The following is a 72089-nucleotide window of genomic DNA, read 5'->3' on the forward strand; positions in this document are numbered from 1 at the left end:
CGGTCTCCTTAGACTCTGGAGAATATCTAGTAGATTTCATGATTTTAACTCCCAAGAGTAATTTAGGAGGACACCCTCTCATCTTAGGAAGACCTTGGCTAGCCACAGCTGATGCTTTTATCAGTTGTAGGTCTGGGGATATGTATATTTCTGATGGTAATTCGACAAAGAAATTCAATCTGTATCCTCCAGCAAAAGCAATTACAGAAATAGGAGATAATGAGTGGGTTGATGATGAGGATACTATACAAACTGTCTTTACCATTTATGAAGTCAGTGAAGATAGTCAAATTCTGAACACATTAGAAAACTTTGAAACATCTTCAGAATATGACCACACAAAATTTCAGTTAGATTCTGACATTGAGTATCTATCATCTAGACAAATGTCTCTTTTCTCTATGGAAGAGTTTGGTAGTTCCACCATTGAGATCTTTCTAGGTAAAACATTGAATATGAACAAAAACTTGGAAAGATCACAACAGGAAGAGCTAACCAAAATCTTGCAAAAACATTCTACTGCATTTGCATGGGAGTATACTGATATAAAAGGTATTGACCCTAAGACTTGCATTCATCACATCTACATCGAGGAAAATAGTAGACCAATCAGACAACCTCAGAGAAGGATGAATCCAAACCTTAGGGAGATAGTGAAAGAAGAGCTCCAAAAACTACTCAATGTAAACTTCATTTATCCAATTTCAGATAGCCGATGGGTTTCTCCTTTGGTTATAGTACCTAAAAGGAATGGTAAATGGAGGGTATGCATTGATTACAGGGAATTGAACAAAGCAACTTTGAAGGATCACTTTCCTTTACCCTTTATCGATCAGGTATTAGATACTCTAGCAGGCAAAAAGTATTTTTCATTTTTGGATGGTTTCAGTGGCTATAATCAGATTCAGGTAGCACCTGAAGATCAGGATAATACCACATTTACCTGTCCATGGGGAACTTTTGCTTACCGAGTACTTCCTTTTGGATTATGTAATGCACCCGCAACATTTCAAAGGGCAGTACTAGGAATCTTTTCTGATCTAATCTATGATTGTGTAGAGGTTTATATGGATGATTTTACAGTTTATGGTAATTCGTTTGAAGAGGCATTAGAGAATTTGGAAAAAGTCCTTATAAGGTGTAAAGAAACAAACCTATCATTGAGTCATGAAAAATTCTTTATGATGTTTACTGAAGGGATTGTTTTAGGACATCATATTTCAGGGGATGGGATTAAAGTTGATAGATCAAAAGTTGAAGTCATCTCCAAGTTGCCTATTCCAAATTGTCAAAAAGATGTTAGAATTTTTCTTGGATTTACTGGATACTATAGAATATTTATTGAAAACTTCACCAAAATAGCATCTCCACTCTTCAAATTACTTACAAAAGACTGTGAATTCAAATGGGATCCTGATTGTCAATCTGCATTTGAAACTTTGAAAACAAGAATATCTGAAGCACCCATTTTGAGAGGGCCAAATTAGAAACTTCCTTTCCATATTTCCACAGATGCTTCAGATACAGCTCTAGGAGCTGTGTTGGGTCAAAAGGATTTATTTCCTTATGCCATTTATTACACCAGTAAAAATCTGACTCCCACTGAGTTAAACTATATTGTGACTGAAAAAGAGTTCTTAGTTGTTGTTCATGCAATCAATAAGTTTAGACATTATATAACAGTCTATGAAACTTTTGTCCATACTGATCATTCTGCAATTAGATATCTCATGAACAAACCTGTTACTAATGGCAGAGTTACAAGATGGCTCTTACTTTTACAAGAATTCAATATTACTGTGTTGGATAGACCAGGGAAACAAAATACAGTAGCTGATTTCTTGTTTAGAATCCAAAATACTAATGAAGATTCTCCTATAGAGGATAAGTTTCCAGATGAGTATTTATTTGCAGTAACTACTAAGACTCCTTGGTATGCAGATATTGCTAACTATTTGGTTACAGGAAAGCTACCTCCACATTTATTTCCTAGTGAAAAAAGAAGAATTATTCAGGAGAGTTCAAATTATTCATGGATTTCTAATGAATTGTTTAAAGCAGGGCTAGATTGTGTGATCAGAAGATGTGTTCGAGAAGATGAAATACCTGACATCCTCAAGGCATGTCATGATGAACCATGCGGTGGAAACTTTGCTGACAAAAGGACGGCCTATAAAATCCTTTCTTTAGGATATTATTGGCCTTCCCTTTTCAAAGATGCAAAACAATATGTCAGAAGGTTTGACAGCTGCCAAAGAGTTGGGAGACCGACTCTTTCAAATGAAATTCCATTACAACCACAGGTACTCATCGAACCCTTTAAAAAATGGGCTTTAGATTTCATTGGACCCATTAATCTACCATCTAAACAGAAAATGTATATATTGGTATGCACTAATTATGTCACTAAGTGGGTAGAAGCCAAAGCATTGCCTTCTGCCACTGAAAATTCAGTTGTTCAATTTCTTTTTGAGGATATTTTTACTCGTTTTGGTGTTCCAAGAGAAATTGTGACAGATCAGGGAAGTCAATTTACATCTAACATGATGGAGAAGCTGATGGAAGAATACAAAATCAAGCACATAAAATCTACTCCTTACCATCCGCAAGCAAATGGCCAAGTGGAGTCTAAAAACAAAGTTCTTGAGAGCATCATCACCAAAACTGTTCATCTACACAGAAGAGATTGGGCAAAAAGGCTTCCTGAAGCCTTATGGGCCTACAGAACTACATGGAGGAATACAACAGGACATTCTCCCTATGAACTTGTTTATGGGAAAGAAGTCCTGCTCCCCATTGAGTTTCAAGTCAAGACTTTCAAGATGGTAGTCCAGTTGGGGATGAATTTATCAGAAGCCCAAAAGCACAGAATGGAGCAGCTGAATGAGCTAGATGAGATCAGACAAGAAGCAATTTTAAGGACTGATCTAGTTCAACATCAAAGAGCTAAGTGGCATGACAGATATATCAAAGAGAGAAAATTTCAAGAGGGAGATTGGGCGTTACTATTTGATTCCAAGTTCAAAGACTTCAAAGGTAAATTTCAGACCCATTGGCTTGGGCCATATGAAATTGACAAAGTCTTTAACAATAGAGTGGTAAGAATCAAAACCATTGATGAATTTCAGATTCCTCTTATTGTGAATGGCCACCGATTGAAAATTTATCATAAGCCACTCTCAAAAGAAGAATTTGTCAAGATGTTCCAAGATAATTCTGCAATAACGCTGGTGGAGAAGAATCCTTCTTCCCCACCAACCTAGCCTTTCTTTCTTTCAGTTAAAAAAAAAAAAAAGAAAAAAAAAAAAATTGTATAAGCCTGAAAACCAATCATAGATTGGCAGTCTTATACAGAAAATATAGAGTGAAAATCAAGGACACTGGACACTCTATATTTTCCAAAAAAAATCTCCTCTCCTTCTTTTTCCATCTTCACTCCACGTCATTTTCCATTCCACTCCATCTCCATCTCATTCACATTTTTGCTTCACTTCACTCCGCTTCATTCTCACTCCATTCCACTCATTTCATTTTCATTTCATTAATAAAAGTTCCTTTCAGGACTATTTTCACTCAGTTAGTTCTTTTCTAACTATCTTTGTTCAGCTAAGTGGGTGTTGTCCCAGTTTCCGCAGCTGGAAGTAGTTTCCATAGCCAGAAATAGTTTCCGCAGCCAGAAACGATTTCTGCAGCTACCACCACTCTGTTTTTCATATTCACAGTCAAAATGTTAGTACAAAAATCATGAAAATGCATGTGTAAGTGAGCAAATGCCATGAAGACATGGAGCATCTCCAAGACATCAAGAAAGAACAGTTGGTTAAAAGCTATGAGCAAGAAATGACAAAGTTTCCAAAGGTATGAGCAATTTTTTTTATCAAATAGCAATTAAAGTCATGATTATGCATAGTTATCAAACCATAAAAAGTTCTACTATGTGCAATGATTCGATATGATAGCTCCATTACCCACTCCTATTCCACGATATTACTCCATACACCATGCATTCATTTCTTAACAGTCTCATGATGGATTTTCGGGTTTAAACTCAAGTTGACTGCACTTTCATTTGCCACCTGCGCTCATAAGATGTGACCAATCCCTTTATGGCTCCTCTCCACCACATTTCCCGCAGCCATCTATTAAAACGTGTGATCTCCCATACGCAACCGTTAATTCAAAAAAAAAAAAGATCTCGCCTCCACTCTTTTCACTTACCATTTCATTAAAGATCTTCCTTTTCATATACATGCATTTCAATTTGTGAGCTTATTTGCAATGGCTTATCCTCTGTTCCGCCTGTAATCTGAAACATTCCCATTACCTGCTACCGATTGCAGCCACTGCATTTTACCATAAACCCTGCAACCGAGCTACCTTCCCTCTGCTAAATCCTCATACGCAATTGCATCCTCAGTTGAAATTTAAAACAGAGAAAGGAATGGGAAAACTACTAAGGGCAGAGCCAGAAGGACCAAAATATCTAGAAGGTTACCCTCAAGCCAAGGATTTGCTGAAGAAAGCCAAATGGTTACGCTTCATCCAAAAGTTTAAAGGCTATAACAAAGAAGTAACCAAGGCTTTTGCACGGTCTTTCAATGGTCAAATGGTGGAGATTGGAGATTTGAAGCTCACGGTGACCGAAACAACAGTAGCAGCTGCCACAGGCTTACCCCAGGAAGGTGAGCGATGGTTCAAAAACAAAAGCGTGGATGAATAGGCATGGAGAATTATGCTAAGAAACCCAGGTATGGACACCACTATGTTTACTAAAGGAATTCCTGTTCATGCATTGAAGGAAGAATGGGCCAGTCTGCTGTTAGCTATCCAAAAATTTGTCACTTGTGAAGGGCGCTTTGGTTCGATGTACATGTACCATGCTAGAATGTTGATGAATTTCTTAGAGAATCAGACTCTTAATTTGCCTTATTTCTTACTGTTGAGTTTGAAGAAGATGAGTATTACAGTCCAAAAACACATAGGCAATATAGAACCTCATCTATATCATCATGGACTTATAAAAATTCTTATTGAAGACCAACTAAAGAAAAACAAAGATACCTGGGAACAATTATTGATAAGAAACTACTTCCAAGAGTCATCTAAGGCCTCTGAAAGTAGTACACCAAAGACATCAAGAAAAAGTAGGAGAAGAGAAAAGAGCACCATAGTCCAAGACTCCCCTACTATAGAAACTCAAGAAATTGGTCAAAAAGAAGAAGAAAACAAAACTAAAGACAAGAAACAGAGGAAAGAAAAAGGCAAAAGGACCATCCAAGAAGTCTACCAGTCACCTGAGCCATCCATAGAGGAGGATTATCAACCACTGTCAGAAAGATTAGTACATCTTCAGGCTACTGCTATAGCAAAGAAAAAGGAAAAAGGAAAACAAAGCATACAAGAAAAGAGTACTAGTCCACCATACTTAAGGAGAAGCACAAGGCTAAGAGGAAAGGGGAGTAAAACACAAATAAAATGACCCCACTTCATCGACTTGGGTGGAGAGACACCTGAGAAAACTCCAGCTAGTCGTAGTCCACCTCGTCCTCAGCCAAGCATTGAAACTAGTCCTCCACATGATGAAAGCCCTTCTCGAACAGAGCTAGAGAGCAGTCCTCCTCCTCCACCAGAATTTGAACTCAGTCCAAGAAAGACACCTGAAGTAGATCCCAATCAACAGGAAGTATATGACTACTTGGAATCATTAGAAAAATCAGCTGCAGGTCCGAGTACCACTCTGCCACTAGATGCACAAGTTCAGTCCTTAAAGCGTGAGGTATTTGAATTAGAGGTCCTAAACAAGCATATCAAGCAGGAAAATGAAGCACTCAAGGAGCAGAGCAAAGTAGATAAAATTATTCATGATAACACTATGCTCCATTTGGGACTATGGCAAAAGAAAAACAAGAAACTGAAGAAAAAGTGAAAAAAGTTGAGCAGAGCATTGAGCAATCTCAAATTCAGATGTCTAATAAGGAAACCAAGGATGGTGGTAGCACCAAAGAAGAAGAAAAGAGGGCTAGATGTCCTAGCAGAAGCATCAGAACATATGGATTAGAGGGGAATGACTAAATTTTGGTTGCATGAGGACATGCAACACCTTCACAGTGGGGATATGTTGAGTCCCAAACCTGCACTTCCCTATATACCCTTTCAGTCTTCTTTTTCCATTTACTTCATCCACCAAGCTGTCAAATCATTGCATATTAGTCAAAAAAAGAGCTTATGGAATGGTTTCCTAACTATGTTTATGACTGTTGTTTGATTTAGATTTTTGTTCAAACAGCTGCGGAAACTTGTCACTTTCCGCAGCCAGCCCAAGTTTCCGCAGCCATTTTGTTAAAGGCTATGTTACAGGTGTCCAATGGAGAAACTGACCACATGGGCAGGCTGCAAGTGACATGTACATGGAGTGTGTCCCCTCAATTCAGCCAGATCACTCATAAACGGTCATGGTCAACGACGGTCAAAGGAAGGGCCAAACGAGGAGTTTTGCGGTGGCACGGCTCTGTTTTGCCCACGTGAAGGTTTGCGTGGCATGATCTTTAGTTCCCGGAGGTACTGGCACACCTGTAGATCAACCCGTGAATTGAATCGAGCAGCCACCACTCCATGGATTCAACTGTCATGATGACCATAACGCTAGATCTCAGGCCAAGGAGATTTACGTGTCTCTTGGTAGCATAAAATCTAGGAATTAGTTGCAGCACTTTCACTTATAAATAATGCGTTGATATACGCTGGATAGTTAGCTTTTGGAGATGTAATTTTGACTGTTGTTATCAGCCCACTGTACTGTGCTTTACTTTGTTTTATTACAACACTTTAAATATATTAGAAGACAACATTCCTGAATTCGATTTGTGACTAAGTGATTGACTGGCCGAGGTTGCAGAGGGCCCCGTACACCAAAGCTTTGTATAGTTTCTTACTTGCTTTCATTTATTGTTTTTATAATCATTGCTTGTATATATATTGCGTTGTTCTGATGTTCATTGATGTCCATATTTCCTTTATGTTTTCTTTTATAACTGTTAGCTGATCAGTGCTTCTTTTACAGGTTTTTGTAGGTAGCCTGGGCAAATTTACATATTTTTGATAACTACTGACATGAGATCATCTTGTCCTTTCTGCTGATTTTCATTTCCTGATTTTAATTCCAGCACTGTCATTTCTTTTAAGTTGTGTTTTGCTTATTTACTTTTCTGCTACTTAGACATCATATTACTCATCTGTTTATGATTTCCTTTCTATAGCCAAGTGACTCAATTAGTAATGAATCAAAATATTACTTGTTGTAGTATGATTTAGTTTGCTTTCCTGCAAGTTAGAGATTGAATTACTTATGTCATTTTCAAGAGTTGAAATATGAATGAGTAGTTAAATCTTAGTTTCCTTTTATGCAATTTAATTTCCTGCAATTTAGATATCATATTACTCAGCTTGTTTATGATTACTTCCTATAGCCAGAGTGAGTCAAAAGGTGAAGGGTCAGAATGTGGGTTAAAGTAGTGTGATTTAGTTTGCTTTGCTTTCAATCTTTGAGTTTCTTTAAGTTCAGTTTTTATTTTCTTTTTCATACAGCAGTAAGGATACTGGGCCATTGTCACTAGTTCAATGTTTTGGTACATTTACTTCCTTTTGAGAATTGATTTCATTACAGTCAGTTTGAAAATTTCTTTTTGAGAACTTTTAAGTTTGGAAAATCACTGTAGAAATCAATTGTACCTCCTTCTCCTTTGGTTTCACTCCTTCTTCCTTCTTGCAGGAAATCCTTTAGCCTTCCTTTACATGCAGAATCTTCTTCTCCTCTGATACCAAATGATGGAAAGAGATATTGGGGTTTAACCAAAATCTCTTTTCCTTGAGTAAAATCGATCCTGAGGCCTGTGGGTTTTGGACCACAAAGCATATCAGAAGCATACTTGAGGCCTTTAAGCCTTAAAACCATGAAAAATTCAACTATCAGAATTGTTAATCTCCCGCTTTCCCTTTAAAAAAACCCAAGGATAACAAATATTGAAATACACGGGAAAACCATGAAAATCCCGCTCTGAATATATGCACCGGACTTCAAATTCTATGCACCCATGTTTATAAATCTTGTCGGGTCTGCTCTTTCGACCTTTCCGTGGTTCTATTCCGATCACCGAAACCCCCGACTTCCGATCACCGATATATCGCATATCGGCGATCTTGCCATATCGCTCATCGACGTATCGGCCATCGCTCCTCCACTGTCGTTAATCTTTTGGCCTCTCCGACATGCGATTGTCGATCGCATCAGGATTGTTGATCGGGACTCTTGATACAACAGTCTAGGATCCATCGGATTATTGCAATCATGCTGCTTGATGGTTGGACCCCTTCCACTTTAAAACACTGACCCGATATGCCTTCCAGACCTGATAAGGTATAGGCCAACTTTCATAAGTTTTCAGGATCAGATTCCAGTTCCGCTAAGTTCTCTTGCGTTATTTCTTAATGTAATTGGAATTCAGCTAAGGATTGGTGGATTTCTATGTTAAAACACAGTTCTCTGCCATACACTAATTCACACATGACATTCATATATATATAACAGTTAATTGATATCATAGGGATTCCATCGATCCTACAGTGATCGATGGTTGACCCAACCTGCACACAGAACATTCAAACTATTCAAGAAATACAACACATAGGCACAATTCAACACTAAATACACATTTTCTATTTTACACAGCATAGCTACAAATCTAAGGCATTTCAGCCTTAGAACGATTTCTCCTCTCGACTACATTTCAACACTCTGTTGACACAATTACTACCATTTCACTTTCCTTCTATCTGTCTAATTACATATCTTTATAGAACATGCAGGTTCATCGTTACAGGAATATTGGATCGGATCACTGAAAGGATCCGATCAATCCTCTCCTTGGTCTCCTCTAACAACCCACTAACAATGCACACATGGCAGATTACATTTAATAAGTCTCCTCGAGACTTTTATCCATTCCATATTTTAATCTCTCTTATAACAGAATTTGTCCTTGTTTTCTCGATGGTCCACGTCCTCCTCCTTTTTCTGCTTTGGATTCCTCCTTTAATGAGGAGTGCTGGATGCTCTTGCATCGGACTCCCGAGGCACAAAAATTTATGACCTCCTGGTCATATGCTTCTCCTTGTCCTTAGCAATTCTACCCACTTCACTTTTTCAGTGAAACTCCCTTCATGATCCTCTGTGAGCTACAACCAAACCTCTACAGTAAAAGTCTCCTTCTGCTACATGATACCTAACCAAGCTCTCCTCACTCAGTCTGTTGGCATCCTTCAGGTTCTCTCCTCTGGAAGCATATGAGCACTCCATGCTCTAGGTTTTCTGCAGTCTTCTCACCTTCTGTTGTTGTTCTCTGTGCGACAGTAAAACCATAACTCTCTAATTCTATCAAATGTACCTCCTTCTTCTCTGCTTGCACTCCTTCTTCCTTCTTGTAGTAAATCCTTTAACCTGCCTTTGCTCACAGAATCTTCTTCTGCTCTGATAGCAAATGATGGAAAGAGATATTTGGGTCTAACCAAAATCTCTTTTCCTTAAGTAAAATCGATCCTAAGGCTTGTGGGTTATGTCCCACAAATCCTATCGGAAGCATACTTGAGGCCTTTAAGCCTTAAAAACATGAACCATTCAACTATCGGAAGTTTTAATCTCCCACTTCCCCTTTCAAAAAACTCGGGGACAACAAATATTGAAATACACGGGAAAACCATGAAAATCTCGCTCTGAATATATGCACCGGACTTCAAATTCTATGCACCCACGTTTACAAATCTCGTCAGGTCCGCTCTTCTAAACTTTCTGTGATGCTATTTCGATCACCAAAACCCTCGACTTCCGATCGCTGATTTATCGCATATCGGTGATCTCGTCATATCGCTCATCGGCATATCGACCATCACTCCTCCACTGCCATTATTCTTTTGGCCTCTCCGACGCATCAGGAGTGTCGATCGGAACTCTTGATCCGATGGTCTAGGATCCATCAGATTATTGCAATCACACTGCTCAATGGTTGGACCCCTTCCACTTTAAAACGTTGACCCGATATGCCTTCCTGACCTGATAGGTTATAGGAAAACTTTCATAAGTTCTTAGGTCTGGATTCCAGTTCCACTAAGTGCTTTTGCGCTATTTCTTAATGTAATTGGAATTTAGCTAAGGATTGGTGGATTTCAATGTTAAAACACAGTTCTTTTCCATACACTAATTCACATTCGACATTCATATATATAATAGTTAATTGATATCATAGGGACGCCATTGATCCTACAGTGATCGATGGTTGACCCAACCTGCACATGGAACATTCAAACTATTCAAGAAATACAACACAGAGGCACAATTCAACACTAAATGCACATTTTCTATTATACATAGCATAGCTACAAATCTAAGGCATTTTAGTCTTAGAATGGGTTCTCCTCTCGACTACATTTCAACACTCTATTGACACAATTACTACCATTTCGCTCTCCTTCAATCTGTCTCATTACATATATTTATAGAACACGCAGGTTCATCATTGCAGGAATATTGGATCGGATCACTACAAGGATCCGATCAATCCTCTCCTTGGTCTCCTCTAACAAACCACTAACAATGCACACAGGGCAGATTACATTTAATAAGTCTCCTTGATACTTTTATCCATTCCATCTTTTAAGCTCTCTTATAACATAATTTTTCCCTGTTTTCTCGATGGTCCAAGTCATCCTCCTTTTTCTGCTTTGAATTCCTCATTTAATGAGGAGTTCCGGATGCTCCTACATCAGACTCCTGAGGCACAAAAATTTATCACCTCCTGGTCATATGCTTCTCCTTGTCCTTAGCAATTCTACCCACTTCACTTCTTTAGTGAAACTGCCTTCATGATCCTCTGTGAGCTGCAACCAAATCTCTGCAGTAACAATCTCCTTCTTCTACATGATACCTCACAAAGCTCTCCGCACTCAGTCTATTGGCATCCTTCAGGTTCTCTCCTCTAGAACCATATGAGCACTCCATGCTCTAGGTTTGCTGCAATTTTCTCACCTTCTGATGTCGTTCTCTGTGCAACAGCAAGACCATAACTCTCTAGCTCTATCAACTGTACCTCCTTCTCCTCTGTTTGCACTCCTTCTTCCTTCTCGCAGGAAATCCTTTAACCTTCCTTTGCACACAGAATATTCTTTTGCTCTAATACCAAATTATGGAAAGAGATATTGGGTTTTAACCAAAATCTCTTTTCCTTAAGTAAAATTGATCCTGAGGCCTATGGGTTATAGCCCACAAATCCTATTAGAAGCATACTTGAGGCCTTTAAGACTTAAAACCATGAACGATTCAACTATCAGAATTGTTAATCTCCCGCTTCCTCTTTAAAAAAACCCGGGGACAACAAATGTTGAAATACATGGGAAAACCATAAAAATCCCACTCCGAATATATGCACCGGAATTCAAATTCTATGCACTCACATTTATAAATCTCTTCAAGTCCGCTCTTTCGACCTTTCTATGGCGCTATTCCAATCACCAAAACCCCTGACTTCCGATCGCCAATTTATCACATATCGACGATCTCGCCATATCGCTCGTCGGTGTATCGACCTTCGCTCCTCCATTGTCGTTAATCTTTTGGCCTCTCCGACATGCGATCGCCGATCACATCAGGATCGTCGATCAGGACTCTTGATCGACGGTTCAGGATGCATTAGATTATTGCAGCCACACTGCTCGATGGTTGCACCCCTTCCACTTTAAAATGCCAACCCAATATGCCTTCTAGACCCGATAAGGTATAGGCCAACTTTCATAAATTTTCAGGTCCGGATTCCAGTTCTGCTAAGTGCTTTTGCGTTATTTCTTAATTTAATTGGAATTTAGCTAAGGATTGGTGGATTTCTGTGTTAAAACACAGTTCTCTTCCATACACTAATTCACATGCGACATTCATATATATAATAGCTAATTGATATTATAGGAACGCCATCGATCCTACAGTGATCGATGGTTGACCCAACCTGCACACGGAACTTTAAAACTATTCAAGAAATACAACACACAGGTACAATTCAACACTAAATGCACATTTTCTATTATACACAACATAGCTACAAATCTAAGGAATTTCGGCCTTAGAACGGGTTCTCCTCTCGACTATGTTTCAACACTTTGTTGACACAATTACTACCATTTCACTCTCCTACAATCTGTCTCATTAACTATATTTATAGGACGTGCAGGTTCATCGTTACAGGAATATTGGATCGGATCACTGAAAGGATTTGATCAATCCTCTCCTTGGTCACCTCTAACAACCCACTAACAATGCACACATGGCAGATTATATTTAATAAGTCTCCTCGAGGCTTTTATCCATTCCATCTTTTAAGCTCTCTTATAACAACATTTGTCCATGCTTTCTCGATGGTCCACGTCCTCCTCCTTTCTCCACTTTGGATTCCTCCTTTAATGAGGAGTGTCCGATGCTCCCGCATAAGACTCCCGAGGCGCGAAAATTTATGACCTCCTAGGCATATGCTTCTCCTTGTCCTTAGAAATTCTACCCACTTCGCTTCTTCAGTGAAATTTCCTTCATGATCCTCTATGAGCTACAACCAAAACTCTGCAGTAACAGTCTCCTTCTACTACATGATACCTCACCAAGCTCTCCTCACTCAGTCTGTTGGTATCCTTCAGGTTCTGTCCTCTGGAACCATATGAGCACTCCATGCTCTAGGTTTGCTACAATCTTCTCACCTTCTGCTGTTGTTCTCTATGCGATAGTAAGACCATAACTCTCTAGATCTATCAGCTGTATCTCCTTCTCCTCTGCTTGCACTCCTTCTTCCTTATCGTAGGAAATCCTTTAACCTTCCTATGCACCAGAATCTTCTTCTACTCTGATACCAAATGATGGAAAGAGATATTGGGTTTTAACCAAAATCTCTTTTCCTTAAGTAAAATCAACCCTGAGGCCTATGGGTAATGGCCCAAAAAGCCTATCGGAAGCATACTTGAGGCCTTTAAGCCTTAAAACATGAACCATTCAACTATCGGAAGTGTTTATCTCTCACTTCCCCTTTAAAAAATCTCGGGCACAACAAATATTGGAATACAAGGGAAAACCATGAAAATCCCGCTTCGAATATATGCACCGGACTTCAAATTCTACGCACCTGCATTTATAAATCTCGTCGAGTCTGCTCTTCAAACCTTTCTGTGGCACTATTCGGTCACCGAAACCCCCAACTTCTAATCACCGATTTATCGCATATCGACGATCTTGCCATATTGCTGATCGGTGTATCGGCCATTGCGCCTCTATTGTCGTTAATCTTTTGGACTCTCCGACATGCGATTGTCGATCGCATCAGGACCATCGATTGGGACTCTTGATCCGATGGTCTAGGATCCATCATATTATCGCAGTCGCACTGCTCGACGGTTGGATCTCTTCCACTTTAAAACGCCGACCCGATATGCCTTCTGGACCCGATAAGGTATATGCCAACTTTCATAAGTTTTCATGTCTGAATTCTAGTTCCGCTAAGTGCTTTTGCGCTATTTCTTAATTTAATTAGAATTCAGCTAAGGATTGTTAAAACACAGTTCTCCGCCATACGCTAATTCACACGCGACATTCATATATATAACAGTTAATTGATATCATAGGGATGCCATTGATCCTACAGTGATCGATGGTTGACCCAACCTGCACACGGAACATTTAAAGTATTAAGGAAATACAACACACAGGCACTATTCAACACTAAATGCACATTTTCTATTATACACAACATAGCTACAAATCTAAGGCATTTCAGCCTTAGAACGGATTCTCCTCTCGACTACATTTCAACACTCTGTTGACACAATTACTAGCATTTCGCTCTACTTCTATCTGTCTCATTACATATATTTATAGAAAAAGCAGGTTCATCATTACCAGAATATTGAATTGGATGACTGAACAGATCTGATCAATCCTCTCCTTGGTCTTACATTTAATAAGTCTCCTCGAGACTTTTATCCATTCCATCTTTTAAGCTATCTTATAACATAATTTGTCCCTATTTTCTCGATGGTCCACGTCCTCCCCCTTTTTTCACTTTGGATTCTTCCTTTAATGAGGAGTGCTGGATGCTCCTACATCAAACTCCCAAGGCACAAAAATTTATGACCTCCTGGTCATATGCTTCTCCTTGTCCTTAGAAATTCTACCCACTTCACTTCTTTAGTGAAACTGCCTTCATGATCCTCTGTGAGTTGCAACCAAACCTCTACACTAACAGTCTCCTTCTACTACTTGATACCTAATCAAGCTCTCCTCACTCAGTCTGTTGGCATCCTTCAGGCTCTCTCCTCTGGAACCATATGAGCACTCCATGCTCTAGGTTTGCTACAATCTTCTCACCTTCTGCTGTCATTCTCTGTGTGACAGTAAGACCATAACTCTCTAGCTCTATCAATTGTACCTCCTTCTCCTCTGATTGCACTCCTTCTTCCTTCTCACAGGAAATCCTTTAACCTTCCTTTGCATGCAGAATCTTCTTCTCCTATGATACCAAATGATGGAAAGAGATATTGGGGTTTAACCAAAATCTCTTTCCCTTAAGTAAAATTGATCCTGAGGCCTATGGGTTATGGCCCACAAAGCCTATTGGAAGCATACTTGAGGTCTTTAAGCCTTAAAACCATGAAGAATTCAACTATCGGAGGTGTTAATCTCCTGCTTCCCCTTTAAAAAAAAGTCGAGGACAACAAATATTGAAATACATGGGAAAACCATGAAAATCTTGCTTCGAATATATGCACCAGACTTCAAATTCTATGCACCCGCATTTATAAATCTCAGTGGGTCCACTCTTCCAACCTTTCCACGGCACTATTCCAATCACCGAAACCCCCGACTTCTGATCGCCAATGTATCACATATCAACGATCTTGCTATATTTCTCATCGGCGTATCGGCCATTGGTCCTCCACTGTCCTTAATCTTTTGGCCTCTCTGACATGTGATTGGCAATCGCATCAGGACCGTCGATTGGGACTCTTGATCCGACTGTCCAAGATCCATTGGATTATCGTAGTCGCACTGCTTTATGGTTGGACCCCTTCCACCTTAAAACGCCAACTTGATATGCCTTCTGGACCCGATAAGGTATGGGCCAACTTTCATAAGTTTTCAGGTCCAGATTCCAATTCCTCTAAGTGCTTTTACGCTATTTCTTAACGTAATTGGAATTTAGCTAAGGATTGGTGGATTTCTTTGTTAAAACACAGTTCTCTCACATACACTAATTCACACGCGAAATTCATATATATAACAGTTAATTGATATCATAGGGAACCCAACCTACACACGGAACATTCAAACTATTCAAGAAATACAACACATAGGCACAATTCAACACTAAATGCACATTTTCTATTATACATGCATAGCTACAAATCTAAGGCATTTCAGCCTTAGAACGGGTTCTCCTCTCGACTACATTTCAACACTCTGTTGACAAAATTACTACTATTTCACTCTCCTTCTATCTGTCTCATTACATATATTTATAGGACATGCAGGTTCATCGTTACAGGAATATTGGATCAGATCACTGAAATGATCCAATCAATCCTCTCCTTGGTCTCCTCTAACAACCCACTAACAATGCACACATGGCAGATTACATTTAATAAGTCTCCTTGAGACTTTTATCCATTCCAACTTTTAATCTCTCTTATAAAATATTTGTCCTTGTTTTCTTGATAGTCCACATCCTCCTCCTTTTTCTGCTTTGGATTCCTCCTTTAATGAGGAGTGCCGGATGCTCTTGCATCAGACTCCCGATGCACAAAAATTTATGACCTCTTGGTCATATGCTTCTCCTTGTCCTTAGAAATTCTACCCACATCACTTCTTCAGTGAAACTGCCTTCATGATCCTCTATGAGCTACAAACAAACCTGTGCAGTAACAATCTCCTTCTACTACATGAAACCTAACCAAGCTCTCCTCACTCAGTTTGTTGGCATCCTTCAGGTTCTCTTCTCTGGAATCATACGATCACTCCATGCTCTAGGTTTGCTGTAATCTTCTCACCTTCTACTGCCATTCTCTGTGTGACAGTAAGACTATAACTCTCTAGCTCTATCAACTATACCTCCTTCTCCTCTGCTTGCACTCCTTCTTCCTTCTCGTAGGAAATACTTTAACCTTCCTTTGCACGTAGAATATTCTTCTGCTCTGATACCAAATGATGGAAAGAGATATTGGGGTTTAACCAAAATCTCTTTTCCTTAAGTAAAATCGATCCTGAGGCCTGTGGGCTATGGCCCACAAAGCCTATCGGAAGCATACTTCAGACCTTTAAGCCTTAAAACCATGAACCTTTCAACTACCGGAAGTGTTAATCTCCCGCTTCCCCTTTAAAAAAACCCGAGGACAACAAATATTGAAATACACGGGAAAACCATGAAAATCCTGCTTCGAATATATGCACCAGACTTCAAAATCTATGCACCAGTGTTTATGAATCTCGTCGAGTCCATTCTTCTAACATTTCCGCGGTGCTATTCCGATCACTGAAAGCCCCGACTTCCGATCGCCGATTTATCACATATCGGTAGCTCATCGGCATATCGATCATCGCTCCTCCACTGTTGTTAATCTTTTGGCCTCTTCGACATGCGATTTTCGACCACATCAGGACTGTCGATCGGGACTCTTGATCCGATGGTCCAAGATCCATCAGATTATCACAGTCGCACTGCTGAATGGTTGGACCCCTTCCACTTTAAAACGCCGACCTGATATGCCTTCCGGACCTAATTAGGTATAGGACAACTTTCATAAGTTTTCAGGTCCGGATTCCATTTCCTCTAACTGCTTTTGTGCTATTCCTTAATGTATTTGGAATTCAGCTAAGGATTGGTGGATTTCTATGTTAAAACATAGTTCTCTGCCATACAGTAATTCACACGCAACATTCATATATATAACAGTTAATCGATATCATAGGGATGCCATCGATCCTACAATGATTGATGGTTGACCCAACCTACACACGGAACATTCAAACTATTCAAGAAATACAACACACAGGCGCAATTCAACACTAAATGCACATTTTCTATTATACACAACATAGCTACAAATCTAATGCATTTCAACCATAGAACGGGTTCTCCTCTCGACTACATTTCAACACTATGTTGACACAATTACTACCATTTCTCTCTCCTTCTATTTGTCTCATTACATATATTTATAGAACATGCAGGTTCATCATTACAAGAATATTGGATCAGATCACTGAAAGGATCCGATCAATCCTCTCCTAGGTTTCCTCTAACAACCCACTAACAATGAACACATTGCAGATTACATTTAATAAGTATCCTCAAGACTTTTATCTATTCCATCTTTTAAGCTCTCTTATAATAGAATTTGTCCCTTTTTTCGCAATCGTCCACGTCCTCCTCCTTTTTCTACTTTGGATTCCTCCTTTAATGAGGAGTGTCAGATGCTCCTGCATCAAACTCTCGAGGCACAAAAAATTATGACCTCCTGGTCATATGCTTCTCCTCGTCCTTAGCAATTCTACCCACTTCGCTTCTTCAGTGAAACTGCCTTCATGATCCTCTGTGAGCTACAACCAAACCTTTGCAATAACAGTCTGCTTCTGCTACATGATACCTCACCAAGCTCTCCTCACTCAGTCTGTTGGCATCGTTCATGTTTTCTCCTCTGGAACCATATGAGCACTCCATGCTTTAGGTTTGCTGCAATCTTCTCACCTTCTGCTGTCGTTCTATGAGTAAGACCATAACTCTCTAGCTCTATCAATTGTACCTCCTTCTCCTCTGCTTGCACTCCTTCTTCCTTCTTGCAGGAAATCCTTTAACCTTTCTTTGCACATAGAATCTTCTTCTGCTCTGATACCAAATGATGGAAAGAGATATTGGGGTTTAATAAAAATCTCTTTTCCTTAAGTAAAATCAATCCTGAGGCCTGTGGGTTATGCCCCACAAAGCCTATCGAAAGCATAATTGAGGCCTTTAAGCCTTAAAACCATGAACCATTCAAATATTAGAAGTGTTAATCTCCCTCTTCCCTTTTAAAAAAACCAGGGGAAAACAAATATTAAAATACACGGGAAGACCATGAAAATCCCGCTCCGAATATATGCACTGAACTTCAAATTCTATGCACCCACGTTTATAAATCTCGTCAGGTCCGCTCTTTCGACCTTTCCGTGACTCTATTCCAATCACCAAAACCCCCAAATTTTTGATCGCCTATTTATCGAATATCAGCGATCTCGCCATATCGCTCATCGGCATATCAACCATCGCTGCTCCACTGTCATTAATTTTTTTCCCTCTCCGACATGCAATCACCTATCGCATCAGGACCGTTGATCGGGACTCTTCATCCAACGGTCAAGGATCCATCGGATTATCGCAGTTGCATTGCTCGATGGTTGGAACCCTTCCATTTTAAAATGCCGACCCGATATGCCTTCCTGACTTGATAGGTTATAGGCCAACTTTCATAAGTTTTCAGGTCCGGATTCCAGTTCCGCTAAGTGCTTTTGCACTATTTCTTAATGTAATTAGAATTCAGCTAAGGATTGGTGGATTTCTGTGTTAAAACACGGTTTTCTATCATACACTAATTCACACGCAACATTCATATATATAATAGTTAATTGATATCATAGGGACGCCATCGATCCTACAGTGATCGATGGTTGACCCAACCTGCACACGGAACATTCAAACTATTCAAGAAATACAACACATAGGCACAATTCAACACTAAATGCACATTTTCTATTATACATAGCATAGCTACAAATCTAAGGCATTTCAGCCTTAGAACGGTTTCTCTTGTCGACTACATTTCAACACTCTGTTGACACAATTACTACCATTTTGCTCTCCTTCTATCTGTCTCATTACATATATTTATAGAACACACAGGTTCATCGTTACAGGAATATTGGATCGGATCACTGAAAGGATCCAATCAATCCTCTCATTGGTCTCCTCTAACAACCCACTAACAATGCACACAGGGCATATTACATTTAATAAGTCTCCTCGAGACTTTTATCCATTCCATCTTTTAAGCTCTCTTATAACATAATTTGTCCCTGTTTTCTCGATGGTCCATGTCCTCCTCCTTTTTCCGCTTTGGAATCCTCATTTAATGAGGAGTGTCAAATGCTCCTACATCACCCTCCGATGGCTGTAATGCCCCACTTAAATCTTATCCTACAAATTGTGTTAATATTTACATTATCTGAAAATATTGAGAAATATTGGTCTAAAATAAATTTATGATTTCAATTATTAAAATTCCCCACTTACCTTCTCAATTTGAATATTGTGTAGGATATGGTCTCCTTCCATTAATTCAAAATATATTTATTCATTTCACATTCCCCAATGTACCCTCACATTTACTAAGGAGGATACATGGTCCTCCCCATGTAATTACACTTCACATTCCCAAATGTACTTTTCAGATTTACTTGGGAGAAGACATGATCCTTCCCCATTAAATTCTCAATTTTAAATTCATATCACAATTCCAAATGTACTCTAGCTTGGAAGAGAAGTCAACCAAGGATGGGTGAGAGTTAATGACATTAATGAGAGGTGGTTGAGGAAAGAGGGTATAAAAGGGAAGGGGGAAGGAAGAAGAGGGGGTGGGAGTCTTGCTTAGGATTGTGGGGGTTGGTTGTGATTGTTTGGCCTTGTTATGATTTTGGGAGACCTTGGAAACCTGTGGAGGTTTCTTGGGTTTGAGAGGAGGAAAGTATCATTATCTAGTTTTGCACATTCTTCTTGAGGACACACTATATTTGGTTGGACTTGGGCACGGAGGGCTAGGGAACCTGTGGAGGTTTCCTGGGCTAGGAATTGTTTCCTAGTTGGCTGGGAGGTAAATCCGGTTGGGTCGGTCAGAAGGAGCGTTCAGCTGGAGCTATAAGACAAAGGTATCATCATCAACCGCCGGAACAGGTATTTTTCCATGGACTACTCTTGTCAAGTTGATATCAATAGAATGCTCACCTTAACTTATGTTGCTTATGATCAAATGATAAGATGTTAAATGTTTAAAGCTATGTGAGAAGATCAACAAGTTCTTTTATTTTTAACTTTTAAACCAGCGGGAAAATAGATTTATTAGTATATAATAGGTGGAGGCTCTCATAATAGGAAACGGGCCCTTACACATGGTATCAGAGCTTTGGTTCAAAATCTGGACCCAAAGCCCACTAAATAGTTATTCCATAATCAAATTTCTTATTAAATAGTTGAAAATCTAGAAAATTAGAATGTCAAAATGTTTCAACAGCAATCCAATGGCTTAGTGCCTAGGGATATGACAGATCTAGTGTTTTGCTTCAACTTAAATGCGCCTGTAAAATTCTTAACAGAATAAATAATATTATAGGAATAAAAAAAAATCTAGGCCGAGCTCCTAGATGAAGAAGCTTGCAGTTCTGGGGACTTCTGCAAACAGTGATTGATAAAAATATCAATTACAGAAAATGATAGATTTAATTTGAAAAAAAAACACCTGCTATTATAATCACTTCATAATTAAATAAAAAATTGAAAGCATCATTATCCAGAAACAAAAAGATGATTTGGAACTATTAACAGAAACAAAAAGATGATTTGGAACTATTAACTGTATTTTGAATCGCTCGCATATTTTATTTATCATACCAATTTACTTAGTAACTTGTCATAAAAATCTTTTAATACGCCCAATAAATTATATAATATATATAAATAATTGTTTTCCGAACCCATTGAAGCATATTTTAAACGCAGAAAAAAAAAAAAAAAAAAAAATTCTCGATGACCGGGAGAGTATTGCGAATGTAATTCCAGATGTAAAAATTTCATATGATAGAAACAAACATTACTGGGTTATCGCCATAGCGTTTATCTCAACTCCAAAGATATAAAAAAACCCTTGAAATCTCTATGCTGACAAACCCTAGGAAACTATGCAGCGTTTATAATAACTAGAAAAGACACAAAAACCTTTGAAGCCTCCTTGCTGACAAACCCTAGGAACTTATGCAGCGATTATCTCGAGTAGAAAGATGCAAAAAAACCCTTAAAACGTCTATGCTGACAAACCCTAGGGAACTATGCAGCGTAATGCTAAGGGAAACAATACGCTAAGAACCTATGCAGCGTAATGGTTGAAGGAAATAATAACCTAACGTATGCAGCGTAAAGGCCAAGGTAAATAATAAAAATTCAAGCGATCTGTCCAGAGTCGGCAATGACAACCGGCTTTGAAGTTCTGCCAGATCCAGATCCAACCTTCTCGATCTCGCGCACGACCTCCAAGCCCTCTACAACTTGACCAAATACGACATGCTTGCCATCCAGCCACGAGGTCTGTGCGGTACAGATGAAGAACTGCGAGCCGTTAGTGTTAGGGCCAGCGTTGGCCATGGAGAGGATGCCAGGCCCCGTGTGCTTCTTTACAAAGTTCTCATCGGCAAACTTCTCGCCGTAGATCGACTCCCCACCAGTACCGTTGCCCCTTGTGAAGTCACCGCCCTGGCACATGAACCCTGGGATCACGCGGTGGAACGACGAACCCTTGAAGTGCAGAGGCTTGCTTGAGCGGCCGGTGCCTTTCTCGCCGGTACACAACGCGCAGAAGTTCTCAGCCGTCTTCGGCACCACATCCGCATAGAGCTCCATCACGATCCGGCCGGCTGGGGCACCGCCGACCTGCATATCAAAGAAAACCTTTGGGTTCGGCATCCTGAGTTCGAAACCTGCAAGGCACAAACAAAATCCTGCCGAGCTTTACATGGATCTTTCATATCAGACCGTTCAGAAACAAAAAGATCATTTTTCTTCAAGCCCAAAAAGTTCAGTTCTTTTCCTTGAAAGGCTTTAAGGTTTTACTTTCTCAGACGATTTGTTTATTTTCATTTTTCAAAGACCGCTTACCTCTGAGATTCTGCAAAAAGCTGCACCGAAAACCTGACTTTCTGCCAAATTGATCAACCTGCACAGAAGCGATTGGACAAAACCGCTTTAAAGACTACCAAAACCGCCAATAAAAACAAGCGTAGCATACAAAACCCGCTTAATAACTGCCAAAACCAGCAACAAAACCAAGCTTCGCGTACAAAATACCGCTTTAAATACAGAAAATACAGCCAAGAAAAGACGAATAAAAACACCGCTTTTAAGACTACACAAGCCCATAGTTACAGACATCTGAGCTAACTATGGGCAGAATAGAGATGTTTCACTTGTAGTTGGTTTCAAGACTTAAGCTTCTCTGAGCGTCTATTAGCCATCACGTCAGTTCCTTACAGATCCTAATTATTCCAAGCTATAGCACATTTGCACAATTATCTTTGGGGGCAAACCAGCTGAGAGGCAGGCTCCACCTCTATCATTGTGAGATTTATGCACAATAAAGAAAGATATAGGGGGTTTGAGAAGTATTTTTGGACAGATTTAGTCCAGCATCCCACACTCGTGTTTCTCATGACTCAGAAGTTAGAACTAGTACTGTACCCTATATATTTAGATTAATGAGGAGACTTAGTCTTACAGATATGGCTTACAATGTTTCCGACATTTTGAGTCAAGACTTTTCTATGTTAAAAACCGATCTGGAAATTATGGCAAGTTGTCTCCAGTGCCCCCACACTTTGAACTTTGATAGAATTCAATGGGTTCTCGTAGCTCACTCTTAATAACTGGAAAAAAATTACTAACCAAGAATTTGTAACCTTGGGTTGACCAAAACCAAAGGGAACTCGGGTTTCCCATTGTCTGGCTGGAGAATGAATGGGGAAGTGGTAAATTTAACATCATGTTTGCCTCCAGGAAATTCTCATCCAGGTCTTGCTATACACTCGTATCCTTCTGATGGAACTGGACGGTCTTACCCAGTCCTGACTTCAGCGTCTGGACCTACATACAATTGCGATCCTTACAGAGGGTCAGTAATTACGTCAGCTCCTGCTATTGCATACCCAAATGCTACACAACCGACATTCCCATATGGAGGATTTTCTTTTGGTTCAAATTTTTCAATGACTTCCACATCTTTCTCAGGAGGGCCAACATTGTATGGAGATTCCTTGGGAACACCATGTTTTTCTGCAGTTCCCTCTCAGCTTGTTACTGCAGGTGCAGTTTCGGCTCCAGGTGCGAGGCCCTATGTGATGGGTCTCACTGATGTTTCTGGCATGGAAGGCCCTCGCAAATGGCCAAGACCAATTCTTGATTTAAATGCAGGTCCTCGAACAGTTGGTTTAGAAGTTAGAGATTCTAAGCAATTTGCTATTGTTGACAGTCGTGTTTCAACAGAGAGTCATACAAGATCATTTAATCAGACAACAGCTTCAACAGTAATGTTGTTTAAGAGAAAAGAACCTGAAGGAGGCTGGGATTCACATTCTGTTGGATACATCCAGTCTCCATGGCAGTAACCTTTTTCTCATTTTTTAAGCCATCCTATGGAGGAGTTTGCCACAACTTCTGATTATCATTGGGTAATTTTCACATGGCTGTGGTTTGTAAGGGATCAGCATTTTCCACATCATTATATCTCACTCAGAGGATATAGATGTGACCACTTGTTGTATGGCACTTGTATGGCGGTTGCTTCATGATCTAAATCATCCTGCTTCTGATCTCTAAAAAAAAAAAAAAAGGAAAAAAAATAAAAAATAAATAAATAAATAAAATTTGGAAACAAAATTAATGTAGTGTTCTAGGGTACTTACATCTCTTGGATTGAATGATGCCTATTTTCCCATACACCAAGTATCACTGGCCATGATCGAAGTAATAGGGCTCTTACAGAACTTGTAGTGACGAGTGTGAATCGATTCGAGAAACAAGGAGATCAAGCTCCCAAAGAAGACCAACTTAAGTTGTCAAGAGTGAATGTTTATGAGCAAAAAGGGACTAAAAGAAATACTTTGTTTTATCATTTCAAAAGCTTCTGATACTCTGTTTTTAGAAATGCTCTTCAATACACTTACTCTGCCCGAAATATTGCATTCAAAGTATATGCTGGTTTGAAGAGAACTCAGGAACGTTATTTTAGGTTACTTTCAGGAAAGTATATGCTTTGTCTGTCTCTGTTACTGCCTTTCTTTGTACTTGACATTTTAGGTTCCCATCCTTGAAGATGAGCTCAGGAACGTTACTTTTTCTACGGTGAGAAACAACTCCCATGGTGTAATGGTTTCCCCATTCATTATATGACATGTTAGAAAATATCTATTAAGCACAGTGGAAAAATCAAAGGTTTCAGGGAAAATCCCTAAATTCTGCATTCATCACTCTGATTCCTAAAAAGGAGAATGCCAGGGACTCAAATACCGATCCCTTTGTGACACTCAGTGTACAAGATTATTATAGAATTATACCTTCTGGGCTGAAGCCTATTCTTCCAAAAACAGAATTCACAAGGATATCCAACGCATCAACATTTTATGCTCATCTACAAGTAAACTCCCGGACTTCCTAGAACAAGTACCAGCGAAACAAATCAAATCAGAGCATCAAAATCTACAAATAAATGTCTGCGTATTTATTGAGCAAATAAAAAATGCTAATAGCATTACGCATTATGATACATCATAGGTCCCTTAATCGGGGGCAAGCCATTATCCATTCAAAGTATGTTTGAAAAAAAAAGAATGAAAAAGAAAATCTTAAAGTTGTTAGATCGCTTTCCAAAATCCGTTGAAATATAAGAAAACTACATAAGAAACTAAAACAATGATGTGGGTTGATTCATCCCTGCATATAGCCATTCATCGAAAGGATCCAGGGGTGGAACCGAAAGGCACAAACAGCCTGCAAAGCATGACCCCTTACAGATCCACAAGAGGCAAAGATCAGCCCATGGATATATAAACAATCTTAAAAGGATATTATCTCACTTAAAAGAATATTATATCTTAAAGAATCTAAAACAATAATTGAATGGGTTTAACTCTGGCAAATGAGGATTCAAGTTTGATTATTTGCCCCATGCCCACATAATCTAGAAAGAGAATGCGCACAAAGATAACCATAAAATAGTAAAAAGTAGTAGAGTTCAAAAAACACCGTTTTCTGGCATTTATCTATAAGCAGAAACAAATTCATGTCAAACAAATTCAATAGGCATTAGAGTATACCTGGACTACTCATTTAACTCCATGAAGAAAATCCCTGAATATATTAAGTACAAATAATTCACAGCATTCTTCATTGATAGAAGTTGATAACTTTGCTGACAAGACAGGTATGCCTTGAGTAAGCCCAACCTCTATTAAGCAAAATGACAAGTTGCATGTGTAAATGCAAGATTCAATGATAAACAACAGGTGTTGTGTTAACAACTCAAATCAATGATGAACAACAGGTGTTGTGTTTACAACAACTCAATTCAATGATAAACAACAGAAGGTGGTGTGTTACCTGTTATTATGATTCTTATGCAAGTCCAAGAAGTCTAATTACGCATTACAGCAATGAAGGGCCAGAAAAAAATTAAACTGTACCTTGAATTAAAATTAAAGCAAATTGTCAAATCGCTCTTATTTATAAATCTGCTTCTAAAAAATAGTAAGTACTGGGTCAATCCCAATTCATTAAGTTTTGTAGCCAGAGCTTGTGTTCATCTCGACTGGTTTGCTGTACAATTTCTTTTGCCTTTAGAGGCGATTACTTAAAATCAGGATTACTGCTTCATGTTTCCTACATATATCATTCAACCGAATTCCCTTTTTCTAGTTTTACACCTGTTGTATTTTAAGGAAGCTCATTTATACTATAATTCAACCGTCTTTGAACTGTAGCCATGTGTTGTATGAATGCATGAAATACCTCCATATGATTTCCTATTTTGGTCACTGGTTTATCCTTTACCAGTCATTAATTACTGGACTGAACCCAAATTGCCCTACTCCAAATTCAGCATTCCTCAGGGATGCCTATGAGAATTACATTCCAGACCACATAATTCTCTCAAGGTTTGGGTAGGTGAGGTTCGCTGGGATCTAACTATTCATATCGTAATGCGCTATACCTGTGTTCAGTCCTGTAATATCCTCTTTCAGCCTAATTTAATGAAACCTCTGTTCTATCGTCCATATCAATGCATGTATATGTACTCCGTTAAAATGATTCTGTCTGCTGTGAGTTACTGGCATTTTCATCATTGAGGATTTGGTTTGTAAGTTAGTACCACAATCATCTTATGCAGGTAAGGAGAAACACTCAATTTCAGACCACTGTTATGTCCTTAAATATTCTGGGTCTGAAACTTTTCATGGTAAATTTTCAAGTCTAAGAAGGCGGACCAGAAGCATTTGATAATTTGCAAACTCAACAAAAGGAAACGAACCGTCTGTATTTATAACGAAGAGACAATGGCCGTCATTAATACATTGGGCAATGGATAGAGGGAAAAAAAAAATGAGCAACTAAATTCACTTGCAGAAACTAAAAGGGGAAAAAAAAAAAAAAAAAAGAAAAAAAACTGCAGTACATTAAGTTTATACATTAACCAAATTAATTTTCAGTAGACCGAAATAGGTAATTAAGGATCAACCCCTTTATTTTGAATTCATAAAGGAAAAAAAAAAAAAAAAAAGAGGCTATAACGTTGTAGTTTGTGGCTTCTAGAAGTTTATACATCAACCAAATTAACTTTCAGTGGACAGTTAATTGAGTTTCACCCTCTTTAATTTGAATTCATTAAGGAGAAGAGAAGCCATAACGTTGTAGCTTGTCGCTTGCCTGGAAGGCACAACATAGTTCATGTGTGTTCCACAAATATGGAACAACCAGATGTACATGATGACTGAGATAGTTAAGCTAACGAATAAATCAAACCCTTACATTTAGCAACTTTGCTGACTTCAATACCTCTTCCCAACTTTATGAGATTCGTTTCTTTAACATTTAGATTCTGAAAGAAGATTGTTTGAACATGGTGATTCAAAAATAGTTAACATCATGGATATTGTCATGGAAGCTGGAAGCTGAGCCAATTTGGATCACCAAGCACAAAGATTGCAGCATTAGTTAATGCCTAAATACCTTGTCAAAAGAAACAGATGGTCTATGCAATTGTAACCAAGGGAAGGCACTAGTACTATCATGACAATCTGGAACAACACTTTCGAATAAATATACAGTTAAATACTCCTTGTTGTAAGTTTGGCTCTATAACGGTCACGGTAAATCAGTAAGCCAATTGTTGCTAATTCTGAGCTCTTTACATATTCTGAAGGTCTTTATTTCTTTCAGAATTATCATGTGACAGCAAAACCAATCTCCCGTTGCCAGAGAAGTACCTTTAAAGTTTACAAAGTTTTCATTACTTGCAAGCTAAAATCACGCATGCAACCTGCAAATGGTCAATCATAGTTGTTGCTAATTCTGATGATGGCTAAATTTTTGGATCTACAAAATTATCACTTCTTCTTAAAACTGAATTAGTATTTACAATTGTTTTTTTTTTACAATTTCATGAGCAGAAACATTACAGGTTTAGGATTAATGCTTGTTTATATTGTTCACCTTTAATATGGTGTTTTTCTCTCTCCTCGCTTCTTATATGCGAAACCTCCAAACTTCGTTCTCGCACCGTTCTTGTTTCCCGTTCCGTTTCCCGTTTCTCGTTTTTGGTAACATAGGTGTCATTTATAGTTTGAACAAAACAACATTGATTCTTGGACCTTAGTTTTATCAAATCAAATTTTAACCTTATGAAATTAAGTGTCATCTCTTGTCAGTGGCATTTATGTACTGCGGTATCTTAGTGATATTGTATACGTTATGTGTTGTGGCCATGCATCACATTATGGTGAAGATTTTATAAATTCATCTTCTCTTCTCCACAAACATTAATATGCATAAAATGCATAGATTTGTTGGATGGTGAATATTGTGGAATCATATTGATCTTATTCCAAAAATCTGTTTATGTTTAGTTTATGCTAATGTCTTCTTGGTTCTTGCATTAAAATAACCATGTAACCCCTTAGTTGTTTGGAAACATGGCTTATTATTATATAAATATAAACACAAAAATTTCAAAATCAACTCTACTTTAAAAACATCTTTAATATAGGCAATTATTCCATTTGTTTAATTATTTCTCATTTGACAGCTCATATTGTGAGCTGCATTATATATCATGAAATTGTTTTAATACTAGTAAACAATGATTTAAAAAAAAAAAAAAAAAAAAAATTGAACCTTTGATATGTAAAGGACATTTCTCTCAAATTACAAAAAAAAAAAGAGTATGAAAATCATGCTGGAAACAATTTTTGAAGTTTTGAGTCTTTTATTTTCAAGATTAACTAATTGGTTTGGAAAAAAAAAATAAAAAAAATTGGAAGAATGGGACTTTTATATTCACTAAGGTATTAAAGAAATTATATGCATAAAACTTATACTAGCACCTTCTAGTGGAATTGATAGTGCACTAATCCGTTGCTTGCCATTATTTTGGTTTGGTACCACCTTATAGGATATTCGGGTTCAAATGCTATTTTCCATGACGGATAGTTGAATCTATTTCAACTCTAATTGTTATTGAAGGGTTCCACAAGGATGTCACATGAGCATTTATGATGCCCCCTTTTTAACGTAGATAGCCACCTATGTTAAGGTTCTTCCATGTTGTTATTTATGAACATTATACACATTTGGTTGGACACGTGAAAATCAATTGATGGATTTGGTATTGATGATGGAAATGTTGGATGTATGACCAAATGTGTGACTTACTTGGTTACAATTTATCTAGTGCATAACTTGTCAGAGTTATTGTTGCATCGTATAGGCTTATATAGATATGATTTATCTAATCAATGACTTAGTGAAATTATGATTTATCTGATGTAAGATTTAATTCCAGTATGAACAACAAAAATTGACAAGTGGACACTGGGCTTAATAAACATGATGTTTAAGATCATGTATCTATATCTATTTTTTTGGTTATATATATATGCATGGATGAGAACTAAAGTACAGATTGGAAAGAACCATATGATAGCCAAGATCTACTATTCCATTGGGGAAGGTCGAGACAACCAATGAGGAAAGGTACGATGTACATTGTTCTATTGCATTTGGTATCTGCTTGATATACACTCTTATGACACGAGTAAAATGCAAATGACAGGTGGCAAGACGACCTGACTGGATTATTCGATGACAAGTCCAACCAGCTCTGTAGTGTGGTCCGTGCTCTGAAGGAGGGGTGGAGGTGTTTCCCACCGTGTATCCTCCGAAACCTGGAATCGTGGGGAGGACAGCTGAACGCTCCCCCTAGACGTGTGATGACGATTGCCAGATGCCTGCTGGGGAAAGTTTGGTCGAGGTACTCGACGCTTCCACCATGTCGGTTTTATCAGTGGTTAGTATGGCCGTTGCCACTGATAGAGCAATAGAGGATGGATAGGGTGGGAACGGAAGTAGGCCAGGGTGGATAGGAAGATATAGATCAGTTGGAGACTCCTGATGGGAAGTAATGCCATTGTCCGACTTATCGAATTTTAATGCTATAACTCTCTCTGGTTTGCTATGCTTTCAAACTCCTTGTATATTTTCATTCTAACTTCGGGACGAAGTTTTCTGAAGGAGGGGTGTATGTAATGCCCCACTTAAATCTTATCCTACAAATTGTGTTAATATTCACATTATCTGAAAATATTGAGAAATATTGGTCTAAAATAAATTTATGATTTCAATTATTCAAATTTCCCACTTACCTTCTCAATTTGAATATTGTGTAGGATATGGTCTCCTTCCATTAATTCAAAATATATTTATTCATTTCACATTCCCCAATGTACCCTCACATTTACTAAGGAGGAGACATGCTCCTCCCCATGTAATTACACTTCACATTCCCAAATGTACTTTTCAAATTTACTCGGGAGAAGACATGATCCTTCCCCATTAAATTCTCAATTTTAAATTCATATCACAATTCCAAATGTACTCTAGCTTGGAAGAGAAGTCAACCAAGGATGGGTGAGAGTTAATGACATTAATGAGAGGTGGTTGAGGAAAGAGGGTATAAAAGGGAAGGGGGAAGGAAGAAGAGGGGGTGGGAGTCTTGCTTAGGATTGTGGGGGTTGGTTGTGATTGTTTGGCCTTGTTATGATTTTGGGAGACCTTGGAAACCTGTGGAGGTTTCTTGGGTTTGAGAGGAGGAAAGTATCATTATCTAGTTTTGCACATTCTTCTTGAGGACACACTATATCTGGTTGGACTTGGGCACGGAGGGCTAGGGAACCTGTGGAGGTTTCCTGGGCTAGGAATTGTTTCCTAGTTGGCTGGGAGGTAAATCCGGTTGGGTCGGTCAGAAGGAGCGTTCAGCTGGAGCTATAAGACAAAGGTATCATCATCAACCGCCGGAACAGGTATTTTTCCATGGACTACTCTTGTCAAGTTGATATCAATAGAATGCTCACCTTAACTTATGTTGCTTATGATCAAATGATAAGATGTTAAATGTTTAAAGCTATGTGAGAAGATCAACAAGTTCTTTTATTTTTAACTTTTAAACTAGCGGGAAAATAGATTTATTAGTATATAATAGGTTGAGGCTCTCATAATAGGAAACGGGCCCTTACAATGGCCAATCAGCACTTTATCACTATCGCCGTATCGTTGTATCGCTCATCGTCCTATCCATCACACCTTCTCCTTAACTCCTCCGATTTCTTATTTGTGATTAGATCGTGACCATCAATTTGATTATGATCCGATGGTCCTCACTTCATCAGCAATTGCTCATAACAACTTTTCAAGGCCTGATTCTGATGTCTCCAAAAGGACTCTGCCAATGCGACTTAATCCTTGTCGTTGATCATAAAGATCCAATGGCTACGGTTCACTGATACTTCATTTCTTTCACTCTTCCGCTTCACTTAGATCTTACGTCATTTCTTCAGTTTTCTATGGTTTCTGGGTTTTCCAAAGGTTTCACCTCTCACTCTTTTGCTGCTCAATTCCTTCCTGCTTGAGTTTAACTCTGTGATTTCCGTATCACAATCATTCCATTGAGTCACTTGGTTTTCCAATTGGCTTCTACGGCCCTTTACGATACTCTGTATCATTTCCTCCTCTATGTATCTGCCACGACTCTGCCTGCATATATTTATTTATACTGAATTCCAATTCAGTCATCACTCATCATTTAACACTCAAACACACATTTATACAGGTTCAAATCAATCCCTATATATATATATATATATAAACATATAACAATGTTTACATATCGAGACTCTATCTCTCTAGCCTGATCTTCCGATTATAATGGTCTCTGGGTACAATCTCTGCCCGTAGGCTTAAATCTCACTCTCCCTCGCTGGCTGGTTGGCTAGCTAACGTCTCCAACCTTTCTCTTTTTTTTCTTTTCAATATATCATTAGCAGATTCTTTATAGTTGAGGAACTGTTCCTCAGTTATTTTTTAGTTTCTCAACAGTTTCTTAAAACTAACTCTTAACTAATCCTAATCCTCTCATGTTCTCCTACTTTCGAGAACATTTACAAATATGTCTCACAATATCTAATTAATTCCTATTCTCATTAAAATCACTTAAAGGCCTAAATATTTACAGTAATTCAATACTTAGGAAACCAACTTCCTTGAAACAAAAGACCCCCTATGTCTACTAAAATACAATGATATTGTTGGGTTGAATGCTCGTGAATCATGGGATGATCGATCTCTTGGATGCATAAAGGATTTGATGACAACCATAGTAGAAATTCCTCGATCTCAGGTTCCAATGACTGCACTTCATTAGATGTGGTCCACGATTCTTTAGCCTTCTTTGTATCTTATTCTTCTTTTGGATATTGTTCCTTAAAGACAACTAGAGAATCATTTTTTTGCAATACTCTTCCTCATCTACTATGAATATCATTTAGATCAAGAGGAGTTGTTTGAATATTTTGTATCTCAACATTGTAAGTGGATTGGGGTATTTTATTGTTTGTGATCTCAAATGGTTGTGCGGGTAGAATGGGCCTTTGGGGTGCTTGCGTAGGTGGTAATTGGAAAGGTTGAATTGAGGTCAACTAAGAGTGAAAATGATGTGGTGGTGGAGGTGAATGGTATGGATAACATTGAGATTGGTATTGAGGATAGTGAGGAAAATATTGAGGATATGGTGGATTTATTTCATAAGGCCCTTTCCATCCTTGTTGCCAAGATAGGTTTTGAGGTTGAGATTGAGATAAGCAAGGTTACCAAGGCAAGGATGTGTTTTAATTACTTTGAGATTGTTTTGTATAACCTTGAGATTGAGAATTATGATCTCGCATGATACCTCTTTAATGAGGCCGCCGTGATGACCTTCTTGGAGCTACATAATAGAGTTGTCTCGATGTTTGATTTGCTCCTTGGTAAACTGCCTTCAATCCTCGTAATGATGGGCAATGTTTAGTAGCATGTGATTCTACATAAATAACACAAATTTCAATATCAAGTGGGCATTCTTGTGAAGCATGTTTCTTTCTACATTTAGGGAAAAATATAAACGAAGCAACATTCTCAAATTTTTACTTGTTTTGAATTCTTATAATATCAATCTATTCATTTAAATTACAAATAATATTGAGCAAATTGTTAAGTTCGGTTTGACTTACCAATCATGATGTCGACTTACTTACTCTTTCCATAACTAGATCTTAAGGGGATCTACCATGCTTTACTTTTCCCCTTGAATATGTTATTTCACAGTTCACAAATCTCTTGAAATGACAATTCAAAGACATATCCTTTACCCATAAGGTTAAGAAGATCAATCCGTTCATCCCTTATAGCTATTAGTAGGAGAGTTTTTAATATGTAAAATCCTAAATCATGCAATTTAGCTCTTTTGACATTATAACTAAACGTCTCCACTAAATCTTCTAGGTTTTCATCCTCTTTTTTGTTCATATTAAAGACTTAATCTCTAAGGTCATGGTCTATACAATAAATTTTTTATTTTTCCAAAAATACTCTTTTCATATGATCCAATTTCTTTATAGAATTTGTTCCTAAACTCATGAATCATTTAAGAGCTGTATCCTTCAATGTTGCTAGAAGTTTTCAATTTTTGAGTGTTTAATAAGTAACCATAAGATCTACAAAGTATTTAAAATTCGAAAACAAAGGTTTCCAATGTAACACCACACCATAGATTTACCCTCTTTTACATGCTTACGAGGGAAAACGTGAGTTGAGAGTTACTATGCATGACCCAACTTCCGCGAAGTAGTTACGCAAATGGGGTCCACTTGTCTAGAATTGACTACAAACACCTAGATGCACATGATCACACTGTTGTCAACCTAACTTTCCTTGATTTTAGACCACTCCTTGACCTAGAGTACTTCTCAACATCAGGGATATAAGCCTATCAAGTGGCCAGAGGCCTCCAGCCACACGAATAACCCATCCTCAGTGTGGCTATGCCCAAGATCTCCTAGTTCTGAGAGTGTGACCACAGAACTTGTTCCATAAATTTAGGGCCATCATTCAAGCCAACTGCCGAGACTTTTTGAGGACTTCACCAACAATAAGTATCAATCTCCATGCCTTGTTCTTAGGCTTTGTTGGGGCTCATTCTTTCTCATCACATATTATCAAATCATACAAAGAATGTGACTATGATACCAACAATAAGTATCAATCTCCATGCCTTGTTCTTAGGCTTTGTTGGGGCTCATTCTTTCTCATCACATATTATCAAATCATACAAAGAATGTGACTATGATACCTATAGGTCATGAAGGCATAGTTTTTTTTCCCTTTTTTCATTAGTTTTAATAATTTTTTTATTAAAATAATTGCATCGAAGGAATGAACTATATTAGAATTTCGCTCGAGAAATTTTGAAATTTTAAATTATGAATTTCCAAGATTTAATATTCTAGGAATATTCTTGTATAATACATGATCCAACAGATATTGTAGAAGGTATGTGAATAATTTTTTTATTTTTTTTGGTCTAATCCTATCTTTAATTTATTAATAAAAATTATTCGTGAAGTGTGGCTAAACTTAAATATAATTTAATAATTTTTTACCATTTCATATACTTTAATAATTTTTATTTTTATTCAATAATATGATTGAAGCTATCGGTCAGATTGCTCGACGGGCCATGAATAGTCGTGGAGGTAGGATGGTTGGTGAGCAAAGTGGACGACCTTGCAGCACTCCCTCACAGACTTTAAGCCTTTCGCTGCTTCAACAGAAACCTGAAATTATCCACTTTTGTTTTTGAAACCTCCCCAGGGTTTTGTTCGATAGAATGTCTGTCAATTTTTTTACTGCAACCGGGAATTGTAACTATAATTTTGTATTTTCTATCTTTGATCTAAGAGTATTGTGTACACAAAGAAAGCATAAATGTAGAGTGTCAAATTGCTATATAGAGAATTCTGCATAGTACAACAGAAATATTTTGTAAGTTTTGTGGCGAGATATTCAATTTTCTGCGCTACCTTTGAATGTTTTTGGATAGTAAAGGTTTCATGGGATGGTATTAATGTTTCATAAAAGTGCCCTTTATAGTGCATCACAATACATTAATGAAAAGCTCTGTAATATACATTGGGATGTATCTAGGTTTTTTTTTGTTAATTACGGTTTCCCAAGTATACGGAAAACAACAACAAAAAATCTAGAGATCGAGAGATTAACCATGAGTTATTTAATTACAAGAAGATCCGAAATAAAGAGGGTTTATCTCAACAAAAAAGATATGACCAACAAAAAAAAATATGACCAATAAATTTTTAGATCTCTGGTATCCCTTCTATAGGCATTAACGTTTCAGTAATAGCCTTTCGCTTAACCTGTAGTGATTGCTATGCTAGCAACATAAATTGCTCTACGTACTTTTTCCACATAAAAAAATTAGGGCATTTCGAGGTGAGTATGGAAAGAGAGAGGCCAAAGTAATATATTTACATATCATTAATTTCACGGTTAATTTTTATCTTGGTTTGTTGTGTCCGAAAGAAAAATTAGAGACTACAAACACACTGAAATTACAAATCTCCATTGCCATTTAATACTTTTCTATAGAATCGATTTGCATCAATAATTTCCATGAAGGGAATTCTGGTATATCTAAATTAATACCAAAAGTCCATAAAGCATTTACTCTCAAAAAGCACTCAAAGGTACCACAAAAGTTTCAATATCCTGCTACAAAACATACACAATATTTCTGTACTGTTGTGCAAAATTCTCAAGATAGCAATTTGACACTCCGCATTTATGCTTTCTCTGTGCAAAGTACTCTTAGAACCAAGATGGAAAATACAAATTTAAAGCGACAATTCCTTGTCGCAGTAAACAATTGACATAGCTTCTGTCAAACAAAATCCCGAGGAGGTTTCAAAAACAAAAATGGATAATTTCAGGCTTCTGCAGAAGCAACAGGAGGTTTAAAGTTGGTAAGGAAGTGTTGAGAGGTCGTCAACTTCACTCGTCAGCCAACTCATTTCTATGAGTATCCATCCACTCATGGCTGGTCAACTTCAACTATATTATTGATGATGATGGTTAACTTCCATTGAAATCAATAAAATTAAAAGTTATTAAACTAGCATTTGCACCACATGTTGCAAAAGAAATGCCGTAAGGCATAAATGTAAATGGTCATTGAAAATAAGAATCAATAAATAAAATTGCATGGTCATTGAAAATAAGAATCAATAAAGAAAATTGCATGCAAAAGTGGACGATAAAGCATAGATTGGACACTTGCATCTATATTCCATGAGTTAAATGTGATATTCATTTGCAATTATGCTTTCTATACATGGCTGCAACATTCTCAGAAGACCAAATTATTCATGCCAACCATGTGATTCCATTGTGGGTGGGAGAAGGGCTGCTGGCACGAAAAGATCGCCATTAACTTAGCTACAACCCATTCACAGTGGGAGGGGTTTATCTCAACCTTTTGGCAGATCATTGTTTGATTGAACCCGTTGTGAGAAGCATTAACCGGTGCAGTCTTCTTCAAGATACACAACTTCCTGCACCATTTGGGAATCCGTGTTGCCGAGGCCAAAGAAACTTTCTTTTGCCATGTGGGTCAGGATTTTGAGCACGTTGAATGATAATGAATGTTCCGGATGCAGTCAGATTTTGTTCAGTAATAACGAACTGTGTTCAGTCCCTAAGTCAACGAAAGTTCCGACACTATGTTCGTTGTTAATAGATGGTAACAAATGTTTAACAAAAAATCTAAAAAGAGTTATTGGGAGAATGGTCTCTCTTAAGGTTCTGGATTTGAGTGGGACGGTAGTGCAGTCATTACCGGAGAGTGTGGTGTGTTTGAAATAGCTAAGATGCCTCTTTTTATCAAGTATGCCCATCAAATTTCTACCTGCATCTCTTACAAATCTTGGAAACCTGGAGATCCTTGATCTAAGCCGCTCTAGAATCACGGAATTACCGTCTGGCCTTCATAATTTGAAATATTTAAGGCATCTAGCCATGGATAAATGTGGTCATTTGCAGTATCTACCTTGCAGCATCTCAAGGCTCACCTCTTTACAGGGTTTGACAATATATGGATGCACCAATATATGGGAAAAAGGTGAGCCCAAGAAATGGAAAAAAGTGTTGACAATATATGGATGCACCAATCTATGGGAAAAAGGTGAGCCCAAGAAATGGAAAAAAGTGGCCAGCATTAGCGTGTCTGGCCAACTTAAAGCAACTCACCAAGCTCCATTTAACAAACAATGGGGGCGTTATTAGGGAAGGCACATTAGGGAATATGATTGAAATGAACACCCTCGTGTTAGAGCTCACAAAGGTGAGATCTCTGCCGAGTGACATGAATAATATGTCAAAGCTAAGAAAACTGTATATGAGAAAACTGTACATGGAGTGTCCTGACTTGGTTAGAATGGAAAATAGCTTTTGTGCTCTTCAGACTATGACTAGTCTTATATTATACAAGTGTAATATGTTGGAAGAACTTTCACATCTGCATAAGCTCAACAATCTACGACGATTGGAAACAATTGAATGCTCTAGATTAAAGAGGTTTCCTCGGGATTTCGGTGACAAGAAGGCATTTTCTTTATTGAAGATATTTTCAATTGTTGGGTTACATGAATTAGAAGAGTTGCCAATCGTAAAGGAAGGAGCAATGCCAGTACTTGAAACGTTTATCATAGTAGAATGCTCAGCATTGAAGGTATTTCCAAAGAGTTATTTCAATTTGGAAACACTTCAAATAATAAAAATCTATGGTTGCAGTTCCCTGATAATGGAAGATTTAAGAGAACTTAGGGAATCCAATAAAATGATAGAGGTGGAGACTATGTCTATAGAAGACACCAGAGACTCAAGAAATAGGTACTCTCAATTGATGACGGAAATGAAAAGTTGGCTCTACGGAGAAATTTGGAGCAATAATGATGTGTTCCTTTTCTTAAGAAGTCTTTATACACTTCTGTATATGGTGACTTCTAGGAAGGGTAGTCCATTAAAGTTGATTAATATATACCAATCAATACTCAAAATACATAATAGTCATAAGAAAAACATATATTCCTCTATTATGTATATTTATTTACTATGTGGTTTTGAGTGTCGTTGTTGGAAAATATAATCATTAAATTAAAAGATATATTCATCTATTATGTATATTTATTTACTATGCGGTTTTTTGAAAGACTCTCATGTCATTTTGTTACAATTGCGTTGTACACTTTAAAATCAACCTATCAATCCAGTACATAGTTGGTGTATATATTATTTGTTAGTATGTGACAGATATATATGTCTTAGCATTACAATCCAATTTGTACTAGTTTACTTTTAAGATGTAAGTTGTGATGGCTAAAAATGTTTAAGCTGATATGTAGCGAATAGTAGTTTGAGAACTTTGAATCCAACAAAATTCGCTGCATTCAACAAAATTTACAAGCAGAATTTCATGTCATTTTGTTACAATTGCCCTGTACACTTTAGAATCAACTCCTTTGCTAGGAGCAATGGAAAATACAACACGTAAATAGCGCCATGTGAATCCTAATCTTGGGATTGCCAGGTCTAGAAGCAAAATTCTACTCTGTGAGCAGAAGAGGAGTGCTTCCAAATTGGATGTCTAGTCACTCAATTTCAAAAACCTTTTTTGGGGCAAGTGGCATAGAGATAATCCTTCAGGGAAACATTTTTTTAGGTATACATCCAAGATTTTATTTGGATAACTTTTCATTGCAGGGTTGATGCATCTTCATTTGAAGATGGGGATGGATTGACAACAATGTGTTGGGGATGGATTGACAACAATGTGCCTTTCAAGATGTGAAAGGTCTGTACGACCTGAATGTTGCACAAACTTTGCAGGTGACAAGAATGTGCCATGGCACACACAAACTCTACTAACCTCATCTCTGCTATAATTGTACAAGAATCCACTGATTGTTTTCCCATTTGGGCCTAGTCCAGTAGTTGAAACACACGGCATTTTGGGCAATGAGGATTGAGTTGGAGGCCTTTTATCTTCAGAAATATTTGGATTACCTGTTTTTTGTGTTGTAGCATTTGAAGTAGATACTTGTTGGGAGGACTTGGTGAAAGACGAGGATTCTGTGAGTTGTCTTTCATGTGTGGTTGTTGTCATTGAAGTTGGCAGTGCAGATTGAGCTGTAACAGAAGGTGCCTTTTCAAGAGCAACATCAGTAGATTTAGGAGGCTCTAGTTGACTAGAAGCACTCAATTCTGACGAAGCCACATTTTGTTCCTGGCCATAGATAATCTCATACCTGGATATAATTCACATTGCAATAGAGGCTTGTATTGACATAGAGACTTAGAAAAAAAATCGAATTAAACCTTTCAAAGGAGTTTAGTCAAGTCACAAAAGGAGAACAGAGGCCTTCCTTCTTCAATTTCGATCACGGATATTTCCATAGAGATGCACATTTCATGACAGCTTCAGCTTTCATCTAGAGTTATTACTCCTTAGAATGTTCGAGTGAGTATTAAAGAGATATAATGCATGAATCGCTATCGGACTCGACTTAAGATAAAAATATATAATGCCACATGGAGCTAGGACCTTACCACAGAGAAATTCAGATCATAGAACTAGGATCATGGTCCTTCTTTCACAACTTCTTTATTCACATAGATCCTCATCTTCGCATCATTCCTTATAGATTATGGCCTTAACCTTCGTGTTTTTCCACAGCGCACACATAGAATTTTGATACCTTGCAACTCAGGAATATGATCCTTAGAGTTTTGCACCAATCTACAGGAGTTTTGTGCCTCAGGAATCCCATAAATTAGATGCTATAGAAGGCTTGCAGTAAAGGAGACACTGAGTTCGCACAGATCTTATATAAAAGAGTCACAGAACTTGCTCGCACACTTTGTCAAGATGGATCACAGAGTCTGGATCCATATTGGATCATCGATACAGGGTATTAACATTTGTAATATAGCCTTGGATTCAATGCAGACTATAGAGAGAGCTCCGTAGAGACAACAATTCTCAGAACGTCGCATATCTTAGAGCTAGATAGGCCACCGAATAGGTCACGGATTCAAGTGCCTTTAGGGAATCGGAGACAATTCACTTAAATCCAATACCACCCTTATCTTTCGTTAACTTCAAATTGTTCTTAGATCTTCAACCCTGCTCTAAACCATGTTCACTGTTTTTAGATCTTCAACTCTGCTCTGAAACCATGTTGATTCTCCAGGGTACATTAATTTTTTCTACTTCCAATGATCAGTTAGCATTGCTTCCAATGATCATTAGCACTAATTCCATATTAGTTCCATATAGAATTCAGTTAACATTAGTTCCATATAGCATTCTGAAATAAATCTTTATTTCTACATTGTGTATGTTAGTGGATTTCTGGCATTGAGTTTTATGTTTTGAATAAGCAATTACAAGTAGTTGCACGATTAAAATTAAGATCTATGTGGGTGAGTCCAATAAGCCATAAACTAATGAATTACACATCTCGCAATTTAAGATACATGTTAGATGTTTCCATTGTTTCAATCGAAAAATCCCCGTGTGAAAACTTAGAAAGACAACAATATTCTCAACCACTTAGTTCAAGTGGCCAACATGGCAAAGGTGTATTTATTACTCGATCAAATCAAGCCCAACGAGACAAGGGAGGAAGTTCCAACACAGGTCTTAATATTTCAAAGATATGATAATAATAAAGGTATTATCATGATAATTGATGATGGAGTTAATGTGAGTTTTGAGAAAACAGAGAAATCCAAACAGATGAAAGATAGAGCAAGCATTGGTCAAGCATACAAATATTTGGATAATCTAAAGATGAAAGATAGAGCAGAAGCAAAATACATACTGATATATTAACAATTATTGTAGGCAGCATATACATTTTTGTTTTATATTGTAAAGGAGCACTAGATCTTGATTGCTAAGTCAGCAGAATCATGAAAATCCCAAATACTAGTTGGACACCTTTTATGTTTGTCTGGTAGCAAACATTGAGTTGCTGTCTCATTATCACTATCATCAAATGGATCAATTTCACTGCCACTACAAGCTGTGGGGTTGCTATCCTGCTTACCTTTGCTGCAATTCACAGAGGACTCACTTTGAAGCCTATAACCATATGCATGAAATCTATCAGAAGTATTAGTCTGGGGAGGGTTACCATTAGCTTGGACTGGAATTTGGTCCTTATCTTGATCACTCATCAAGTTAACAACATCAGGCTTTCTAAAATCATGGCTAGTAGATGTAAACAACTTTCTTCCTTGAAATGGTTGCCATTCAGTGTTGGAATGATATGGATTATTAATATTTTTAGTTTCAGAACTTCCCACATGATCAGATGTTGGGCCAATATTGTTTGTATATACTTTTCCAGAACTTAACTCTTCATCTTGACCAGTAATGTTGGTTGAAATTCCAAGGCTAGAATATCCCTTTGAATATATTTTGATGTCATTCTCATAGTTCTTGGTTTTCATTAGTGTAGTCTCATTAACTTCCTCTTCATATGATGCCCCCTCATCCTTTGATATATCATACTTCTTGGTTTTAATTTGTGTAGTCTCGTTAAGTCCCTCTTCATGTGATGCTCCCTCTGGTATATCATTGAAAGTTGATTCGAAACTTTCAAAAGCAGGTGAAGAGGCTGCTCTTGAAGAAAAGCTTCCGGATCCCGTTATTCCACGCGAAACTCTCCGAGCGCGATCGCGCTCTTCTTTCAGCAGTTTCTTTTGGTTAAGAAGTTCTAGGATTCTCTCTGCTTTTCTTTGGATACTCTGGCCCCAATCAAACCTGCATGAGAAAGTTAAAAAGGATTAATAAACAGGACGAGGAAGCATGGAGATGACATGAAAACTCTATGAATCGGAGGGTAATCAGCATCATATGTTCAGGGCTAAATTCAAATTTGTTTATTTCGTACTCTTAACTTCGATTCAGAATGATAAACTTTTTATTCAGCCTGCCACTCTTCACTGACACACGATTAAATAAAATTTGGATTGATTGATTTAGACCAACAATAGGCAGACTAATATTTCACTTGCTTGATTTCTAGGATTGATCTGAATGTTTTATTTATATATATACATACATTTTTTTTTAAAGAAAAGCATGGAACAACAGTGAACATATGTGAGATAACAATTTGGGGTATTCAATGCAACAACTTTGCGTTTCTGCAATTCATCTCGTGGAACAATTTCATTTGTCTGTGCGACTGTAGAATGTTTAGTCGCACGATTAATTGCATCTCTTGGAACAATTTCATTGATTAATTGCATCTCCTGGAAAAATTTCATTTGTCTATACGACTGTAGAATGTTTATTCGCACGATTTCGCCCATTTGCAGCAGGATTTGGAGAAAAACATCTTATTCCTAGTGGAAAGAGAATTTTTAAATTTTTTCTGAGCAGTTAGGCAGGGAAAGGATGTTATCATTGGATTGTGTAAGCATTACAGCAGGGCACTTTCTTCAATTGCCCGGAAAATGTAATATTATTATTATTAAAGACTATTATCATTGAATTGTGTAAGCCTTATAGTAAGGGACTTTCTTCAATTTCTCGGACAATGTAATATTATTATTATCCAATTTTAATTAAAGACTGTTATTATTGGATTGTGTAAGCCTTAAAGCAAGGTACTTTCTTCAATTGCCCGGAAAATGTATTAATATTATTATCCAATTTTAATTAAAGACGGTTATTATTGAATTGTGTAAGCCTTACAGCAAAGGACTTTCTTCAATTGCCCGGAAAATGTAATATTATTATTATTATCCAATTTTAAAGTCACTTATTATCCAATTTTAAAGTCACGGCCAAGCCGAACACCAAATTAGTATATGAGACCCCCTTGTTTGTGGGACAAGGGACCCATTTCAGAAGAGCGATTTGACTGCTAAGTCTATGAAGGCATAGATTAGAACTCCTCTGATTTTGAACCTGTAACTGAGTAGATGAAATATATGCTCTTAACCATTAAGCCCACTCAAGTTAATATTGCCCACTCAAATTAATATTAAAATAGATTGTATTTAAGCGAACTCCTCTGATTTTGAACTTGTAACCAATTAGATGAAACATATGCTCTTAACCATTAAGCCCACTCAAGTTAATATTACCCACTCAAATTAATATTAAAATAAATATTTCCCACTCAAATTAATATTAAAATAGATTGTATTTAAGCCACCACGCCAAAGTTGTTTTTAATATATGCCCCAATAAGTACAAATCATTCCACTCCACACCCCCACTCCAATAACTACAACTGCAATTCCTGCCACGAACCTCCCTACTCCACATCCCCACCCCAATACCTACAAACCTCCCTACTCCACATCCCCACCCCAATACCTACAGCCCCAACACCTACTATATGTCCTTTTTTACCCCCGATACCTATAAACATCCCTACTCCACATCCCCACCCCAATAACTACAAACCCAAATACCTGCTTATGTCTTTTTATACCCGAAATATCCATAAACCTTCCTACTCCACATCCCCACCCCAATATTCAAACTTTACTCTACATCCCCAACTCAATACAAATACAATATAATGACCCTTATGAATGAAGAGGTAAAAAATTAATTAACAAGGTGAAAAACCCCTTTTGTTCTGGGGATTATCTGGGGGAATGATTTAAAAACATTTGGAAATCACCAAAACAGTTTGGTTGATAGTATGAGATTATATAAATTCACTGAGATAAAGAATGAGCATATGTCGAGGTGACTGTGCATAATATGCAAGAGATTTTCTTTCTAACATAGCAGCTGGAAAAGGCTTCTGTCACATATCCTGCTTTTTAAATTTCTAATAAGTACAGATTATTCCAGTCTAAATTAACTTATCGACCTGTGTGATGTAGCCATTAGTCTAATCATAAAAATGCTTCAAATGAATCTAGCCTTGTCAAGGACTAGCTAAATTTGAATAACATTTCAAATGAATCTAGCCTTGTGAAGGACTAACTAAATTTGAATAGCACTTGAGGTCCGTATCATTGTATGTTCACGCTCTGAATTATATCAGGTCAGTATGAAATATAATCAAACTGCTAATGAAGATGAAATGTCGAAGACAATAGTGTGTATCCTCAATCATAAATTTCAGGCACTGTACTGGTAATCTAGTCATATTACCCAAAATCAAAACGAAAATCAAAACGAAGTGTGTACTCCGAACACCCTTGAAGTTTTGGTGTTTGGAATCGCTTTCCAAGTAGAAGTAACAAACCAAGTATAAGTAACAAACCAGAACAATATATACAAGTAACAGTGTTTGGAATCGCTTTGCAAGTAGAAGTAAAGTAACAGTGTTTCGCTTTGCAAGTAGAAGTAAGAAGTAAAGTAACAGTGTTTGGAATTGCTTTGCAAGTAGAAGTAACAAACCAGAACAATAAATACAAGTAACAAACAAGAACAATATGTAAAGTAGAAAAGACAGGGGTTTGGAGTTATGTACAAGTAGAAAAGACAGGGGTTTGGAGTAGAGACAGAGGTTTGGAGTTTTCGTATTTGAAGTTGAATTACTCACACAATTTTATACAGAAACAGAGTGGATAAGGAGTGCTTTGAAGCCAAAGTAGAATTGAACATTGGATAAAGCATTTAGCCTGTTGCAACTTGCAAGCATAAGTCGATACTCGGTAATAAGAGCATTACTTGTAAAAGATTATTTTAGGTCATAATTGTGTTCTTGTGGTGCAATGCAAATGGTGAAAGTTGAAAGTTAGCTGCACAACAAAAATAGGGGAGTGCATAAGAGAAACACTGAAAGCCCCAAAAAAATCATATAAAATTCCATCCATTACCAAAAGCAACTATTTTCATCCATTACCGAAAGCAATTAAGAATAAAAAAGCTTGGTGGTGTTGGCACATCGCTTGACATGGCTAAAATGGTAGTCAAGCCAGACAATTAGATTGAAGCACCCCAGTTCGAAATTGAGTTCACTCTATTTCGCTTATGTTTTACACTACCAACTACCAATCTACATTCGGATCGGATCATTCTCATTCATTGCTATACTATACTGTGGTGTAAATCCTATGAGCTATGTCCTTAACTTTTCTATTTTTTGTGGGTTATCTCTCTGCAATAATATCATGCCTTGATTTTCACAGATAGTATCCTCCAAATGATGATTTGATTTGATAAAATCTATATTCAGAAATTTATAACATTAGCCAAAATTATATAATTCATGGAAATATTCTAATGTATATATGGTAATTTGTAAAGTATCTCTGCGTTGAATTGGATCTATAAATATAAACTGAATAGGATTACCAGCTAATTTTAGAAAAACAATGATAATATATAGAAATACCCTAGCTCATCCACATGCTCAAAATGAGTGAGTTGGTGAAGAACATCCTTTTCACTTCGAAAGTCTGCTGCAAAACTCTCTGGACCATGTGTTAACAGGTACTCCAAAAGTACTAATGTTTTGAAAGCCTCTCTCCAACTCTTCGTATCTGAGACAGCCAACCTGGCAGTACAAACATTTCTTCGTTCAGTTATTTCCAAACCTCCAGGAGGGTTTGTTTTCATGTCACCAAAATCTCAACATTTCCTAGGACAAGGAGGAAAATTTCAAGCCAGTTTGAGTCCAAATATACCCAAACATAACTTTTTTCAGAGAAATCAAACCGTCAATACTGAAGTCTTTCATCTTTTACAATTAGAATCTTTCCAAGATATATCAAACTTGTAGTCTTTATCATACACAGTTTGTTTTAGAAAAACCTGATATTTATATTACTGAAAGGGGATCCAATTCTCTGCCTTCATAGATTACATGTTAAGCCATCAACATATTGATGTGGTAAATGGGGGATCATAATGAAACTTAAGGCACGTGGTCTGAAGATGTGAAACTTCAGGAATTTAAGGGACTAACAAACTGTTCATGTAGATTTCAATCCCAACATTAAAATCACAATGTTTTCATCACGTAACCAAAAAAACTTCAATTGGGCTTTTTACTTTGAATTCTGTAATGAATCTAAATGTTTTCAATGTAGATTTCAATCCCAACATTAAAATCACAATGTTTTCATCCCGTAACCAAAAAAATTCCAATTGGGCTTTTTACTTTGAATTCTGTAATGAATCTAAATGTGATAACACAGCAAAAGTTTTCCTTTATACCCTGTTTTCAATGAAGATTTCAATCCCAACATTAAAATCACAATGTTTTCATCACTTAACCAAAAAAATTCCAATTGAGCTTTTTATTTTGAATTCTGTAATGAATCTAAATGTAATAAAACAACAAAAATTTCCCTTTATACCCGGTTTTAAATGTTCTTTGATCCCGCTCTATCTACAGTAATGCCAACAATCAATTTTCATAAATATTAAAAAAAAAACAATTCCGTTTTGTTCTGGTGAACGGGAGTGATATTGCTACCTCTTATGTAAAATGTTGACAATTCTCGAGTAATCGTCCACTTCAAAGGAATATGATCCTTAGAATTTTGCACCAATCTACAGGAGTTGTGTGCCTCAGGAATCGCATAAATTAGATGCTATAGAAGGCTTGTAGTAAAGGAGACACTGAGTTCGCACGGATCTTATATAAAAGAGCCACAGAACTTGCTCGCACACTTTTGTCAAGATGGATCACAGAGTCTGGATCCATATTGGATCATCGATACAGGGTATTAACATTTGTACAAATATTGATATAACAGCACAAGGCTATGCATGCACGGAAGAAAGATATGAAGAGTCTCTGCGAAGAGTATCATCGCCAGCACAAGAGTCTCATCGCTAGCAGACAGACTCTGCGAAGAGTCTCATCGCCAGCAGGGCAGGCCTGGCCTTTCATGGCCCATTACCAGGGAAAAAACCATTTTTCTATGAAAAAAACAGATTAAACCAACGGCAGAAAACACTCCAATCATCTAACACACATAATCAATGGCTCAGGATCGCACACATCACATTTTAGGGATGTCTTTCTTAGAGGGAACGCCTTACGGCGTAATTATATGAAATACTAAAAAAATATTAAATTATATGCAACTCTAGCAATGTTTTATGAAATATTTTTTAATTAAATTAAAAATGAGAACAACCCAAAAAAATTGAAAAAATTCACAACATTTTACATTATTTATTGGATGATGTATTAAGCCAAAAATATTCCCAGATTATCAAATTTTGATCATTCATAAATTTAAAATTCTTCGAGCCCAACTTCAATATATATCATAACTTCAGCGTAATTAAAAATGACTAATTTTATTAAACGTGTTGTTTCGCTCCAAAACGTTCTACACTTGGAATCCGCGACCTCAACCAAGCGTTTCATTAATCTGCTTGAACGCTGGGAATTCACTCAACCACAATCGACCATTTCATTAATTTTAACATTGATTCCATCCAAAACTCAAAAAAATAAAGGCCAATGTGACTGAATTATGTTCATCCGAGCGTTGTGAAGGCCAAATTCGCCACAGATGGAAATGGACTTATCACAGGTGACAACCTGAACATGTTGATCTCTCTTGTACTCTTTTTATTTGTTGTTGGGAAGCTCTGAAGGAACATTTATTAATGAATTACATCTTCTTTATAGATTTGATATTCTTCCTCACATTAAAACTCATGAAAACAACTCCAGAGGTGAGATTTTTCATATGACTTATTTCGCATCAAAGCTCCTAAATCATTTTCTTTGTTGACATTTTTCTTCTCTTTTTTCATTTTTTTTAATTCACTTTCCATTTATGGTTTTTTTGGTCTCAAAGAATGGTGTTACTTTAGATTTGTGTTATTTAAGTAAATCACATTTGTGGAGGTTCTAAATGTTCATATATTTTTTTTTCCCATAAGAAATAATTCAGCTTAACAAGCCCGAAAGGAATCAAGCCACTCGGCATATATGTATACTTTTTCCCATAGGAAATAACTCCCCGAAAGGAATCAAGCTGTGCGGCATATATATATATTTTTTCCCATAGGAAATAACTCGGCATATATATAGCCGGGCTGCTTACTAGCTCAGCCTAACCCCGAGGGCTTCGAGGAGAATTGACCCTGTGACCTCCCTCCGGATCGGCGAGGAACTTTAACAAGGTGGATTCAACCGATTGAGCTAACCCTTGGGGCTATGTTCATATATATATATATATATAAGTTTAATTATTGAAATTTGAAAGATATGAACTAATTCCCACATTTGAACACTCGCTACAGATGTTATAGATAGTCTTCTTTGCAGCTTAGTTTAATTATTGAACTTTGAAAGGCCACAATTGAACAAGGGCACTGATTGAGCTAACCCTTGGGGCTATGTTCATATATATATGTTTAATTATTGAAATTTGAATGATATGAACTAATTCCCACATTTGAACACTTGCTACAGATGTTATAGATAGTCTTCTTTGCAACTTAATTTAATTATTGAACTTTGAAAGGCCACAATTGAACAAGGGCTACAGACTCTATAGATGGTATGTATGGTAGATTCACTTTATAGAATATATGCTAGCAAAGTTCAGCCATAGATAGTCTTCTTTGCAGCTTAGTTTAATTATTGAAATTTGAAAGGCCACAATTGAACAAGGGCTACAGACTCTATAGACGGTATGTATGGTAGATTCACTTTATAGAATATATCCTAGCAAAGTTCAGCCAAAGTTCAGCCAGTCGATGACAACTATATTTGTCTAACATCTTTGCCCAGGTATTTTGTCAAAAATGTTGAAGAACAATTTAACAATTAAAATTTTAAGATTTATCTCCAAATAGTTATCTCCATTTTTCACTTTTAATTTAATTAATAAAATAAATGTCCTATGAAATGAGCTATAGGTTTCTTAAGCATGTGGTATTGAAAAAGTAGTTAAGCCATTTCTTTTTTTTTAACTAAATTGGTTAATTAAAAAAGCATATATCATATGAACACGAGTTAAGGATGTTGGAGTATGTGCTATTAGCAAGCCATCATATTGTACCAAAGTTTATTTATAGGTTAGGTATCTTCATGCCAAGCGGGATTAATCTACATCACTAAATATCTCATTACATGTATTTTAAAATATATATATATATATATATATATATATAGAAGTTATAATTTAGATAAGTTATTTTTATTTTTATTTGAATTGGGCAATGTTAGATATATTATAAGAGAAGTATTTTGATATGTATATCTATTTTTGAGCCATTTAATTTATATGGTTACTCTAATTTTAATAATAATCAAAGATAAAACGTTATGGTTAATGTTAATGAAAAATAGAACCCTTAAGTATCCTTTTCCCCAATTCCTTAATTATTGTTTAGAATGAAAAAACCAAAGTGATGCATGTCACTAACTAACTAAGCCAAATAGCATGTCAAATTGAAGTCAAGAGGATAAAAACCAAAGGTTATTATATCCCTTGTACCATTTCACACTTTGGAGCTAATGGAGTGACCCTTTGAGTTTGGTTTTATTAAGGCCCTGGGTGCATATGGGATAATGTATTCTATGTTCATTCTAGGTGGTTGTTTTTTTAGAGGCTTCTATTGGCTCAACATTGTATAGGAATTATGTCTCCTTACCTTGTGTATGGTATTTATTTGGAGGCATCTCTAATTAGCCTTGGAAACATATGAGGTTGGTTGCTTCATTAATTATATGGTTACATTCTATTTCATTGTGTTTTTTGTATCAAGTTGGTGGTTCAATTAGAGTGGTTCTGAACATCAATAGAGGATTTTGGAAAGAGTATTGGAATTGGTGGGTTTTGAATAGTTCTCTTCGGATTTTGAAATGCATGGAAAATCAAAATCATCTAGGGTATTTCCCTTTGTGTACGAGATTATAGGCATTCGATGTGTAGTTCAAAGACAAGAGGCAATTATTGTAGGTAATAAGACTTCCATTTTCTTTACAATAGGAATAATTTATGTTTAGGAGGAAAATCATGACAATGGGCTAGTGGTGACAACAGACACTATGTTGCAACAAAATAGACAAATTAAAAATTTATAGGCTAAGTGCAACACATTGGCCATCAAGCTTAAGTTTGGTTAAGAGTCATTAGTAATCTATCTCTAACTTTAGAATGTCTATTGACTCAAGCGTTCAAAAGAACAATGAGGAGCCCCTTCCCCAAATACTCAAAAATGTATACATAGATATCTCTAAATTATTATAAAAAATAAATCAATGAAACGACACACAAAGTCAATCAAATCTAAAAGAATTTAACTATATCATGCATGTTTCAAAATACAAAACAACCAACATAGATACATAAGGTTCATTAATTAAAAGTGAAAACTTCTTCACTTAAAAAAATGAATTATAACAATATACTACTAATCTACACACCCTTTTCAAATTAATTAAGTTGACAGACATTATGGGGGAGATGTTGTAGTGTCATTAGAGTGTAAAAAATAAAATGGTGGTTCAATAAGGGAGAGATGTTGTAGTGATTGCAAATGAATGTACACATGTAGATGTCAACTTAATATTGGACAAATGTTATACTATCATTAAAATGAAGCATTATATTAATAATAATAATAAAACATGATGTTGACTTAACTAAAAAAAATTAATAAATTAATAAAAATAAGAAATCAAATTAATTCAATTTGCCATATTAAAATTTTATTTTTATTAATTAAATTACAAACAAATTTTCCAAAAGAAATCATAACATAATATACTTATCACATTAAAAAAAAATTAAAAATATATATATATATATATATATATATATATATATATATATATATATATATATATATATATATATATATATATATATATATATAAGATCTATTTGACCATTCAAATGTAAATAATGATTCATATTGCCAGTAATGGGGTGTATTGTTAAGTCAGTCTACAATGTAAAGGTGACCGGTTCAAAAATCTGTGAGAAAAATTCAAGTCATGTTAATGGCTAGTGTGATCACCATTTCAAAAATCTGTGGGAAAAAATCCAGTCATGTTAAGGGTTAGTGTGCCCACGTTTTTTTCATTCCCCAAGCGATTTTAATTTTTGATGGCTTAGATGCCCCTAAGTCATGGTTTCGCAAGCCAAAAGTTAAGGCTTAGATGCCCCTAGGTCATGGTTTCTCAAGCCAAAAGTTAAAGGGAACGATTTACAGTTTCAAATTAATAATAAAAAGTATAAAGGCCCATTTTAGACCTCAAAATTTCTCTAATGTTCAGATATCCTTAAATGGGTTCACCGAGAAGTGGGATGGCTTTATCCATGGCTTAGATTCCCATTATCTATGAACCAAGGAAGTTAAGGCTTAGATGCCCCTAGGTCATGATTAGAAAATTTGTCCACGAGATTTATGAAATCAGCTGCACCAACTGTATATCTTTCCATATAAGTACCAATTTCTCCTTCTCTGTTAAAAGGTTTGATGAATTAAGCAAATTGGGTATCAATGTGTGAAACTATGGATTTTTTTTATTTTATTTTTAATTCCATAAATGTCGAGTAGTGTAGATCATTTAATTTATTTAATTTAAAAAAATACAAATAGCTAACTAAAACCAACGAATAAACTGAAGCCACATCATTCAAAACTGAAAGTCCTTTCTGGATATCATGTTTGAATCAAAAGAAGATTTTACTAATGCTTGGTGATGTGCATGAGTTATTTTAGCCTGTTCTCGTTGCTCTCCTAGCTTAAGGATTTGTAGCTACCTTAGTTGTAAGGAAGAAGTTGGTGTTTCGTCAATGAATTGAATTAAGCCCAACAAGGGAATCGCTAGATGAGTTGGAAGGACCACTTCTTTCCCATAAACAAAATTAAAGGGAGAAGTGCCAATGGGGGCTTTCTGCGTTATTCGGTCTGCCCATAGAGCATATGTTAAGGATTTGTGCCAATTCTTATGAGTTTGATCAATGGTTCACTTAATGATTCTGATTAAGATTTTATTTATTGATTCAGCTAATCCATTCCCCTGTGGGTAATAATTGGCAGAGTATTTAAGCTTAAAACCTCTTTTGAGTGCAAATTTAGTCATAGCATTGCCAGAAAAATACGATTCTTTATCAAACATTAAAGCGGAGGGTAAACCAAACCTGGTGATTATGAACTAATCTATGAAATCAATGATGTGTTCGGCATTAGCTGTCTTGAGAGGAACTGCTTCTACCCATTTAGTAAAATAATCTGTAGCTATAAGGATATACCTATGCTGTTTAGAAGAATGAGGAACGATCTCACCTATTATATCCAATCCCCATTGGTCAAAAGGTTGATCGATATTGACTAGTTGCAAAGGCAATGATGGTTTCTTTTGTCTCCTAGTAGCAGTTTGACAAACTTGACATTTCCTTACGTAGCTATGCGCATCTTTGAATAATGTAGGCCAATAGTACCCCGCATGCAAGATTTTATGTGTTGTAGTATCTTCAGCATAATGTCCACCTGTTGGTCCATCATGGAGTTCCTGCAACACCTTTTCAGCTTCAGATTTCTCGAGACATCGAAGGAGAACATAATCATAATTCATCCTAAAAAGTACATGATTTACGAGTTGATATTGCTTAGCCTTCAACCTGAGGGCTTTTTTCTTTGTATAATCTAGGTTTGAAGGAGCATATCCGTTCTTTAGATAAAATTTGATATTAGCGTATAATGATTCGATATCGTTTAGGCTTACCTCATACATTTGTACTTCTGAAGACGGTATTTCGAAAATAAGCGATGCTCTAGCCAGCATTTTACAAAAGCCTTGACCTTTTACAATATTTGCTAGTTTAATTTCAACGTCGTATTCTCATAAAGCCGTAACACAATTTGCTCTCTTTTCACCCACATCTTTCTGTATTAAGAGATTTCTTACCGCTGGAAATGGCACTATGATTTTGTATGGGCTTTAAGTAGGAAGGGTCTGGAATGTTTGATCGCTTTGAAAATAGCATAAGCTTGCTTCTCAATGTCAGAATAATTTAATTCAACCCCTTGTAGTTTTGAACTGAAAAATGCAATTGGGGCTTCCGCCTTATCTTGATTTGCTTGAGTGAGTATCGCAGCATATGATCTATCAGAGGCAAATGTATACAAAATGAAAGGATCAGAGAAATTTGGAGTGGCTAAAGATGGGGCATTTACAATCGCTTGTTTAATCAGATTGAATGCTTCATATTCTTCTTGGCCCCATTTAAAGATTGAATTCTTTTTAATCATTGCTTGTAAGGGAGATACGATCCTTGAAAAGTCTGGAACAAATCTCTTTACAAAATTAATCTGGCCAAGGAAGGATTGCATAGCTTTCTTGTTGTGAGGCAAGGGTATTTCGGAAATCTCCTTGATTCTGTCGGGATCAATATGGATTCCAGATTTTGACACTATAAATCCAAGAAGTTTTCCTTCACTTAATGCAAAAAAGGACTTTTTTGGATTAAGTGAAATTCCATACCTTTGGCAACGTTGGAAGATCTGTTTCAAATCTTTGAGATGATTACCTCGTTTCTTGGAATATACAGTTATATCATCCAAGTAGATTACTACTGATTTGTTTACTAATCCCTTAAATGCGATGTCCATGGCCCTTTGAAATGTGGCGCCAGCGTTAATCAGACCAAAAGGCATCTTTTGATATGCGTAAGTACCCCATTTGGTTCTGAACGTGGTCTTTAATTGATCATCAGGGTGGACCAAAACTTGGTTGTAGCCAGAGAAACCATCCAAAAAGGACATTAATTCTGATCTTGCAACTGCTTGTAATATTTGCTCCATGGGAGGCAAAGGAAAATTATCTTTTTGGTAGGCTTTGTTAAGATTTCGAAAGTCAATGCAAATTCTAATGTCTCTGTTTTTCTTTCTAACGGGAACCATATTGGAAACCCATTTAGAATGTCGAACGGGAAAAATGATTTTGGCTTTCAATAATTTATTGAGCTCAAACTTAATCTGATTTTCCAAATTAGGGTGGATTTTTCTCAGCTTTTGTTGGATAGGTTTTTCATCGTTTATCATTGGGATAGTATGCTGAATGATAGAAGTGTCGTAAGTCTTAAGTTCATCATAGTTCCAGGCAAAGACACTTTTGTATTGTTTCAGGAGATGAATGTACACTAATCTTTCTTCAGGGGCTAGGCCAAGACCTAGATTGATATTCTGTGGCTTGGTATCAGTTCCTAGATTTACTAATTCATAGTTCAGAGTTGAACTTTGAAGCTTTGAATTGGTAGATCTTTTGACTCGGTCTTTTAAATCATATAGGTCTTCCAATTTTACTACTGATTTTGGCATAGCATTATTAGTGCTATCTTGTTGCAACTGTTTATCATGTTGGTCTTCATCTATAATATGATTAGTGTAAGATCCCTCTGATGTGAGGAAGCTTACAATATCAGGATCATTGTTGAAAATTCTTCAATTGGTAATGTTATCAGGAATCGAGGGTCTAAAGATCAATTCAATTGAGAATCTATCCGGGCTATAGTATTCTGAGGGAATGAGCTTGGAAGCTACGTTTGCCAAGCAGTCAACACTAGCATTTTGGAGTCTGGGAATTGATGAAATATTGAATGCTATAAAATGTTCAATCAGATCTTGTACTAAAGATTGATAATGCTTTAAATGACCTGATAGACAATGTATAGTATTTCGTACCTGTCTAATTACAATTTCAGAATCTCCAAAAACTTGTAGATACTTGATATCTAGTCTGATTGCTTTGTATAATCCTTGGATTAAAGCCTCGTATTCTGCAGTATTATTGGTGCAATCGAACTCGAGTCTACAAGTTAGCATAGTTTTGTTTCCCTCTGGACTAACTAATACGCATCCTGCTCCTGCTCCATCGTTAGACTTAGAACCGTCAAAAAATAACTTCCAAAATAAAGATTTATTTACAAGACTATCTATGAAATTAACACATTTAGAACTATCTGTTTGAGAAAATTTTTCTACTTGAGATAAAATAGAATGTTCTAAGTAAGGCGAAGTATGAGCATTGAAATTTCCTAAGAAAGAGTCAACAGAATAGTTGCCAATTATATTGTTGCTATATGCTACAGGTTCATTTTCTCCTTCCAATTCTGTTACTATGTATTTTTGATGCCTTTCTCGCTCAACCTTTATTTGATTTGGTTTACCATTGTAAGGGAGCCACATATGCGACCAGTCAGTTGAAAAATATCCATGAAGTTTTTCAGACCAATCCCTGCTAAGAATTAAGCCATAAAATTCTGGAATGTCTGCAACTAAAATATCAATAACTTGACATACCTTTGGATTAGATGACAGCCTTATGGTAACCTGATTTAGTTCACCAATTACTTCAACCTACGACCGGTCCAGCTGAACTATGCATACTGTATATTTTTGAGGTTGAACATTCAACTTTGCACATATTGATTTAGGTAAGATATTAGATGAAGCTCCTGAATCAACTAAACAATTATCCAAATTTTTGTTGAAAACTTCATAAGTAAGAAGAAATGGAGTATGAGATCTTGACCTTCCTCCAATTAGAGCGATATCGTTTGGATCAACTTTACTAGTCACATTAGTTGGAGGTCTTCCCATCTCGTGAGAAGCTTGCAAGATTACAGCAGTAGGCAGAGGTGCAACTGGTATTGCGTGTAACTCTTTCAAAAGTAGCTTTTGTTGATGTTTTAACTTGCTAAATTCATAAAAATTAATGTTAGCCCTAGTCTTATTCATGTCTTCTACGATATTATACTCCATCTCATCAGAAACAATCAATGTTTTAGATGGAGTTGGTGAATCTGTTTGGACTGGGCTTGTTTGAGTCGCTTTGGGTGACGTTTTCTTACCTGCGACTTTATCCTTAGACATTGAGCTTGCGCTCTTTGGCTTAGGAGTAGGTTGAGGAGGATCGAGTTGATTTCTACTTCTAGTACTGACTAGTGATGCCTCTTGATCCTCTTCTTCTGGGAGGATGAAATCCCACATTCCCTATACTTCTACAACTTCTTCTTCATCAGTAGGCTCCTCGTTGGAAATTTCCTCTTCTTCTTCTTCTGATTCAACATTTGTGATAGCATTGGGAGGCTTTGAATTAGTTGAAGGATTTCTTCTATAAGGCTTGTAAGGCTTTTTAGAAGAAGTCTCTGCTACTTGTTTCTTAATGTCAACCATTTCATTAGACATGGTTTTCAAAACTTTCTGCAATCCTTCTAAATCGAATGGGTCTTTGGACTGTTTTTTCTTTGGATCTTCTTTAAAAGTAACCTTCTTAGATTTTCGTTCATCAATGACGTTTTTCTTTTCTAAGGCTATGATACGTTTCTCTACTGCTATTGCTTCCTTCATATTGTCAGCTAAAGTTGTTTTGTTAGCTCTATCAACGAAGATTGCTATGTTTGATGGTAGAGCAGATATGTACCATTCACTTCGAACTTCTTCGCTAGGCTTGGAGGCGGTAGGAATTTTGTTCAAAAGTTTATTGAAACGCGAGTTAAAATCTTTGATAGGTTCCCTTGATTCAGCCCTAAGGTTAGACAGGTCATTGATCAGTGTCGCAATAGACCTGTCATCACCGAACTTAGTCAAGAATTGTTCTTGGAAAATATCCCAACTAGTGATAGATCCGGATGGTAATGAGAAATACCATGATCCGACTACTCCTTGCAAAGTGTAAGGAAAGAGCCGGACGACAGCGTCTTCATTAGTAACCCCATTGAGATTTATAGATAACATAAAGTTGTTTATGTGTTCTTCTGCTAGCATGCCTGCTTCAGGATTAAACTTAGGTAGCCATTTTTCAGGATGGGCCGGTAATTGACTCAAGGGCGCAGGCATTAAGACTACCCCTGGGTTATTCCATGGAGTTTGGGCCATCGTTGAACTAATAACAGAGGAAAGCACAGAAGATGATCCTTGTGGTTGGGAAGATGAGGATATTATAGTTCCAGATGATTGAGAAGCAGATGTTGAAGTTCCAATGGTCTGGTGGATGATAATTTGAAGTGGAGGAGTGGATGGTTGACTTCGCGGTGGAGAGGTTGAGATGGATGATGATGACGAAAGAGTCTTGCTATCAGACCCTTTAGGTGATTTCCTTGCTCTTTTCCTTGTAGGTAGAGGTAATTCAGTTGGTTCGATACCAAACTTTTCACTCTGCAATCTAGTAAGGGGATGAGAAGGGTTATATTGCGAAGTCACACTACCTTGAGATTTTTCAGATTTTTGGGGTGATATAGAAAATCGCTGAAGTTTATGGATCAAAGGTTCAACTTCAAGAGGTTCAATAATAGATTTCTCTGAAATATTCGGGTTTGTGGCAATGGTTGTTGTTTTATCTATTTCTTGCTCAAGATTCAAAGATTCTAAATGTGATGGAGAAGTCGGGGGAGATGGTGAGGGAAATTTACTCTCAGAATGGTATTTAGATTTAGATTTACTTGCCATTCACAGTTCAGGGCCCTCCTTCTAGCGCCAAATATGTTGAAGCCCCGAAAATCGGGTCTACAACAAGGGGGATACCCACCCGGTCCGGACCTTGGTTAGCAGCTCCTTTTCCGTTTGGTATAGTGGGTCTGACTAGGGATATGGGACCAGTTTCCCAATTTATGTGTGTGTGTTGAGAATTGATATTTCCTTCCTAATAATTTCTAAGTAAAATGTTTTTATTCTAAGTCTAATTTAACAACATGCAATTGTATTCTAATGAACAGAAATATCTAATTCTAAAACTAACTCGGGATTTAATCTTTCAATTATGTGATCTAAAATAGTTTCTACAGCAATTGGTAATAAAGATCATTCAATTGCTATAAGAAAAGAATTCAATAAAGATGAACTGTTTTGTATAAAAAGTTAGCCGAACAGTTATGAAAACATATCGCATAATAAGTCACTCATATATTAAGCATAAATAAATGGCTATCACCATACAGAAGTGCCAAATGATAACTCAAGCATTCAGGCATTCACATATAAATAACTAAACATGAATATCACCTTAACACATAAGCAGAAATTGTTAAGAGATAAAAGTACCATTTATAATGAGTTCTACTCATGAGCTCCAGCAATAATGATTTATATCTTCTTAATTCAACATCTACTAAGAGTACAAAAGTGCAATTTCAGTAGCAGATATTAAACACAGATGTCAATAAATCTTGTTCCATTCATTCATCAAAACCTCCTTGGAGGGTGCAGAGTGCATGTTCTAAGGACAAGTTTTTGATAAATTTCAGGACCCTTCTCTAAATGCATGAGAAGGGTTTAAATACTACTAGCTAAATCTAAAAATAGTTTATTACAAAAATATAGGAGGCGGTTTAAATGACCGTCCTCATTTTAGGCAAAAATAAAGCAAAACTAAAACTAAAACTGAATCTAAAAGTAAAATTGGCAATTAACTATCTATGTATCTGTTCCTAGTAGTCGCAAGTATCCAGCATCAGCTTGAGGAGAGTTGGCTGGACGACCTCCGACTTTAACTGTCCTGCGAAAACAGAATCGACAAGTGTTGGCACCATCTTCTCGGTAGAGTTAGTGAGACACTTGAGAGTCATGCACTCACTGTGTGGTTTAACCAAGTACTGCCAGTAAGAATCCCAATTTAACTTGGTTAACCTTTTGATGGACTCTTCTCTTTCATGAGCCTTTTGTCTCCAGCTTGTCTGTAGATGTTGCACATTTGGTAGAAATTTACATACCACTTGAAGATATCCCTGATACATACCATTGGTTTTTAAAGCTTCGAGTTTTTCCTTTCGCCTTTAGCACTTTTTCCTACAATTTTTCGGGCTGACAGGTGACTAAGTGATTATAGGCTTTCCTTTTGAAGAGGTTTTGCCTGGCGATGCGCGATTAGCGCCTAGCGCTAATCGTGCATCGGAAACTGCCTCCATTTCTTGATCTGGGCTTCCCTGGTGCTATTTTTCGCCTCTTGCACACTTTTTGTTAAAGGATGTAAACCTTAAATTTTGTGGAAAGAATGACTCCATGAGTTCTTAGCTCTGAGTTTTAAACTGTTGGTCTATTATCTCAGCGTTATTCAGTACCCATTTGACCATGTCTGTGTATGGAAGAATCTTGGGTCTTGCCGCTATCCGGTGTAAGAACGAACATGCTAGTTCTGTAATTGATGCCTTAGATGACCCATGTGAGTCTGCAGTAGCTTTAACCTCCATTACTCTGGGATTTTCTTTCTCGAGTAAACTGTGCATGCCTTCCCAAGTAGTAACGCTGACATATCTGTTACAGGTGGTGTCTATGTATAAGGGTGTCATTTCTTTGTCTTTAGAACTTGGAGCCTTTCCTTTCTTTCCCATAATATTCTAAACACTGCTATGTATACCTCTCTGCTTTTCGCTCCTACAATTTGCAAATGAGGAAAGAGTAATGATAAGAAAAAGGTGACGGGAAAGCTTTAAATGCCAAAATCATATAAAATATATCACCTTACGTGAAATGGCTCTTCGATCAGATCAAAACCATATTTCATTAATGATTACCAACTAACTCATTAAATTAACATTAACGCGCATAATTGGGCATCGGTTTATGGAAAAGCTTTTTCGAACGACGAGCCCTACAGATCTGCGATAAGGCGATTTTGCGATTTTCTTCGCAATATCGCAGATTCGTTACGTGTGGCAATCATCTATTACCATATGTTTTCTGCGAAATGCGATTTGCGAGACGCGCCATTGCATATCGGTGGTTTGAGGTATTTCACTTTAAGTGATACTTGAAGCACATGAAAATTGCGATGCGATGAATTTCTTTAATATGTAATCTTGCATCGTGATTTCGCAATCTTAGGATTCTGTTTGTAGGAAAGCATCTATTACCTTTTTGCGATGCGACGCTTTTTATTGAGAGAATGGTTTTGTTCGAACTTATCATAAAACTTAAGTCTTTTTAGATTTTCGGGTATTCTCCTAAGTTTATGATAGTAAGATTTATTCAAAAAGGGAATACAAGTCCTAATTTATTTTTTTAATTTTTGGATAAGGGTCCCCACTTATTTAGTATTAGTGAGAAAACTAAATAAGAAGGGGGGTTGTTGTTGGCCACAACAGAACCCCAATAGAGCGGATGACAAACAACAACAAGAAATGATCAAGCAATCAACCAAAATGCTTATTCTACTGAACTGTACAAGAGTGTCCTTACCCGAAGGTCCTACGTTTGAGTAGATCCTATAGGGTGCAAACCCTCAGCTTCTCTTGATGTCTTCGAAACCTGAAAATTATTCAGATGAAACATGTACAACAGTAGAAACATAAAGCATGTTCATGATGTTAACTTTAGATCATATAAATGAATGAATAATTACACATCAATATAAGATTCATAAACGAATTACAACATAAATCAATGCATAAGCATGTTTAATATCGGTAACTAAACAACATTTCTTTATTGAAGTAAGCTACAAGTAAGGTGGAGAAATACGACTTGAGTCCTTCTCCGTCTCCAAGCGAAACCGTCCTCTGGATCCGTCCTTTCCCAGCCTTAGCAATCTTCCTCCATCACAAATACAAGGATATCTCAAGAAAGATGAAGGATATCTCCAACAAGGAAACAAGGGTTTCCTTAAACATTGGGGAGTGCAAGAGGCATAGGGATTTCGTCAGACTCGATTAGGGATAATCTCACTATAGTATCAATATCTCATATCTTCTCCTTTAAGGCCTTCCCATGGAGGTTTATTTATACTTCTCGAAATTAGTTTTTTCAATTGGCAAATAGTTGGGCCATGGGCTAAAGGAGCTAAGTAACAAGTAAAACCCATGAACTCCACCCGAAATTAAGGAAATTTATTATTTTTAAGTGTTTTAACATATGTATGCGGGTTGGGTATATGTTGATCCTCGTGTACACGCTTTTATCACGGGGCAAAGTAGCGTATAGGGAATAAAACCTTGTTTTTTAGATTTTGGACAAAGTCTGGAAGGAAGGGTTGCCTTAGGCCATAATCAAAGCATCAGATCTACCAAGAGTGGTAAATGGTGCTATAACATATTGAGTCTAGCTATTCAGAATACTTGCGGACCCTTGCATCTGGAAACCATTCCGCCATTGGATCTGAGTAAATCTACAGTCTCAGTGATTTGGGTTTGTAGACTATAGGTAAATGCCATTCTCAGCGAAGTTGGGGTCATTTGTTTGTGATGAAGTGGTGAGAAATGGCTCTACAACTGCATTTGCCCTGAAGGTAGAATGGAGGAAATGCCCTCATCATACACACAGATAACACATAACAAACCTACTTTCCCTCTTATTTAACTATTTTCTTTGCTATTGATTGGCACTTACGCTTGTAACCCTGAACCCTTTATTCAACCCCTGCACAGGTGGGTTTGTTGATAGCTAGTTCTCAATGTTGGAGGGATGCTTCATGGTTTCGCTCTATAACCATAGGTAACCTATGCAGGCCTGCGTATCTCATATAGGGTTCCTTATTATTTTTATGAGAGCTTGATATAATAAAGTGTCGATTTTAGGTGCAGAGGGATGCTTGTTGTTCAACAACTTCATCATCAGGTAAACTCATTTGTCCGCATTCGTAATTCTTCCTTAATACTTATTTTAATTACTTCTCAGGATTACATTAGTATGTTAACCATCTACAGGTATGCTCTATGGAGGGTTTTAAGCATGAATACTCAGAGGTCATTCTTTTGGAGCAAAGCTGCACCCTGACCACGGTTTCTGCCTTCGCGTACAGGTCGGTTCCTCTCCGGTTGTAGGGCGAGTTTCTGAAGGCAATCTTAGTTTAAATGGAGGACTGATATGTTGTTAGGTTTTCATTTATGTTATCGTATTAGCTAATTCGACATTTGAAGTATTAGAGTTGTCCAGAAGATACATAGATCTAGGGTTTTGGTGGACTAGAATGATGGGAATGTCTGCGCTTAATCTTGAGCCCGATAGTTACACTGTTGTTTTCACTTTATGAAATTTAAGCATATTGCTTAACATAGGGTTGAATACTTCGCTGTAAATTTTTATACTGTTTTAAATACAATTATTCTGTTTTGCTCTTTTTTGAATGGCTTCGCCATCATGGTTTTCCCAATATGGGTCTGAACACCATGCATTTATAAAACGCATAGTTGTTTAGCTGGGGCAATTCTTAAAATATTTGATTATTATTTATGTTTCCGTGGCCATAATTCTGTGTTATCGATCTTTATTCTAATGGGTTTTTTTCTTTTAACTTAGGTATTGAATAGTTCTTGTCATAAATCAATAAGTACTTTAAATAGTTATTGATATATATTATCTGATGAATGTGAATCCTGCAGCTTTCCGTTTTCGTGTATTTCTTTTGATTAATGAGGGTTGAAGGGAAAGCATATTATTATTCATAGATCAATCGAGTTACAGTTACAGGTCGAAGCAATTCTATAGGCTAATAAAGTCTTTTGTGTAATAAATAGTAGTTAGGGCATAATACGAGTTACTGTTCTTCTACGGAAATTGGTCTTGTTCTTTTTCTTAAGGCTTGAAACAATTGTTATCTTTCATTTCAGAAGATGGGAATAAATTTCATTACCTTATTTTCTTGATGCAATGATATGTATAACTAACTAACAGTATTGAAATTATACAAGAATGGACAATCTGAAATTTTCTACTGACAGAATCATACTATTCATTCGTTAGCATATTAACTTGTGTATTTACTAAAATAAAGCGACAAACCTTTTGCCTACTGATATAAAACACAAAATTGCTACTTATCTGTTTCCCTGCTTTACTTGTAAGCATGCATGTATTTTATCTGCCTGGCAAGTCTCTCCACCCAACCATGGGTTTAGCGATTACGTCCAGAATCCCCCTTCGAGCTCTTCCAGCTCCTGACAGTGGCTAAAACAACTAGGTACCTTAGGTGTCTGGACTATGTCCAGCCTCATGTCTCGTACCTTTCGGCTGTTATCCAAGGTCTTGTTCCCACTGGATTTGTTCCCACTAGCTAGTTTGTCCAGCTCTAGGAAGAAACCATTCACAATAGTATTCCCTCTCTAACATTTCTTTTCCACAGCCCCAGGGTTCTGTCATTCCTCTTTTTCAATGGAAAGATGGGAAAACTGCTGGTAACTGTTTCAGGAGTTATTTTAACTAATTCTTCAGTTCTTTTAAAATTGATCAAATTTTTTAAATTAATAATTAACATCATATGTTCCAGCTTTGCACACACTTTAGGTAATACGAAGTAAAAATTGACAGTAATGAGTAAAACTTTGTAAAATAACTGTTGGTGTGCGAGTGGGTGTTACAGCTCCCTCCCCTTGAGAGGAACACTGTCCCTGGTGTTCTTTTCAAGAAAACAGTGTCGGGTATGCTTCCTGCATATCTTCCTCCTCTTCCCAAGTAGCCTCATCCATGACAAAGTACTTCTATTACACTTTAACCTGGGTGATGGCTCATTTTCGCAAGATGGTTTCTTTCTGATCGAGGATACGAAGAGGCTCTGCCAGAAACTCTCCCTCAGGTTTGACCTGCATATTTTCCCATTTAATAATATGTTGAGGGTCATACACATATTTCTTTAACAAAGACAGATGAAAAACATTATGGACTCGAATATGGCCTGGGAGTGCTAGCTTGTATGCCACGGGCCCATTCCGTTCCAATATTTGAAAGGGTCCACAGTACCAAGGTGCTAATTTAGCACAACCCTTCCACTGCAAAGTACTTTTTCGGGGTTTAACTTTCAAATACACATGATCCCCCAACTGGAACTCTTTATGATTTCTCTTCTTATCTGCATACACCTTTTTCCTATCCTGAGTGGCTTTCAAGTTCTGGCGAATGTTTTTAACGACGACCTCCATTTCAGCTAACATATTAGGACCCAATGCTAACTTATTAACTGTACTATTCCAATCAGTGGGCACTCAGCACTTTCTTCTATACAACACCTCAAAAGGGCTCATCCACAATGATTTGTGGTGTCTATTAGTGTAGGCAAACTCTACCAAGTGGAGATAGTCCTCCCACTTGTGTGGTTGTTTCATTACGAACATCCTCAACATGTCTTCCAATACTTGATTCACTCGCTCTGTTTGTCCATTTTTCTATGGATGGTAGGCAATAATAAATTGAATCTGAGCACCTAACCCATCATAGAGGGCTTTCCAAAATGTGGATGTGAATTTGACATCCCTGTCAGAAATTACTACTCGGGGTATTCCGTGTAGTCAGAAGATTTCCCTCATAAATATGTCTGTGATCTCCATTGTCTTGTAGGTGGACTTTACAGGTATGAAATGAGCAGTCTTGCTCAGCTTTTCCACCACAACCATGATTGAGTCATGCTGCTTCTTAGTACGAGGTAACCCAGTAATAAAGTCTAGGGTGATCATCTCCCATTTCCACTCAGGAATGGGTAATGGTTGTAACAGACCAGTAAGATGTTGATGTTATGCTTTCACCAATTGGCACTCTAAGAATTTGGATAGATATTTAGCCACATATTTCCTCAAACCTGGCCAGAAATAACTTTTTCTAATGGCAGAAAATAGTTTATGGTATCCTGGGTGAGTGGCGTAAGGCTTTCTATGGAATTCGTCCAATACTAATTGCTTGACAGAATTCTGGTTAGGAATATGTATTATATTTCTAAATGTTAGCATTTTTTCAAGATTAATACCATAATCAAACTGTTTCCCCTTCGCCTGAGCTTCCGAGGCTTGCTGCCAAAGGAATGCATACTCTGGGTCTTTGAGGGATGCTTCTCAGATGACCTTCGATAGGTTAGATTGTACATGGTTGAATTGCACTTCATAAATGCAATGTACTTTTCTGCTTAATGCATCTGCTACTCGGTTTTCCTTCCCCTTGAGGTGCTTCATGTCAAAGTCGAATTCGCTCAAGAATGCGGTCCATCTGGCCTGCCGAGCATTTAAACTAGACTGGTTAAAGAAGTTTGTAAGACTGCTATGATCAGTTAATAGCAGAAATTTCTTTCCTAGGAGATAGTGCCGCCACATTTTGAGCGTGTGTACTACTGCGGTCAATTCCAGATCATATGCTGAGTATCGTTGTTCATAATCCTTCAGTTTGTGCAATTCATAGGCTATGACCTTTCCTTCTTGTGTTAGTACACCACCGACACCTTCCTTACTCGCATCTTTGCATACCACAAATGACTTTTCCAGGTCTACTACCTTTAGCATCGGTGTGTTAGCAGGTAATTGTTTTAGCTGCTCAAAACTTTGCCGACATTCCGTTGTCCAGAGGAAGACATGCCACTTTTTGTGTAACGAGGTCAGAGGAAAAGATATCTTTGAAAAGCCTTTAATGAATCAGCAGTAATAACCTACTAGGCGCAAAAAGGATCTTATGTCAGCAACGTATTTCAGAGTGGTCCATTCCATAATAGTTTTGATCTTTTCTGGATCCACCACTATTCCCTTAGCTGATATTGCATGGCCTAAGTACTGAATTTGATTTTTTTTTTAAATCGCACTTACTACACTTTGCGTACAACTAATTATCTTGCAAAATATGCAATAATGTTCTTAAGTGTTTCTCATGCTCCTCCTGATTTTTTGAGTAAATCAGTGTATTGTCAATAAAATGTAGTACAAACTTATCTAAAAATGGTTGAAAAATGCCATGCATCAGGCTCATGAACGTGGCTGGAGCATTGGTAAGGCCGAAAGGCAGTACCACAAACTCATAATGACCATAACGAGTTCAAAATGCGGTTTTGCAGATGTCTTCATCCTTTATTTTGATCTGGTGGTAACCAGACCTTAAGTCGATTTTTGAAAATACGCTAGCTCCCTGCACTTGATCAAATAAATCATCAATACGGGGTAAAGGGTACTTATTTTTGACTATTAGTTTATTTAGCTGACGATAATCAATGCATAGTCTTAAGGTCCCATCCTTCTTTCACACAAACAGCATAGGGGCTCCCCAAGGAGATACACTAGGGCGGATGTACCCTTTATCCAAAAGTTCCTGAAGCTGCATTTTGAGTTATGTTAACTCAGGAATGCTCATGTGGTAAGGGGATTTCGAAACAGGAGCTACTCCAGGTATTAGCTTGATGGTAAAATCAATATCACGTGTATGTGGCAGCCCTAGGATGGATTCACGGAACATATCCACGAAATCCTGAATCACTGGAATATTCTCCAATGAAGTCATCTTGTTTCGGTCATTTGTGTATCCTACTTGGATAGCATAAATCTAGCAACCTTTTCTAATGCATCTTTCGAGCTGGTTAGCCGTAATAGGACGTAATTTAAGGTTTTTCTTGATTCCTTGAATTTCCTTTCGCTGTCCCGACTCTGTGAGATAGCTTATAGATTTCTCTTTACAGTCAACTAGGGACCAATGCCCTTCCAACTAGTCCACCCCTATTAATACAGCATATGAACCCAAGGGAATTATATTAAGATCAACATGTATGGGTTGTCCTGAAACTGTTATAGGGCACTTTTTTGTTTTTTCTGTCACCCTTCTCTTTGTTCTGGTATTTCATAAATTTACAGCTTTGTAGATGACACTTCTCTACCACTTTAGGACTAATGTAGCTTAGGCTAGCGCATGGATCAAATAAAATAGAAACAGGTTGATCAGCAATCATACCTTCGCACTCGATCATGGTGGGCTGGTATTCCGCTTGATGATCATCTAGAGTAGCGTTAATTCTGGGCATGCTCCTTCCTACGTCTCCAACTGTGGATGCCTCTTGCATATTTGAGAGTTGTTCTGTTCTGGCCCTGTGCGGATAATTCTTGTAGTAATGAGATTCCCCACATCCCCAACATTGTAGAGGTTATTTTGGCAGTTGATCAGTAGCAGGTTTACTAACTCCATCTGTCTGTCTATTCTCGGTGTAAGCTAGGATTTTGGGCGGGTTCCTTGCAAATTTTTTGAAAGTTCTTTGCTGATTATTTCTACTATTTGCGACTTTCAGTTGTTTGTTTGGGGGTAAGTTCCTCATTTTCCTGCCAATGGTTCCTTTGGGACCCTCGTTCTTCTGTTTCATTTGCTGATAATAGATACGGGCCTTTCGCACTACATCATCTATTATTCTAGGATAATCAAATTCTAATTGTTCCTTCATAAAATTGGGTAGACTGCTAATAAACCATTGAATTTTATCTTGTTCCTCTTGCATGTACGGGACGTATAGTAACAAGGAGGAAACCGCTTCACATACTCGTCCATTGTCAAGGTTCCCAATCTTAACTCATGGAACTCGTTTTATTTTTCATCGTAATAACATTCAGTTAAATATTTGTCCTTAAAATGTTTCGGGTGCCACGTCACTTGTTCTTCATCAATTTTTCTTACAGTTTTAATATCTTCCCACTAGAGAGTAGCTTTTCCCCTTAACTAGTAGACTGCCAGTCATGCCTTAAGTTTGTCAGTATATCCATGTCGATCAGCCATGCTTCAGCTGCTTCTTCAGATTCTCCTTCAAACTGTGACGGTTTTTATTTTCTTGAATTCACCTTGTAATTCCACTTTTTGTCTTTTGGACTTCCTTTGGTCAGAAACATTATCCAAACGTCCTTCTTCATCCTCCTTATGTCCCTCTGCTGACTCGGCCTTATCATCGCCATGATGGGTTGTTGGGATCTTATCCCTGTTCTCAGTACTAGGATCTGGTCCTCGTTGATTCTATCGGTCAGATAGGCTTTTAAGGATATTTTCCTGTTCTTGTCTTAGTCATTCGTTGTCTATCCTTAAATTCATCATTTCTGCACATAGTTGTTGCACTATTTCAAGCAGGGCAACATTGGCTTGTCGGGATTCTTCTCCCAACTATATCCATATATCCAGGTTGGCCTCCACATAAGGCACTTCCGGCTGGTGTGGTATTCTGGGGCTTCCCTACATTTCTGTTCTTTGGTGTTGTCCTCTGTCTCTGTGTACACATTTACACTTACTTGGTTAGTATTACTGATTATACACAAGCATATTTCATTTTTATATATATATATATATATATATATATATATATTTCTTTTGTTGTTCATATCTGTAGGTGTATATATTGAGCCCATAAGTCTTAGTGTGCGAACCTGTCGCTCTGATACCATTTGTAACATCATAACCCCAAAGAATTGTTTTACGAAGGCTATAAGGTTTTTTTTTTGTTTAAATATCTATATTAGGTGGAATGGACCTTATCAACTATATGAATTGACTATATGACAAATCCCCAGCACATACCAAATGTTCATTATGGTTGTTACCTTAGTTTTCACTTTATACTAATTTAGACGTTGGGATAATGTTGACACGCAGCTGGTGTTAATGCCTCCCACGCTAGCATCCCTCAGAAGGCACCCCTCCATTAAGACAGGAGAGCCCCGAGACTGTTTCCTGACTCCACGGTCCTCACTTCAAAGTCATTACAGTCCGACATTAATGGTATTGAGTCTGACTATTCGTAACCTCGTGAACCCTTGCATCTGGAAAACATTTCGCCTTCGGATTTGAGAGGATCTACGGTCTTAGTGATTTGAGTTTGTAGACTGTAGCTAAATGCCATTCTCAGTGAAGTCGGGGCCATTTGTTTGTGACGAAGTGGGGGTCATTTGTTTGTGACGAAGTGGTGAGCAATGGCTATGCAACTGCATGTGCCCTAAAGGCGAAATGGCGGAAACACCCTCATCATACACACAAGTAACACATAACAGGCCTACTTTCCCTCTCATTTAATTCTTTTCTCTGCTATCGATTGGCACTTACGTTCATAACCTTGAACCCTTTATTCGGCCCCTGCACAGGTGGGTTTTTTTATAGCTGGTTCTCGGTGCTGGAGGGATGCCTCATGGTTTCGCTCTAAAACTAGATGTAACCTATGCAGGCCTACGTATCTCATACAAGGTTCCTTGTTATTTTTTTGAGAACTTGATATAATAAAGTGTCGATTTCAGGTGTAGAGGGATGCTTATTGTTCGACAACTTCATCATCAGGTAAACTCATTTGTCCGTATTTGTAATTCTTCCTTAATACTTCTTTTAATTACTTCTCAGGCTTACATTAGTATGTTAACCATCTGTAGGTATGCCCTATGGAGGGTTTTAATCATGAATACTCAGAGGTCGTTCTTTTGGAGCAAAGTTGTGTCCTGACCATGGTTTCTGCCTTCGCATACAGGTTAGTTCCTCTCTAGTTGTGGGGCGAGTTTACGAAGGCAATCTCAGTTTAAATGGAGTACTAATAGATTGTTAGGTTTTCATTTATGTTATTGTGTTAGCTAATTCAACAATTGAAGTATTAGAGTTTTCCAGAAGATACATAGATCTAGGGTTTTTGCAAACTAGAATGATGGGAACGTCTATGCTCAATCTTGAGCCTGATAGTTACACAGTTGTTTTGAATTTATGAAATTTAAGCATATAGCTTAACATAGGGTTGAATACTTCGATGTAAATTGTTATACTATTTTAAATACAATTACTCTATTCTGCTCTTTTTGAACGGTTTCGTCGTCAGGGTTTGCCCAATATGGTATAAATCTTCAATATCGTTCTCTGAACTATTGGAATGGATTGGGGTTTGGATCAAGTCAGATGACTATTTCAACTCTGTTTTCACTCAAGACATGCATGAACACCCTCAACTTGACAAGGCTTTCGACCACTAATGCTCAATAGTTTATAGATTCAATGAATAGATGGAGAATCCTGACTGTACCAGCAGATACATACATAAACACATATGAATGGCTACCTACAGAAAGTAAATGTTAAGCCCCTATACTACTAGTGTAACCCCTTATTGTTATTAGTACAACCCCATTATTATATTGTTGTACCCATGTAGTCCCCATAGAAGCCCCCTGTTGTTATCAGTGTGCCCCATAGAAGCCCACTATTGTTATTATTATGCCCTTACATTATTATTGTTATGTCGGCTCTGATTATATTATGACCCCTTAGACTCCTATATATAGAAAGGAGGTCTTGTCATTTGTATCATCCAAGAATTTTTCATTTATGTAATGTAAAGGAGGTTGCCCCCTTGAAGAGGCTGAATTCTAAGACGTTGATCTATCTTTTCTATCTTTTGTGAGCTGGTTTCATAACATTTGGTATCAGATCTTTGGATTCTAGGTTTCGCTGCTCCAAATAGGTCATCGTGGCATTTTCGCTATAACTTTTTTTCTTTGAGGTTTCAGAAGCAAAAAAAAAAAAAAAACCCATTTGAGACGAATTTTCACTGAACCTCGGGTCCGAATTTCAGAGCTGTTCGCACAATATTTGTGAAGATATGATATGAGGAAGTCGGTCTTTTTGCAGACTCCTGAATTACATTCCAAACAAGCCACCTTGGGAAAATCGTCATAACTTTCTCTCTGGGCATCGGATTGAAATTTCATCAAACGTTACAGAAAGAGGACAGACTGTAGTTTCTTGTGTATATCTTTAAGATCCTAAGGTCAAAACAGTGATGCGTGGCACTTCATACAAGTGCGCTCTTCTGAAAAGGTATATAATCAGGTCATCTTGGGAGATTGTGCATAACTATTTCTTGGAGAATCTAAATTCGATCAGACTGGTGGCATTAGAAAGAGGACATAGAGGGCTACTACAAGTTGCAATTTCAGAACTTAAAGATTCGAAAGTACAGATTTACAGTTGTTGCAAGATCGAGCTCCTAAAATCAAGAAAAAGCGAGATGAGGAAGTTTGATGGCAAGGATCTGGTAAATTGGATACTTCAGATGGAGCAATATTTTGATCTACATGGTGTACCACTGTTACAAAAGGTATGTATTGCATCTTCATACTTAGAACCAGATCAATTTTTATGGTATAAAGGGCTTTGTTCTCATAAACAACTTGTTACGTGGTCAATTTTCACGGAGGAAATGATAGCACATTATGAGGATACAAAGAGAAACTCCTTCTTTAGCCAATTGATAAATCTCAAACAAAAGGATTCAATGGAATAACACATTGAGGACTTTCAAAAATTGAAAAGAAGGGTAAATTATATTCCATAGAAGCAAAGGATTGATCTCTTCATAGGGACTCTAAAGGATAACGTTCAACATGAGGTTCGTTTTTGGGAACCTGATTCATTGGAGGAGGCATTCGAGTTGGCAAGGAAAATTGAAAGCGAAATTATGGAAACAAGGAATCCCACCACTCATGACTATAATTATGGAAGTGTTTCTTCTCCTAGCCTTCCACAACCCATAAGGATTACACCACAACAATTGGAAGAAAAAAGAGAAAAAGGGCCTTGTTACAATTGTGATAGAAAATGCACTAAAGGTCATAAGTGTGCTGAGAAGAAATTATTTTACATAGAGTATGAAGAGGAGGAAGAAAATGATCAAGAAACATCAAAAGAAGAGGATATACGCCAGGACCCAACCCTAGAGAAAGAAGAAATGAATCCGATCATATCTTGTAAAGCATTAGCAAGAATTACCACTCAAATTCTCAAGATAGAAGGACATATCAAGAAGAAAAATATTCAAGAAGTGAAAGATCACATCAAGAAAGAAGAAATGAATCCAACCATATCTTGTAATGCATTGTCCGGAATTACTACTCCTCAAACTATCAAGATAGAAGGACATATCAAGAAGAAAAATGTTCAAGAAGTGAAAGATCACATCGAGCATCAAGAAATGAATCCAACCATATCTTGTAAAGCATTGGAAGAAATTACCACTCCTCAAACTCTCAAGATAGAAGGAAATATCAAGAAGAAAATGGTTCAAGCAGTGAAAGATCACATCGAGCATCAACAAGAAGTTCTCCAACTTTTAAAGGATAACACCACGTTGGTGCAAAATCGAATGAAAAAAATAGCTAGATCAACATCGCAGTGAAAAATGTTTTGATGTAGGTGATTGGGTATTTTTACCGTTACATCTCAAGAAAGCTATTTAGGAGAAGTAAATGTTGGCAATACTACATGCACTTAAGAAATGGCAACCTTACCTAATGGGAAGACACTTCAAGGTAAAAATGGATCATGATAGTCTTAAATACTTTTTAGAACAAATATTATCTTTAGAAGAACAAGAAAAATGGGTCACAAATATGTTGGGTTATGACGTTGACATCATCTATAGAAAAGGGAAGAAATTTTTTGTTGCAGATGCACTCTCAAGAAAGGATGAGGATGTGGAAGCATTGTTTTGTGCTATTTCAATTATCCAACCAGATTGGGTAAATAAAGCAAGGGATGAATGGAAGAAGGTCAAAGAAGTGTGGCCACTCATTCAAAAGTTGCAGAATATCCTTGTTCAAACAATATTGTCAGAACTTGATGAGGAAGCAAAAATCATATTAAAACCTGGAGTAGTCACAGAAATAAGAACCCGACAGCTACGAAATCGATCAATTTTAGAGTATCTCATCAAGTGGAAGAACTTACATGTTGAAGATTTCATATGGATGGACAATAATTTTATACAGAAGCATCAAGAACTACTTAAGCGTTGAAGACAACACTTTTTGAAGGAGAGGGGCATGTTAAGCCCCTATACTACTAGTGTAACCCCTTATTGTTATTAGTACAACCCCCTT

General features: G+C 37.1%; 3 protein-coding genes across 3 annotated transcripts; 1 reads left to right on the forward strand and 2 right to left on the reverse strand.

Moving 5' to 3' along the window:
- Nucleotides 1–20934: 20934 nt before the first annotated feature.
- Nucleotides 20935–22178, reverse strand: LOC149199500 (peptidyl-prolyl cis-trans isomerase 2-like). The gene is made up of 2 exons (XM_089402468.1): nucleotides 22023–22178; nucleotides 20935–21844 (listed from the first exon to the last, which is right to left on the reverse strand). Exon 2 carries the CDS (start codon nucleotides 21828–21830, stop codon nucleotides 21312–21314), a length of 519 nt encoding a protein of 172 aa, XP_089258594.1. The 5' UTR covers nucleotides 21831–21844; nucleotides 22023–22178; the 3' UTR covers nucleotides 20935–21311.
- A 681-nt stretch (nucleotides 22179–22859) lies between these two features.
- On the forward strand, nucleotides 22860–23647 carry LOC149199501 (uncharacterized). Its single transcript, XM_089402467.1, has one exon. The coding sequence runs from the start codon at nucleotides 22874–22876 to the stop codon at nucleotides 23522–23524; it is 651 nt and encodes a 216-aa protein (XP_089258593.1). The 5' UTR covers nucleotides 22860–22873; the 3' UTR covers nucleotides 23525–23647.
- Nucleotides 23648–40514: 16867 nt separating this feature from the next.
- LOC149199502 (uncharacterized) lies at nucleotides 40515–45193 on the reverse strand. The gene is made up of 2 exons (XM_089399399.1): nucleotides 44954–45193; nucleotides 40515–41400 (listed from the first exon to the last, which is right to left on the reverse strand). The coding sequence occupies exons 1-2, from the start codon at nucleotides 45175–45177 to the stop codon at nucleotides 40515–40517; spliced, it is 1110 nt and encodes a 369-aa protein (XP_089255525.1). The 5' UTR covers nucleotides 45178–45193.
- Nucleotides 45194–72089: the final 26896 nt, after the last annotated feature.

The sequence above is a fragment of the Pinus tabuliformis genome, chromosome 2_1 (assembly GCF_031772625.1).
Source record: "Pinus tabuliformis cultivar Carrire ecotype Pingquan chromosome 2_1, CPIR1, whole genome shotgun sequence".
Classification (NCBI taxonomy): Eukaryota; Viridiplantae; Streptophyta; class Pinopsida; order Pinales; family Pinaceae; genus Pinus; species Pinus tabuliformis.

Coding starts and splice junctions, on each gene's coding strand:
- LOC149199502 (XM_089399399.1), bottom strand. CDS start 45,177: ATGAAAACAAACCCTCCTGGAGGTTTGGAAATAACTGAACGAAGAAAT. Junction 41,401..44,953: donor GAGCATGTGGATGAGCTAGG/GTATTTCTATAT, acceptor TTTCTCATGCAG/GTTTGATTGGGGCCAGAGTA.
- LOC149199500 (XM_089402468.1), bottom strand. CDS start 21,830: ATGCCGAACCCAAAGGTTTTCTTTGATATGCAGGTCGGCGGTGCCCCA.
- LOC149199501 (XM_089402467.1), top strand. CDS start 22,874: ATGAATGGGGAAGTGGTAAATTTAACATCATGTTTGCCTCCAGGAAAT.